Source organism: Camarhynchus parvulus, chromosome 3, assembly GCF_901933205.1.
Source record: "Camarhynchus parvulus chromosome 3, STF_HiC, whole genome shotgun sequence".
NCBI classification, from domain to species: domain Eukaryota; kingdom Metazoa; phylum Chordata; class Aves; order Passeriformes; family Thraupidae; genus Camarhynchus; species Camarhynchus parvulus.
In genome coordinates this window covers 94,829,263-94,901,351 of record NC_044573.1, presented here as the reverse complement: position 1 = coordinate 94,901,351, position 72,089 = coordinate 94,829,263, and positions in this window count along the sequence as shown.

Genomic DNA, 72,089 nt, shown 5'->3' with positions numbered 1-72,089 from the left:
TCACATTTAAAGACACACTGAATGACAAACTCAGACAGTAATTTGCAATCAGTTGTACATACGCCTCATAATTTTATCCGAATAATTTTTCTTCAGCTTGCTTTTGAAAACGTTGTGTGGGATTATCAAAAGCTGTGGTACAGTCAATATAAATTCTGTCTGTGGTTCCTCAAGGTTTTGCTAGGTTTCTATTCATGTTTTAGACTTTTTTTTGATGGGATCATGTGATTTGCTCTTTAAAAACCTGTATATTTTCTGTTTTGTTGGTCATTAAGTGACTGCTCAGTGAGAGTATTTCCAGCTACTGAAGTTAAACTCATCCATCACTGTATGTCCCGTAGATTTCTTTCTAGCCTTGCCCTAAACATAGGGGTTTTTTCATTTTTCACAGTAAAAACCTCCCTGTCCACCTGCAATTTTCATAAATGATCATTAAGAGTTGAGAGGTTGCTCAGGATAAATCCTGAAATACTCTTGGAGAAATTTCCTCAGAACAAGCTCACATGAATAGAGCTAGCCTGTGCTAATCTATCCTGTCCTCTTGATGATATTAATTTCATGGATGCACCTGGTCAAAATTAACTTTATTTTGGGATTAATAAAGGAAAAAAAACCCAAACTCTATTGAGTGTCCATCAATCATATTGCTTTTAAAATAGTATGCATTCTTAAATAGATTTTTCAGAAAATCTCATCTATGATGCAGACCCCCATGAACAAACACCATTCATTGATTTCAAATTCCACTCTGAGCGGTGTCTGATAAATATGTTAATTTCACTATTATAACTAGGTTGCAATGTAGAGATGGAGTCACAGTCACCAAATTCATTCCATGAGACTAGTCCTTTTTAGATCACTATTTAAAATTTGAATTATTTCTCTTTCTCAGAATCCTTTAAAGGATTAAGTATTAAATTATATATATTATTTTAAGAGCTGGATTTGCTAGTCCTTTCTCTCCTCATAATTCATTGCCTTCACTTCTACCTGTATTTATAGTGTGCATGAATTACTTTGCTCAGGCAGAAAGCAAGATTAAAATACTTTTGAAAATCAGTTAATATCTCTGCTTGGATGCATCACATAGCAATGATCATCCCTATTTTTTCAGCTTCCTCATGTTCTTGAGAAGCTTTTTGTGACTGATATAAATTTTACTCTTCTACATTTTTTATGCAATTTTTTTTTATGTTTAAACAAAGATTCTCCTTCTTATGCCAGAGGTTTTTTTCTCTGATAGATGCAAAACACCACCTGGGTGTGCTCCTTTTGCTCACACACAGGCTCTCCATACAGGTGTGCATTCACAATGCCAGGTCAGATGCCAAGAGTAATTTTCTAAATGAAATTTTTGCCATTTGGTAGCTTGGTGCAGGCACTGCCACTTAACACAGTCATCAGCCACTGTGTGTGCAAAGTCTTCCATGAAACATTCCTGTTGTGTCATTCATATGACTACAGGGTAAATGCAGGCATTTGCCCTCACTTGCTCACCTTTTCGTTTCAGGGAACAGGAAGTCTCAGAGTGCACCAGGATGAAGGTCTCACAGCACTGGTTGCACATAAAGAAGCTCCAGTCACAGCATAATCTAACTTCAGAGACAATAAGCGCCTTCAGCACAGATGTAGAAAACAAAAGGAAGCTTGAGAAGTTTTTAAGCTCTTACAGAAAAGTAAGATACTTCCCTCAGTGCTAAATAGGCTTTTTTGTGTGTAACAGACCTTTTTCCTCAGAAAGTAGCTAAAAAGTGTGCTTTTTATACCTTCTAGGAAGTACTGCTCTAGACAGAAATGCAATAAACCAGGCATTTTCATTATGAAAACCTTTTGTTCAGCTGCTTATAGCTTTCTGGAAATAAAACTTATGTGATTTCTTACCATCACAATTAAGAAAAAACAAAGAAAAGAGAAGCAGACACTAAAGTGACATAAGGAACATGTGAAATATTTAAGAAGCAGAAAAAGAACCCCAGAAATAAAGGTTGTCCAGTCTCAGATTTCAAAACATAAAGATTCAGTAAAGTAAGTTTAGGGACAGTGATATAATTTTTCTGACAAGAGTCTTTGCAGAAGATTGCATGAGGTTAAATTACCTACCTGGTACCCCCTGAAAAAATTGAACAGCACTGGCTCAGAGTACAGCCTGGAAACCCAGGAGACCAAATTACTTCATCTGTCTCCCCTTGATGAGCAACTCTTCCCCAGTCATAGTAAAAAGAAATACTCAAAGACAACTCCCAAAACTTTGCAGGGCTTTGCCTGCTTCTTGCCTCTCACCTCCTTCAGTGAGCCCTGGCCCAAGGGGTGTTCCTCACACAGGGCTGCAGTGCTGGTCCTGGCTGTGCTGCCCTTTGCTTTGTCACTGCTGGTGACCCAAGAGGTGACACCTGGGTGCAGAGCACTCAGACAGACACACAGCTTCATCCTTTGCAATTCCCTCTTCTTGTTTTCCTGAGGTCTCATTATCAAACCTTCCCAAAACAGAGTTGTGTTCAGTGCTCATTTAATGCAGAGGATAAAAGGCTGGCAGAGAGCTCCCTCCTCTGTAGGTACTTCTGTCTCCTGCAGCTCCTCAGAGCTCTGCACTTTCCTCCAACAGCTGAGGACTCTTCCAGGTAACTGAGAGGCTCCCTGCATGAACTTGCAGAAGGTTTGACCTTACATGGACTCCTTAGTCCATAAATGCAAACAGACTTTTACACCTGCACTAGGTTCATGGCAAGGCTGGGGCCAAAATAATTCACACTGTGAAATATGTGTGTGCCATAGTCAGGCTCAGTTATTCATTCCAGCCTCACACCAGAAAAAGGTCTAGGGGTGAAACCAGGAGGAAGAAAATCAAATTAAACATCCAGAATAATACAATTTTCTTACATTGTTTTCTCCATGTCTCTGTCTTCCCCAAGCCACTTTTGTCAAATGCCCTATCTGATTGGTGCAGGATTGTTTGGCATGAGCGTGGTCTGAAAAACAAACATCACCCCCTGGAGAATTTTGCTGAGAATAATAGGTCTGTGTGAAGGTCTAAATCAATAGAAGTCTTTCTGAATGCATTTCTAGGAAACCTAGAAATATCACCAGTGACTTTGACTAAAATACAAGGTGCTATTGTTTGGAAAGCAATTTATAGTTAAGTAATTTAAATTTCATAGCAAAGAAGGCCATATAGTGAGAACTTCACCCACTGCAGGAGAGGGAAGATGGAGCTGTTCAGGGACTGCAAATACCAGCACAATTTAGGTTTGACAGGGGTTTTTTGGAGGTTTTTTTAAAGTATGATTTCTGGATCCTATTTCAATCCCAAGGGAATACCCTTTTCTGTCACCCTTGAATTTCAGCTTTTGCATATTTTTTCTCCTTAAGGTTTATTTTCTGTCAGAGGATTACTTTCCCCTCTACTAAAAGCTTATTTTAGGTTATCAAAGTAGGTGTTTAAGGTCTGCATTCTGTTACTTCTTATTTACATGTTTTTAAGTGTTTCTCCTAAAGCTTAAGGTTAACTGAAGGAGAAATAAATGTAGAGGCTATGCTACTATACAGTCAATTGAAATGCACACCAGGGATTCTTCCCCTTTTTTCATTATTAGGGCTAGCATTTATGAAAAGTCTGATTCTCCTAACCTCAATTTTGTTATCCAGTGCCACCCACAAACCTTTTTTTTTGAGTTTCAGCACCATCTTGTTGACACCTAAAGTGGGGATGTATCCCCATGTGCCAGTTCCAGGATTCAATGAACCAGTTTTACTCTTGCATCTCTTTGACTGAGTAGCTCAGCAACTACCTTCAGTCCAAATCCAGCTGAGATGCCTCAAGCCTGCCTCTTCCAGAAGCATGTCGTTTCCATGATGATATGTGCTAGTCATGCCAGGAATGAAGGGAGGAAAGAAATTGTCATTTCTATAGAAAATTGTGATGTTCTAAGAAATTGTGATTTCTATAGACTGACTGAAGTGATGCCAGCAGGTGGATGGCAGTGAGGGCAGGAATCACAGGGCCAGAGAGAGAGGAGAAAGGGATTTCATATCACCTGGTGCTCCCACTGATATGATGGGAAGTGTTGTTCAGAGTTCTCCCATGCTGTGGAGCTGCTGAACCTGCATTTCTCTCTTTCTAAAACTGAGGTATCACTGATCACCAGGGTATTAAATAAAAGATGGAGTCTGCTTTCTCCAGCCATTTTAGTTCTTTCCCTTAGTTTATGAACAAGTATTTCTAGCGTTTCTCTTGGGAGACAGCCTATATGTCTACAGTGTGTTTAAAAGGAGGCATCATTCCCTTGCATCCTGTGCCTTCACATCCCTGCCCATTCCTCTGTGACCTGCCTTTCAAGGATCAGGCTGGCCAGGAGCACAGCAGAGGAGGAGGGTGACCACAGCACTGGCTGCAGGGACCACCGCTGGTACCAGGATTGCTGTGGTCAACATAACTTGATGGCATCCATGTACTCTGTGGGGGGCTCAGTTAGGTCAGCCCTACAGCAAAGCCCTATGATGAGCTGAGGGCTAAAGGCCTGGCTTTACCCCCATGCTGCTGTGAGCTGTGTGTTGATCACTTTAAGTGTTAATTACACTTCCTTTTGTCCAGGTTTGATTGATACAAACTCATTTGGTTGATACAAACTCGTTTGCTTCCAGGAATTTCTTACTGGGGGCCATCACAGCCTTGAAAACCTTAGAAAGAAATTCAAAGTGTGAAAACCCATTGCAGCAGCAGAGAAAACAATTTGCAGGAAAACAGAGAGCACCAGCAATAAAGGCAGGCAGGGGGAAGGGATGCAGCTCTCCAAGGCTCCCCCAGGGCACAGTGAGCTAAAATCAAAAGAGAAAACAGCATGCAAGACCAAATCCTGCCAGTGGCAAGTCCAACAAACAGCTGGAGCAAAAGGCAGCTCTTGGAAACAAAGCTGCCGCTTACCCTCACCCTTCCTGTATAAGTATCCCCCACATGAAAAGCAAGATACCATGAAACATTAGACAGTTCTGCTCTCATGAATTTCTCCCTCACTCCTCTCTTGGGTCTGACTGTTTTTTTTAACCTTTGGCAGCCTCCTCACCAGACCTGCTATGCAGGGGCTGGGACACCAGTGGAGTGTGCAAGTCCATGCTCCCTCAGCAGCCTGGACAGGAATGGAGGTGAAAGCAGGGGGGAAGTCACAGCTCCAGCTGGCTTTCCACATCCTTATGGTCCCATTCCTTCTCTCTTCAGGAAAGGAAAGGCAGCTGGAGAGAGAGTATTACCTATCTGGTGTTCATAAAATAGTTTGGGTTGGAGGGGATTTTCAAGGATCCAACTGTCCTGCTGTGAAAAGGGACACCTTACACCAGACCACATTGCTTAAAGCCCCCTGCAGCCTGGAGCTGAGAAATTCCAATGATGAAACATCCTTGTACTTGGTCCTGTTGAACCTCATGAGGTTTGCATGGGTCACTTCTCAAGCCTGTCAAGGTCCTCCTGGGTGCCACATCTTCCCTGCAGTAAGTCAACTGCACAACTCAACATGGCATCATCTTCAACTTGCTGAGGGGGTAGTCAACCCCACTGTCCATGCGTTAAGTTACCCATTTTCTTATTCAATGCAGTGTTCCATTCATATATATATGTAATCTTTATATATATATATATATATATATATAAATATATATATTTATATAAATGACACCCCTCTTCAAAGTGTTGTGCTGGTTTTGGCTGGTGTAGAGTTAATTTCCTTTACAGTAGCCAGGATTAAGGCCATGTTTTGGATTTGTGCTGGAAACAGAGTTGATTACACAGGGATGTTTTCATTATTGCCAAGAAGTGCTTGCACAGTGTTAAGGCCTTTTCTGACCCTACCACACCAGTGATGAGGCTGGGGGTGCACAAAGAGTTAGAAGGGACATGGCCAGGACAGGTGACCCCAACGACCAAAGGAATATTCCGTACCCAACACATGATGTCATGCTATATATAAAGTAGTAGGTAAAGCAGTGGAAAGAAAAAGGCAAGGGAGACTTTTAGAGGAATATCTTCCCAAGTCACTGTTACATGTGATGGAGCCCTGATTTCCCAAGGATGTCTGAACACCTGCCTGCCCATGGGAAGTGGTGGATGAATTCCTGGTTTTGCTTTTTCCTTTACCTGTTAAACTGTCTTTATCTCAGCCTGTGAGTTTTCTCACTTTTACACTTCCAATTGTTTCCCCATCCCACTGAGGTGAGGGGGCAAGCAGCTGTTGGAACTTAGTTGGCAGCTGAGCTTAAGCCACAACATTTCTTTTTTGTGCCCAACATCGGGCTCAAAGTGCCCACGATAATGACAGATTTGATTAGAATGTGCTGGATTGAATTTGTAGCTGTTCTTGCTGTTTAGCTATTAATGGGCAGGCTTCTGTGCCCGCCATGAGGCTCGCCTGCCTGCCCGTGTCTCAGAGCGAGTGCTCGTTAGTGGCTGCTTTCTGCTTTCACTGCTTGCTGTGCTGCTGTGCTGCTTATCATCTTACTCTGCTGTGCTTGGGAACATTGTGATAACAGCCTGGGCTGGCGGATGGCCAGGACATTGCCACTGTTTCTGTGCTGCCATACTGGACAGCCTGGAATTCTGGTGAGAGCTTAAGAGAGTCTGACCAGTGTGGGTGCATGTGGGTGCAGGACACCTGAAATATCTGTGCTGCAGTAGTTGTGCCTCTGAAGGGATGTGGCCTAAGGATGAGGTCACACCAGAGAAGGTACCCCTCGGAGTGTCACTGGCTGTGACCAGCAAGGTCATGCCTGAACACCTCAAAGCACGTGGCCATGGATAAGTCCATGACAGTACTCACCATCTGAGAGTACAGAATGGCACAGCAGATAAACATGGAGGCAGTAGTTTTCTACATCCAGAAAGAGCACAGAATGTGAGAATCTCCTACTGAAGGCAGATGCACTTTTAACAGTGTTGAAGGTTTTGGAAGGGCTATGAAGGTCATTGGGAATGGTGCACTCAGCTCCAACTCTGTACTTTTAAGCCTCCCTGTGTACTTAACGTTTGGGTTTAAAGCAATTTGTAGATGACTTGTCACTTGGCACTGTAGCTATATTGTTTTAAACATTATTGTAACAGTAAAAAATAAAAAAAAAAATTTACACTGGTATCCTTACCTTGGGAATTTGTAGTTGGAGAATTACAGCTAAGGATTACAAGCTCCCAATATGAATGCATATTTGAGAGTGTGCTTATAATATATACCCACAGAGGAATACACGGAAACTACATCTATTTTGGCAACCCTTGCACTTTTCAAATTAGATGCAGAAGAGTTATTCTAATTATTTAAAGGTCTCTGAGCCTCAGCAAATTGTATTGACAGAGCTTTCGCTTTCAATAAAAAACAGACCTGAAATGCTTTTGCAAATGTGTTGCTTTCATCAAAATTTTTATTTGACTGTTATTGACTTTTCTATTGGGAAAAAGCTGTGCAGGCAGCCACATTTATGCACATCCCCATCCCTAGTCCCCTTCTTGCCCACCACAAGGTTCCTGATTTCTCCCATCTATTAACACCCCCAACTCCTGACAAAAGGTGATCCAGCTGCAAAAGGAGCCAAGTGCATTGGGCCAGCTTCTAAATAAAGACAGAGGCAGGGAAAATAAACTAAAGGAGACGACTTCGGAGTGCAAAGCATGAAACTGGGACAGGCAATATGAAGAAAGCTGAGTACTGGGGAAGCAGGAATCAGATGAGCTAGGATGATTGAAGCAGAGAGGAGCAAAGATTTTGCTACAGATTGTCCTGTCATGAAATTGAAATATAGGGCTTTAAATTGCAAGGTAGGTGAGGCAGAATGAGATAAAAGGAAGGCAAGGGAGTAGTAGTGAGCAATAAGCTGTGCTTTGATGCACATGCACCGTAAGTGCATAAACCAATTAATGAAAATATTGCATTAGCATCTGCAGCAGGATTGTCCTTTCTTTAAATCTCTGTAGAGGTCTCCTGGACATGGCTTCCTCTTACCAGTTCGGTGTTGCTCATGCCCATCCAAATTTTCTATTAAGAGGAGTGGTACTGCCCTGGTTTTAATGAGTTTCTTAATAAAGAGATGATGACTGGCAGTGTAATTTCCCTTCTACACTTTGTGCTTTCATGACGGGAGCTTGTTATTAACCTTACTACTACATTTTCTGTTATTTTGCTCTGGTGGTTTAATTGTATTTCCACCTCAGTCATGTGCATTCATTTTCTAATAGCCTCCTTTCCCAGACTGCTTTCATGTGAGCAGCAGGGTTTTTCAGTTAAGTACTCTGTGATGGTTTTAGTATGCATTTCTTTCTGGTTTAATCTTTCTCTTTTTTCCTCTCTGTCTGTGTATTAGTCATCCTTAATGGGGTACAGCACCTTGTGCTCTCTGACATGGAAAACAGGGACAGTGTAAGCAAACATCAAGGACAAAGCATAAAAATAACAGAGGCAGTCTCCGTAAAAGGGGAATTAATGACTCAGGCAAATGGATGCCACATGTTAGTAATTTTAAGGAAAGAAAGCATCAGCCATGCTTAGAAATGCAGATGTATTTATCGCCTTTCAGCCCCCCTATTTAGCTGTTACTAATGGTGTATTGAAAGGGAACAAAAGAAATTTCTGAATGCAGAAGCAAGGATGTCTTAGCAGGTGGTCCGGGGTAATGGAAATTTAGGGCACAAGCAGCAGATCTGATTCTTATTTTATTAATGCTGACATAAATCAGGCATGTGTATCCACTGAAGGAGTGAAAGAAGTTATGCCAAGGTAGGGTTGGAGAGAAGTCACTCAGGCCTCCCATACCCAATCTAACACAGAGCAGCAGCCTCCTCAGGAACTGCACCTTTGCTCTCACTAAATAAGACAAGATGGAAATAAATCTTTGTATTTCACCATAAAATACTAGGAGGTGTGCACAGACAACTCTTGGTATGTGAGTGCCAGTCTAATAATGCAAAGGAGCGAAAGTGCAGTAACCCTAGAGATACGGTCAGTGGTTTGGTATTCAGTCAATAAAAATAATTGAGAGTCGACTCTTATTTACAGTCTGGCCCCTTTCCAACACCAACATTTTAGGGGAGCTGTACATTGGATCTAAATGAAAAGTAATTTGCCAGAGTTAGTTAGAGGTCTCCAATGTAACAGGAATCAGGACCTTTGATTTTACATCCCGGAGCATGTTTCCATTTGGCATGTTACACGCTAACACTGTTTGCAAGAAGTGAGGGCAGTCATTTTCATTTGCTGAAAAATTGTAAGCAGTGCAGAAGGCCTCATGAAGCTGACACAAGGCTCAAAAGGATTGCCCTGTAGCACAGGACAAGCCTGCCTACTGATGGGGTTATGAGAGAGATCCAGAACTGTCTTATAAATACCTTCATGAGAAGAAAAATCTGGGTGCTAAAGATCTCTTTGAGCTCCTGGGTAAAGGTATTATAGGAACCACAGGCAGGTGGATAAAATGTAACAAAATCAAATGGAAAATGAAGCGTGTCTGAAATGGCAAAGTCCAATAAGCTTGTGGTGATGTGGGTTGAGATGTGGGTTGTGCACTCCATTTCTGGTTATCCATGCTGGATACCTTGCAAGAAAACACACTTTAGCAAGACACGTACTTGGAGTTCAGAAGAGGAAATCCTCAGCAAACTAAAGGGCTCACATTAAATAAATATTTGCTTAGGTAGTCTAACAGCCTTGACTTTAATCCCTGTGACCATTTGCTCCAGCTGTCCATCACGGCTGGATGCCCCAGAGCCAGACAGGGAGCGGTGATGCGTGCAGCCCCAGCCCCCATGGGCCCCAGCGTGGGCAGGCTCTTCCTAAAGCGGGGCTGGTGAAATCCTGCCACGGAGCTTTGCGAAGCGGGGCTGGTGAAATCCTGCCACTGAGCTTTGTGAAGCGGGGCTGGTGAAATCCTGCCACTGAGCTTTGCAAAGCGTAGCTCCGTAGGCCCACCTCCCCAAAGAGCTCCTCAGCCTCTGAGCACAGGAACCCCGCTGTGGTTGGTCAGAGCCGCAGGACGCCGGAGCACTTGGCCGGCATCCTTGCCAGGCCCTTGGCGCTGCTGTGCCCAAACAGAAGCACCAGCACCCACTTCTCAGACAGTGCATGGAGCGCCAGAGCCCACATCGCCTGACCTGAGGCCTTCAGCACTATCTGCCGTACCATCCTCTTCCCTTCACCACCTCTCCGGGAAGATCGGGACATGTCCTGCAGCTTCCTCAGGCCTACAGCGAGATGAAACAGATGGGAACATAAATAAAACGGTTCAAAATAAAACCCTGCCCGCAAGCTCACCGTGGAGGGGCCCTGCGGCGGAGCGGCCGGGCCGGGCCGGGCCGGGCCGGGTCTGTCAGGGCCGGGGTCCCTCAGGCCCGGGCCGGGGCGAGGCGCAAAGGGCGGGCGGCAGCGCCACCTGGCGGCCGCGGCGGGGCCGGCGGGGCGGGGGAGCTGCGCGGTTCCTGCAATTCCTGCAATGCCTGCAATTCCTGCAGTTCCCGCAGTTCCTGCAGTTCCTGTAGTTCCCGCAGTTCCTGCAGATCCTGCAATTCCTGCACTCCTGGAACCCTGCTGCAGGAATGGAATTGTGAGGTGAGGAGAGAGGAAAGAGGCAGGGCAGGGCAGGGCAGGGCAGGGCAGGGCAGGGCAGGGCAGGGCAGGGCAGGGAAGGGAAGGGCAGGGAAGGGAAGGGAAGGGAAGGGAAGGGAAGGGAAGGGAAGGGAAGGGAAGGAAGGGAAGGAAGGAAGGGAAGGGAAGGGAAGGGAAGGGAAGGGAAGGGAAGGGAAGAAGGGAAGGAAGGGAAGGGAAGGGAAGGGAAGGGAAGGGAAGGGAAGGGAAGGGAAGGGAAGGGAAGGGATTTTCAGTTCTGTCACATTAAAGCACATTAAGCACAGTGCAGCCATGCATGACCTGTGCTGCCTGCTACAGTGGAGCCAATGCTACATTTTGATCAGTGGAAAAATCAGTTATTAATCAGCAAAGAACTATTGATTTTCCAAGTGCTGTTTCCATAGAATAGGAAGTCAGCCATTGCACTGGCGATCACTGGACTGTGAAGTGTCACTGGGAGCACCTCTGGCCCAACAGAGTGAGTTGATCCGTGTTGGGAGCTACGGGGTGTTCTGGGGTCACCGCTCAAATAGAGCAGCTCCCAATTGGCGGGAGACATGGAAGTACATTTCATGTTTGTAGTTAACAAATTAGGGAAAATTCCGTGTTGAACTGGGAAGCAGAATGGAAGATGGGCCATACTCTTCAGCTCCACATAAAACCGTATGTTTGGTGGATGTTGGTAGTTTCCCAGTCAATTCATAGTGGCCCTGAGAAATGCATCATTTTCCTCTGATAGAATTCAGTTGGCAAAACAAGCTTCTCTTTTATTTTTTTTCTTAATGCAGTAGAAATATTCATAAGGTGTTCAATGAGATAGAGTCTTCTGATTGCTTTTCTTCTCTGTATAGATCAATTGTGATGGTTCACTCAAGCAAACGTGCTGATCTGAACCATACAGATTTGCCTATTTATTTTAGTTAGGTCTGTAATGGAGATTTTTATCACCAGCTGCTGGGATTTGGGATTCTTTTTATGAAACCTGACCAGAAACATAACATTCTGAGACCTGAAATTCTTCTTTTGTAGTCTTTTTCCTAATTTCCCTGAGTAATATACTCAAGAACATCATTGAAATATGTCCACAATGCAGAGCTTACGCTGACATTTACGCAGGAGAGTGCCAGCATCAGCATAGTGCTGCATAATAGAAACAGGGTAGTGTTCTTTCACACTTTTTGGTATGAAAATTATAATTTCATGATCTAGAAGATGTTCTGCTTTGGATCAGAGTTTTAGCTGCCCAGCAGTCAGCTGAGATTGAGGGCTGGCTCACATCTATTTTAGGTACCGTGACAATATCCACACAGCCCCTGCTACTCTGCATTTCTCTGCATTTCTCCAACAGATCAAATGGTGGTTGTTCCTTCAGTCATGGTCCAGCAGCACAATGACAGTAGCAAAGATGTGAGCTCTCACAGCTGTCATTAAGAATCACAAGTTCATTTTCTCACTAGTGAAACTTTCATCTGAAATAATCCAATACAGTGCAACCACTCCAGGAAACTGGAAAGAGACAAAATGTCTCTTTGAAACCTGAGCTATGAAAGAATTACCCTGGAGCTTGACGCAAAGAGCACTGTGCACAGTTCTAGTGATCACCATCAGGAGAACATTGAAAGGTAGATTAGGAGCTAAAACTACCTGTGGAAGTCAGTGTTCCCAGTGTCACAATTAGTGTTGCCACTATGGCAAAAACAGTCCTGGCTTCATATAGCACCGATGGCACATGCAGCCCTACTGCATGGAAAAACTGGTCAGCTTACATGGTTTAAGTCCAAGTGAAACTAAAGCAATTTATTGATTTATTAGCAGTGCATATTTAACCTCTTATCAGTGACATATCAAATAAACCACAGCACTAGACACTTGCAAAATGTTAATAAATGCCTGCAGATTTCCAAGTGTGCCCTTATAGCCCCAGCATTTAAGAGCCCCCTCCCAGGCAGTGTGCATTGCACCCCCCATGCTTTGTGTGGGGGTGCAGGTGCCCATGTGCAGCCCCTCCTGTGGGGCACTCTCTGTGCCCACACCGGAGCTGCTGCCTCAGCCTGCCCAGGGCAGTGCCCCTCAGGGCCCCATGTGCACCCCGAGCAGTGGCACACCCCCCCCTGCCGTCCCATGCCCTGGGACACTGGCTGGGTGCTCCTGGGAATGCTGGGGGGGGGTGCCTGGCACTGCCCCAACAAGGTCACTCCTCCTCCCCCTGCCCCAAGGCATCCACCTGGGGTCTCTTGTCACTCCCTGGTTTGTGATTATTCAGGATAGTCATCTCCCTGGTTAGTGCTACCAGTGTCAGGTGCTCACTCTCAGGTGGTTTTGGGTGTCCAAAAAGCTGCTTAAATGAGGATGCTGTGGGGCACCCCAGCTGGGGATGTGCTCCTGGTTTCCATGGCTGCCTGGCACTGTGTGAGCTGGACAAGCTCACAGCTGACACTGCCCTTGTTTCTGGGTGCTGAAGGTTCATCAGTGGATACCCCTTGCTGTCCTGGTGTGCTGTCTCTGCTGGGAAGGGCCCTCACTTCTGGCAAGGGATGCTGAGCAGGAGATCTCCCTGTCTGCTCCTGGTACAGTCCAGGGTACTCCAAGCTGACTTCCCCTAAAAACCTTTAGAGACATGAACCCTTTGCATTGCTCTGTTAGAAGAGTTTGCAATTCAGCTGAAAAGGTCCAAGTTTGCTGGTGGTTGGTTATATGGCCCTATATAAGCTTTAGATCCTCTCTGAATCAGGCTTCCTAAAAAAACTGTGGGTTTGTTGCAACTGTTTCTTCCTCTCCCCTGTAGTGATATACTTCCTGTTTAGATAGTAGTAATCTATATTTCTAGGTATACTTATTTGTTTTCAATCTAATAGTTCTGTGCCTTCTTTTTGTATTTTTAATTTTTTTTCCCTTGAACATGTTTTCAGAACAGTGTTCTGCTTTTATGTGGATCATTCCTTTTTCGTGCAGTTTTTCTGAAATGCTTTCTTCCTCTGCTGTTTCCCAAATTGTGTCAGTGCCTCTTGAGTTTAATATTACTCATTTTAGGGTTTTTAAAAATTCTTTCTTAGAGATTTCTTAGAGCTGTTGGGTCTCAGTCACTGCCCAAAAGCAACCAAGAGTGTTCCCAGGGGTGCTGGGGTGCTTTGTGCAGTCACACCCTGTGTGCTGCCGAGTGAGCCTCCTTGGGCCAATGCCGGAGCTGATCTCAGCATCTCCTCTTAGTCTATAATAGTGCACAATAATGTTGTGACTCTCAGTGTGCAGCTGTTTGCATTTGACCAGGACATGGAAAAAGAAACAGTAATTTGGGAGCACATTTTTTTCCATTTTTTTTTCCATCTGAAGAACAGCAAGTGGTCCGAATTTAGCCAGCTGTGGCGCTTCTCTCTGGTGGCTCTGCAGCACAGCTTGATCAACAGGAAAACAGGGATTTGCAGAGAAAAATAAGTAGCAGTAGTGGTATTTTCAGGTGTGAGAAGATCCTTATGACTGTAGGGGTTCACTGTTCTCCAGCTCAGGCAGCATTGAATTGTCCTTTTGAGAGAAAAAAAAAAAAGACAAAGGATGGAAAACAATCTTTTCTGGGGTCCCTTCTTACGTTTCATGTGCACCCACATCTCTAGTTTTATAGACTGAACCAGATGGAACCAAGTCTTGTGTCAACTTCTTCCACCCTTTGAAAGATGCAAAATGCAAAGTCCAAATAAATCAACAAAATTAGATAAGAATCATGTTTGCAAAGTTGTATTTACAATGCAGCTTCTTTACCTCACTCCCTGCAGCCCTACTACTCTTACGTTTATGCACTGTGTGACCGTTTATAAAGCTGACATTTGGGATCTATCCCTGAAGGATTATCTTTGAAGCAACATACCACTTCTTAGTACTAGAGATATTTTCTTTTAACATCCTGCATTCATAATTCTAAGACACAAATAATACTATCAATATTAATGCACTGAAGACATTTTCTTCTATACCTGAGGATATGTTACTACCCACAGAGATAAGTAGAATTTAATAAATATATACAAAAATCTTAACTTTTGTCATCATGACATCTTCAGAGCTGTAATTGTAACAACACTCCAGAGCACAGTATTGTTATTACTAGCTGCCACAGAGCCAGAAGTTCCTCTCAGGAAAAATTGACTCCACTGAATCATGCATCTCCACTCATGCTAAGATACTGAACACACATACACACATCTATTTATAAATCAATCAATCAATCAATTAAAGTGTGGTTATTAATTTAAGTGAAAATAATTTCCTTTTAAAAAATATATTTCACTTTCTGTTAACATGATGATAATAATAATGATATACTTTAGGAAGAAATGGTTAAATAGTTGTGTAAGGGTGTGTTTAGGCTTCTGTTGGCATAAAGGTTTTGTAGGCAGTCCTTCTGCATTTAGAAGGTACCATTTACTCCTCTGCGTGCAGAAGAATACTGCCATTGTTTTGTGTCTAGACACCCCCATGTAAGAGGTGAATTATCATTCAGAATTCCTTGATCTGAAAGAGATCTACTGAAATCCCTAGAAAATTTTGAATAAAGTTGAAAGAGTGACACTTAAATCCATCCATAGCTAACTGACATGAAGGAAATAGGCTTATTTTAATGATTTTCTGTTGAAAATAGTGGATTTAATTATGTTCTCATTCTTGGATGTAAAACTGGAGCTTCTTCACCAACCCTGCTAAAACAGTTCTACATTATAGCAAATAAGAATTGCTAAAAGAATTAAGTCGCTCATGCTCACAACAGAAGAAAAATATTTTAGAGGGCTAGACACAGTTAGTGATGATAAACAGTTCTTAGTTATTCTTGTACACCTCTTTCTGTCCAAGAAGGTTGATCTGAAATAAGAGTTTTTGGAGATTCTGGATAACTTTATGTGCCTCAAATACAATAGGGATATTGTACTATTATCCACATTCAAAAAGAGCTGAGTAAGATGCCCTAATGATTTCCCTAATATTGAAGAAAACACTAGTGTCCCTTGTAACAGAGTGCTATTTATGCTTCCTTTATCTCTTGGTAATTTTGTGTAATGTTTGCCGTGGAGTCCTCAAGGCTTTTTTTCAATATAATTGTTAAATAGTAAGTATAGTTTTTATTAGTTATCTAATTCTCTTTTAGATACCACATAGAAATTAATAAGCAAAGGTACTTGACAGAGGTATTCTACATTTTGGCTATAAAATAGATAGAAATAATTGATGTACTGATTATTTATATATTTCAAACAGGCAGCAACAGGACTAAAGAGGGCACATTTAAAAGCCTTATTAAAGGCCCTAGGCAACAGATTTCTTCCTGTAATGTATTTTAGTATGCTAACTGATTTACGGATAATAGAGCTGCATGAGGTGTTTTCAATGGAATTGGGGTCACGTGAAATTTACCTTGGTATCATCACAGAATGAAGCACCCTTCACCTAGACATCACCAGCTATAACCACTAAATCATCTGCAATGACTGCTGAGCCCGTGACATTCCTATGTGTACAATCCAGAGGGGTTCTCTGATTGTCTCCTCCCTTGAGACTGCCTTGACCTCACTTTGTGGCTTTTGTTGGCTCCAGTGGTCAGAAACAACTTCCTGATTTCAAATCTCATTTTTTCCTGGTTCGTTCGTGCCTTTTGTTGTCATTGTACCAATGTTGTATTTTATCTGAAATAGCTTTTCTCTTTCCAAAGTTTACTCATTTGAAGTAGAGGAGCCTTGTCCTTCCTGCATGTCTTGCTCAGTGAAGCAAACCAAGTTGTCCTGGTCCTCTCTACTAAACACAATGATGAACACTCTGTTTATCCTAAAAAGCTCTCTCCTGTGCCTAGTCAGCTTAAATTCAGCTTTCTTGTATGTAGGTGGCTGGAACAGTGTGAGACCCCAAGGACAAGGTGTGTTTTGCTGGAGTCACTATAACCTTTCACTCGCCTTTGTCATGGCTTCAAGGTGTGGAGACATCTGTGAATACACATGTTCTTGTGTGTATGCACAAGTGTACATGTTCATGTAAGTACTCATGTGCATCCATACACATCCACACATTGTTTTATGTGTTTGTTGCCAGCTGAGGAACTCTCAGGCTGCAGTGTACATTTTTATTACTATTGCTTTACTTCATGTCCTCATGTGTTATGGTACTCCATTGGGATTCCTCCTGTGCTCATGACTCCCTCTCCCTATGTGACAGTCTCCTCCATACTGATGTCAGTGTACTTGGCAAGTTTTGTTACCACTTGTCCACTTTTCATACTATTAATATTGCTAAAACTAAACTAGATCCAGTTCTTGAAAAACTTTGCTCATCATCATCATTCCAGCCCATCACATTGACATTCTCCCTTCAAGCATCCTTACACTACATGGCTTCTACTTGTTCTGCTCAAAATAAAATTATCTTGTGTGTGGCTGTATAGCAGATGTTTCACAGATGTTTAGATAAATGAAATTTTGCTCTTAGTGTTGCATAGTAATAATAGTTAAAAATATCAATTATAGTTTCTAAGAAAGATGCTAGGCTCATCTGACACATATGTTGCATTGCTCTTCCATCCATCTTCACAGATTTAATTAGTTTTTCTTCAAAAATTATTTCAAGTTCTTGCCTCTTTTGTTTAAGTTTGTTTAAGGTCTCTACTTGCAAACTTGTGACTGTATGAGCCCAGTCTAGCATGGACTAATTCTGATTCTGACTATCCTTCAGATACTGAGATAATGTCTACTTCCCTCCCTGTGTGTGAGTTACAAGAGCATATCCCTAATGTGCCTGTTGCCCATTAAAGAACAGCAAGTCTCTTGATGTGGTCAAAGACTTATATTTGTTTGTGGAGGGGCTGGAAAAAGCTCTGATAAGGGTAACTGTTTCTGCAGGCAGGCAATGAAAGCTGGAGGTAATGGAAATTGGGAAGGACAAGCCACACCTGTAATTTCTGGGGTGAGATGTTGGATCCCACCAGGTGGGGAGGATCACTGCACCCGCAGGAGAGTGTGGGGCCCTTTGAGAAAATCTCCATAATAGAATCCCAAAAAGGGAAATGAAAGAGGATTCAGGGAATTAAAAAGCATACACAGCTGCTTCAAAGAATCTTATACCTTACTTTCAGCACATCCCTGCAGTATCAGTTGTGGTATTGGGTCTGTCTGAACCCTTCATTTCCCTGTTGCAGTGTAATGATGGTTTGTTCCCCCAGTCAGCTCATTTTTGATCCTTTTTTTTGAGCTGGGAAAGCCTTTTAAAATTTTTTATAGTGCTTAATAATCATGTATGTTTAGTCCCCTAGGTGGTATGTTAATTCTTTTCTTTCATCTACTTAATTAGAAGATTTTGTTCTGCATAAAATATATGAGGCAGCTGGGGCAGGGTCTTATGAACTGGTAAGCATCCAATAGCTATATTAAGCAGTTTCTTAAGGCTTTGAAATTATCTTCAGATGGTAGCTGTTGACAAACCCTGAAGTGAAGCACTACTTGAATATTCACATTAAAACCGCCATTGCAGTTAAGTTAGCGATGCATGATTAATTGCCTTAAAAGCAATGGATTCATATGGAGTAAAATGCCCCTATGAAAATCAATAACATGACTACCATTAGCAAGAGCATTACTTTGAAGATATTAAGGGCCACAAATCAAATTTGTTAGCTGAAGAGTAACAGTGGCTATATGTACAAACAAAAGGCAGTCGTGTCAGCAACACAGCATGTGGGGTTTATGGTTCTCTCACATATTCTCTCTCTTCTCTTAATATTCACAGTGGTGGAATAGCATGGTAGTTACTTAAGGCAAATAACAGAGACAAAGGTGCTACTTTTCTTCCCCCACCAGGTTGGGCCAGAACCTCTTAGTCCCTGGCACATGCAGGTCTGCAGGACTCAGTGCTGTCACCCAAGACTGGCTCCCTGCTCTTTGCCATCCACAGTCACACCCATTTTACCTGGTGGTGTCAGTCTGGGCCAGTTCCACCACTGACACATGGGCAACCCCAGTTTCACAGGGGTCTTGCTCATCTGTCTAAAAATTCAAAGGATTTTTTTAAAATTATATAAGCATTATAAAAACTGTTCCTCTCTTCTTGTATCCCCTCAAACTCCCTCTGATGCTATTGCATAAAAGCCTCATCAGGACTGAGAGCTGATTCCATAGGCAAATGACATACTGTATTATGGTCATGTTTACAGTGGTACATGGGGAAATGGTTCAGATTTCAGAGTCTTCCTAGGGTATGTGCCCAGAATTATAAAAATAAAACAACCAAACAAAAAACCCACTCCACTTGGGTGCATTATTATGTCTTCTACTCACAAAAAAATGCAAAAGTGCAGAAGTGCTGATTCTGTGTATCACTGCAAGAAGTAGAAAGCTTCCTGTCAGTTGGGGCACTATCCTCTTCGCCCAAAGCTGACATAAATGATGATAAGAATTTTAACTTGGAGAAGAAGGGAGCTGGATGGAAGGGACTTCCTTTATCTCCGTGCTTGAGGATCTAATGTAAAAAAAAGGGAAAAATCAAATAAACAACAGTATGACAATCAATAATGGAAATACAGGAGATGAGAGGCTGGACGGTATAAAGAGTGAAAGTGCTAATACTAAGGACAACAGGGGGAACAAACTGCTTCAGTATTGACCTAAGTATAAAATAACCTCAGACATAAAGAAATCATTACTCTTTAACAAACAGAATAAAATATTGATGCTCTTCTTAAAAAATTAGGAAATACCTAATTAAGTAAATTTTCAATTAACATGGTAAAAAATATCTACTATAGAAATATTAAGTTGGGATAGAGGTTCATGAATGATCCTTAAAACTAATAATAAGAGGGTTTTTCTGAAGTTTGTGGGTGACAAGGTGGGAGTCATCCTCAATATGAGAAGATGAGGATGTTAGGCAGAAGAAAATGCCTGTCCCAAAAAGTCAAACAATGTGATAAACATCAGTGGGATTGAGGGCAATGTCATTGAAAGACTAGTGTGGAGCATTTGCACTGAAAAAATGGGAATTTGTCAGCTGGAAATGGAAATGAGTAGAAAGCACTGGGTCACTGAGTCAGTCAGGATGAATATTGTCATCAATGTGTTCCAACCATGAAGGACAAATCCAGGCTGAGGATATCCCTGATGACTGATGCTGGTGGCATCCCCATTCATGAAGGCTGGAGGAGCTGCAGAGGACAGCCCATGGGATGGATGTGGTAGGGAAAAGCAAGGGCTTGGTTCAGTCTTTCTGAAGCTGCAAAGAGAAGTAATTATTCCCTGCAAGCAAATCATGATGCTAAATTCTGGAGAAACAGGAAAAGAAAAGCTATTTAAGTCAAAGAATATAATTCACATATAAACAACTAAATACACTTATGCAGGATTTCATAAATTATTTTTCCTTATCAGTGTACTGAGGATCTGGAATAGGATAGTGGTGATATAAAACCTGATCATCATTAAAACAAAGTTCTGTTAGCTCATGAAATATTTTGACCAGCATATTTGTCAAATTACTGGTATTTCAGGCTCAGGAGCTCCTTTCCAGGTTTATATTCCTCTGACTTGGCACTGTATAGCAATAGATGGAGAGTCTCATATCCCAGAAGAGTCAGTGCTGCTGGTCTGTAACATCACATCTAGGCTTGTTGGTTAAAATGCAGCCATCCTGGTCTTCTTCCTTGGAGCCTGGTTTGCTGTGGGAATTGGAAGAGAAGCAAAATTAGTTCAATCTCATTTATCCACAACCCAGCTGTTGTTTATCCCTCTGAGACAAGTGCCAAGCACCCCTATTCCAGAGCTGCAATAGTCTGGCACCTTTGTCCTCTGCTGTGTCTCCATGCTGCAAGTAGCTAGTGGGCTTTCTGTGGAGCATGTGCTATGCAAAGCATCCCAGTACATCAAATATCTCAAGAACAACCTAATAAAATTGTCCAGGAGATAGGTACAAAATTCAGATCTGGAATCTCCTGTCCCTCACTGCTGGATCTCCCCATTCCAGAGTCAGCTCCTTTGGCAACACTAGATCTTGGCTGGCCCAGCATTCAACTGCCGGGAGAGGGAGGAAGAGATCATTGACCCCACCTGGGCTGCAAGTGCCTGGCAAGGCAGTATCACCTCAGACTGCCATAATTCATGTTGGACTTCTTGCCTCTTGGGAGTGTAGAGTCAGAGAGGTTGCACTCTGCTGCAGACAGCCTTTCTGCCTTCCCAAGCCACGCTGGGAGGTACTCTGCCCTTCAGCCCCAACCCATGCCACTGTACTCATTAACAAAACCTGCCCCACTATTTAGTTGTCCTGCTTTCAGTGACGTAAGTAAAGCAGGAAAGAAATTTCAAATTATGGTGGGGTGATTTTTTTTTAAGTATTCTGAATTAATTCAGGAAGTGCAGCCATCAGGCTGTCAGTGATGCTGCAGCACTGTGCTTCTGAGCACCTTTTTTGGAAAAAACCCAGTCATTACTGAATCCTGGCGAGGAGGGAGGGAAGACAGATTTAATAATTTTTTTTGTCTTCTAAAAAAAGTGTGATTCGTTATCTGAAGGCAGTAATTCTAACTGGTGTTATTGGTATGCACCACACAGGGATCTTAGTGCTAGCACATCTTTATTAATGTTGTTATAAAAGCTTCTACTGGGATCCTAGTTATCAAATGACTCTGACAGCAATTCATCCACAAAGCCCTGTGTTTTAATTTCTCACTATCTGAAAAGAAATGGGCTGGGTGGGTGGAAAGACTCCCATTTTCATCTGCTTTGTCCTTTGCTTTAAAGCCTGGCACATTGCAAGCGTAAAGGAGGAACATGTAGGATTACAGCTGGAGGAATGCATCTTTGAAAAATAAATATCCTGCCATAAAAAGCATGCTACAAAGTGACAGGTACCATCTATTGATATAATGGAGTCTTTGATTCCCATAGTACCAGCCATTATAAGAAGCTGTACACAAGGCTGTGAGCCAGAGCCTTGAAAACCTCATTGAATAGCTGCAGAGCCACAAATAGCAGCAAGGGATTTAATGGTAAAACACTTTACAAAGATTTTGCTGTGTGCACTGTGAAACAATAGGGACTTAATGAATTACTGGAACCAACAAATGTTTCCTTTGATACAAATCAGAGACTGATCAGGGAAGCAGCTAATTTCTAGGACTTATTCCCCTCTTCAGTTCACTCTTTAGTCATGGTTATAAATAGTTGCACAGAAGGTCCAGACCCAGCAGAATTTGTGAGCAAAAATGATCAGCTAATCTAAGTAAGTAAAAAAAACCCAAATTTTTAATAATTTTTCATGGCAAGGCTCAAAGCTTTTCCATATGCATGGTGTTACAGTACAGCATCATGTGAATGTAGCAAAGTGAGTGCTGAGTGAATTATGCATGAGCTGAAAGTGGAAATGGGGAATGGTCTGAGTGATTCTCAAAAAACATAGGCACGTGTATGTCTGAACTTTCCTTCCTCAGATCATTGCTTAGCATTTGTCCAGGCAAGTCTGTCCTCGTATCTCTTTTATCAAATCCTGGAAGGCCAATGGATTTTCTAGATTATAGCTTTGGGGGCCAAGCCTCTCCCATATGGATCTTTTTGTGTGGCTAGAAAATGCAGTTTCAGCAACACTGTGGTGTGATGGCCCTTGTTTCTGAGGAAGATGTATTGTTGCTTGCCTGCATCCTGGGAGGATAATTCCCTTTTATTAAAGATGCAGGATGATGCAATCTTTCAAAAGGCCCCTCTCCTATTTAGAGGTGAAGGAGGTAGTAATTTGTGGGCTGTGTGAGATTGGCTCTAATTGCATGACCAACACATCAAACATATCTGCAAGGGTGTTTTTTTCAAACAGATTTTTTTTTCTCACACTGTCCTGTCCCAAGCCTTTTTCTTTTCCAAAATGAGACCAAACCCTCTAAGTTTTCTCTGTTGCAAATGCAAAGTCTTTTAAATTATGTTCTAATAAATTATGGCTTTTTTGTGGCTTTGGTTTGATAAGAAAAAGATGTAGGTGTCAGGACTGAGGCCAAGCTGGGATCCTGTCACAGTGTTAGTTACAAACATATATGTGTCTTTGCCAGCATTTTGCCACTTAGGTCAAGAAGTCTTCTGCCGGCAATTGCACTAGGAGGCAGGTGTTTAATCCAGGAACTTTCATGACTTAACCCTGTAAAAAAGCTTGCCAAAGCTGTCTCAGGATTCTACACAAACAAACCATTTTGGAGTTGCTGTTTGATTGTCCCTGGTGTTCTCTTCTTTTACCTAGCTCCGTGTGAAGCCAAGGTTTCTGCTGAGGTTTGGCACTGACACTTCTGCCGAGGGTGACAGGAAACTGAAGCATTCACAGGATGCCTTGTCTGGGCACAGGAGAGAGGAGTGTGGGATTCCCTCCAGCCTCCTCTTCCTGCTGGCTCCTCTCCTAGATCCTTTCACAGAATCACAAAATGGGCTGTGTTGGAAGAGACTACACTGGGTCACCTGGTCCAGCTTTCCTGCTCAAGCAGGGTCATCCTTGAATACATGGCACAGGATTATGTCCAGATGGCTCTTGAATAGCTGCAGTGAGGGAGACTCCACACCCTCTCTGGGCGGTCTGTGCCCATGCAAAGTCACCTGCACAACAAAGAAATTCTTCCTCATATTCAGGTGTAACTTCCTGTGCATCAGTTTTTGCCCATTGCCTCTTGTCCTACTGTTTGGCACCGCTGCTCTCCTAAGCACCTCAGGATTAACAATGTGATTCCACTACAACTCCCCTTGACTCCTTATTCTAGGCCTACTCTCCACTATTCTCGTCATGTTCCAATGATGACGTGACATTGTACGAGAAAGTACATTCCAAGACCACCACACCCCCACTGTACAAAAAGGACTATGCTATGGAATAGCCCTATTCATCACATCAGAAGCCTTCTTCTTTCTAGGCTTCTTCTGAGCTTTCTTCCACTCAAGTCTGGCCCCTACACCAGAGCTAGGAGGATGGAAACATCCTCTTGACACCTTCCCTTCAGATATTTATAGACAGTGATGAGGTACTCTCTCAGTCTTCTATTCTCAAGGTTGAGCAGGCCCAACTCCCTCAGCCTATCCTTGTAAGAGAGATGCTCCAATCCCTTAATCATCTTTGTTGCCATCCACTGAACCTGTTCCAGGAGCTCCATGTCTCTCTTGCACTGAGGAGCCCAGAACAGGACACAGCACTCCAGATGTGCCTCACCAGGCCTGAGTAGAGGGGCAAGATCACCTGCCTTGACCTGCTGGCAGTGCTCTTCCTAATGCACCCCAGGACACCATTGGCCTTCTTGGCCACAAGGACACTGCTGGCTCATGGACAGCTTGTTGTCCATCAGGATCTGCAGATCCTTCTCTCCAAAGGAAACAGAACTTCACTAGAACTTCATAATGAATATGGATTCCACTTCAGTCCTATATCCATCCCATAGAGGGATTGAGAAGCCCCTGGGTGGCTGGGTTTGTGTTCAGGGTGAGACCAGCCCTGGTGCAGAGTCTGGAGAGCAGTGCTCCTTGGAGAAGGATTTCAGCTTGGAGGGCTGTGGCTCATGTGTCCTGCATGGCATTAAGCATATTCCTGGAATTTAACAACCTAAGAAATAATTACTGGCTGTCTGCAAACCCCCAGCAACTCCAAATGACTGAGGAAGTAAATAAGGACCAAAGGGCAGTAACACCACAACAGTTTTGTTCAACAGCTCTCTACAATTAAATCCCCCTGTACAAAGGGAAGGAAAGACAACTGGAAATGAGCCAGTGAGTGAGGATCCCTGCAGTGAGCCGTGCTTTAGAAATCACAGACAGCCAGTGACTATGGAAACCTTACACTATCCTAACAGGAATAAATAATTTAGGAAAGACCCATATTAAAGACTGGATTTCTCTCCTGGGCTCAGACAGATAGATGGACTTCTTCCCTTGGGTAGATAATTTCTGTCTTGTTTAACAAAGTGCAGCCCCATCCAGCATTTCAACAAGAAGTAGCACCAGATGTGCAGAGCTTTTCCTCTTTTCAGCAGCCAGTGCTTCACCCACACAAAATAAAGATAATATTGAATTAACCTCATCTGTAGTAGAGCATGTGCAAGCGAGCATGCTTTAGCTGCCTAGCTAGAGAAAAATGAAGGTTTTTTTCAGGATAAAAATATATCTAGTAAAACAAGTGCACTGGCTTGTGCCTTGCTGCTGGTTGCATGGCAGCCCAGCTGAAGCCCCTCCTGCCATCGCTGCTGCCTCTGGCTGAACTTGAGATGGATGAGGATGGGCACTGAGGCATTGCTGAGTGCCTCTGTGCCTGCACAGCCCCCCTTGCCCGGGGTCTGCCCCTGGTGCTAAAGAATAGTTGTAATGGGGAAGGGGAGAAGAGGCTGCTGCTCTCAGGGGGTTAATATTTCATCCCATGTGGCAGAGCTGGGGTCCAAGGACAGAGGCCAATGCCCACTATGTGTTGTCACTAAGGGATAACAGAACACCACCAGCAGTGCAGTTTCTTTCCCAAAGATTTTGTCTCTCTACAACACAATAGACTTACAAGCTCCTTTTCTGCAGCCGAATTGTTTTTCTTGGACTACATGCATTAGTAGCTTCAGTGTGTGCTGCCAAATGAAGAGATTGGGGAAAAAAACCCTGTGAATACTGAGCAATCCATCTTAAAAAGCCACCTGCATGTAGGAAATCAGGGATGCAGGGGTACCTGAAAGCTAAATTTTACCAAAGGAGAAGGCAACATGTACAGTTTCAGCAAGTTCGTGCCTCTGTCTTGGTTATCTTCTTTTCTCTTTACTTGAATTGCCTCTTATATCCCTTTCCATCTCCCCTTTTCTATCATTTTCTTTTTCCGCTTCACATTTGCATTCTTAAAATAATAACCATAGTAACAATAAAAGTGAAAACGAGAGGAAGAAAGATAGTTCTGGAAGGAGGGTGCATTTGACTTATCCTGTAGCTCATTTACATGTTCTGCACTGCTCTTGGCTTCTCCAGCTGGATGCTTGCTGGAACAGGATGCTGGTAGCACTGGCCAGCTGCACTGAATTATCCCCTCTTCTAGGTTTTGAGGCACTGCTGTAGTAAGAGCAGAGGTGGTGTTTTATGTATTACCTCCCTCCCATTTCCAGCACACCCCATCCCAAATGTTCTGCTTCCATTCCTCTGGGAAGTTAAATCCACAATGATCCTCACTGGACAATAACCATGGTGTTATTCAGGCCCCTGGGAAAGCAAAGAAGGGAGCAGAGGCACTGGGGGTTAAACAAATGGTGGTAGCAGGAAGGCAGTGGGAACATGGAGAGTAGAAGGTTGCATGGCCTTGGGGTCTGGTTTCTGCAGGCCATTTTTAGGGAAGGATGTCAGGCTGCTTAAATGGGAGCAGCTGTCAGACAGTTCCTCATCCCAGAGGTTTGCCTGTAATGTTGGACTGCATTCCTTGATTAGAAAGTTCATTGCTGTGAAGGGACTAACTGGGAGCTTACATCGCATTTTTATTACCTGCAAAAAGCTGTTAGAACATTTCCTCCTGCAATTCCAATTTGTTCAAAATTTTCAATATTCTCTCTTGAAGTAGATTAAACTGCATATAGAGTCCTTAAAAATCAAACATTGGGTAGTTTCCAAAGAGCCATAAAGCTAAGGTTGCAGGAAGATAACAGTCATTTGTAAAAGTAAATATGATAAAATGAACAGCTGCTTGCATGAAGTAGCACCACAGACTTCCTAATGACTAGATCAGTTCATTTGGGGTTTCAAAATAATTTGAGTTCTGCTTGTCTGAGTGCTGTTAATTGATCAGAAAGTAAAGCTGATCACTGCGTGTTTTTCCCATGACATATATGCTTTAATAAATTATTGCTTGCAACTCTTGCAGTGTTACTCATTATTGACTTCAGATACATCATCAGCTCGATGGATGGAAAAGACTGCTTACCAGAAACATTAATATCATTCTGAGGTTTTCTGAGGTTCTCTGCAGGACCTTTCCTCTATAACAAACTCCCATCAATGACCCAGCAGTTTTCAGAAAACTGCCAAAATGTTTTTCATTATAATATGTTGCAGGGCGTGCTTCCTAACAGAATTTTCATGTGTTAAACACATTTGTTTGGCTATAGGTAGCTAATAAATATATATCATTGGACTTCAGCAGCTGGTAAAGGCTTATTACATTCTTAAAAATAGCACACACTTGTAGGCAACATTAGCATGTCTGAAATCATTAACTTCTGCTTTCTGGACTTTTTTTAGCAACTCTGCTCTTGTGGCAGCCTCCAGAGAAAAGGCACTTGACTTAGGAAACCCTCTCTTCTTGGAAGAGTTCTTATATGAGTTTGGAAAACTTGCAGAAAACACATTTTTCTAAACTTCAATGACACTCAAGAAACTGTTGGATGGAAGACTGGGGGAGGATGGAATGAAATAGGGACAAGGAGAAAGGAAAAAGAAAAAGAGGCACTTGAAAAGAGAGGTAGGGGGAAAACTGCTGAAAAGGAAATGAGATAAGAAAATATGAAAGGAAAGCAGAAGAAGATGAAAAAATAAGTAGCACATATGTTTATTTTATAGAAGTTGGCTGACAGGCTGAATTTCTGGTCTGGTCAGGGAATAAAAATTATGGTGGGATCTAGATGAAAAGTGAATAGCAAATATCCTAAATTAAGAACTCAAGAGACTGAAATCTGTTTGTAAAACTGTTTCAGAACAACAAAATACCATATTTTAAGACTGAAGTTTGTTGACAAATAATATGCAAGCAGAAAGCAGGCTAAATGTCTTGCATAAGAAAGGACTAGAAAATACTTGCTCAGAAACATTGATGAAGTGAAGGACCATGTTCTGTTATCAATTCTCCTTATTTTGCATTTCATTTGAAATAATGAGATAAATAACTTTGTGCCATTAAAAATGATATTAGATTTTCCTCTCCTGAAAGCAACCATGCTGGTTTTCAGCTGGTGCTGATTTACATGATCTCTGTAAACTTCTGGCATGACAAATAGTAAATTCATTTTTCAGGGGTGACTTCAGCTCCACTTGTGATGGGAATATGAGGATGGGGTAATAAGAGGAAAGGCTGTGTGGAAATGAGGGATGGTACCTGGCAGGTTTGGGCAGTACCACTTTGAGGCTTACTGACCTTATGCTCACTGGAAACATGACATCTTGGAGATACCATACAACTACTGTAACATTTCTTCAGAAGACATGGTCTTTCCAAAGTGCATCAGCAGAACTATTGTGATTTTCTAATAAGAGAGGATGTCTGAAGAGAAAAGAGGAGGAGTATTTTATTTGATAGCAATATCAATCTTGAAACAAGTTACTGACTGTGCTGTTATCGTCCTGGCATGAAAAGAAGCATCTTTCAGAGTCCTGACAAAAAGAAAAAGTGCTGGGTTTAAAATTGGCTATTTTTGTTATTCAGAATTTATCAGAGGGGATCCTAAAACCAGGATAATTTATCAGGACACTAAATTTACCCATTGATGCATTTGTGGTCAGGCAGGTGGTGCTAGAGGGAGCTGGGGAGCTGGTGACATTGGGACCAAGCCAGCAGTGGGGTCTGAACCACGGGGCCAGTCTGTCCCATACCTGGGTGCAGCCCACCCCTGGCACTGTGAGGTAGCTCAGTCCTCTGGTGTATGACAGTATCTGAGTTTGCGAGGGGAAAAAACTGCCCCATGGAGCTCATCCAAAAGGATACTGCAACATTAATACATCAGAAACTCTTATCTATTGTTTGTCTGTTGTCTCTTATCTTTCACCTTACTGTTGATAATGGTAAAACAGTGCTAGGCTTTCCTACACTGGATATAGATTCAGTGCAGCAGGGTGGAATTTTCACCCTAAAATTAATCTGAGATAATTCCTGGGCCTCTCTCACTGAAAACCTCTTTCCTTGATTTTAGCCCATTTTTATTCTATCAGCTTCAAAGGAGATGTGCAGTCCTGACTGGCATCACCGGCTCTAGAGCAGAAATGCACCCCTCGTTTCTAACAGAATGGTCTCCATATTTCATCATAAAGTCTTCTACTAGGAAACTGATTGCTTGCATGATAGCACTCTGATTTATAAAATCTGTGAGAAGGGGTATCTGTCAGAACAGATCTGTGGATTTTTTCTTATCTATAAATCAAGCAAAGCAGTGAGGAAGTGAGGAAAAGCTTTAACTCAGCATGCTGTTTCCACAGAAATAGAAAAATTCAACACTGTAAACCACAAACTGATCTAGTATGTGCTGTGTGCCAGGCTTTGTTACAAGGTGGGTTAGATCTCCTGTACATCTCTGGATCATGATAGAGACAGGTGAGCACTCTGCTGTACTTCAGAGAGGTTTGACATGTCAGTGGGGAGAAGGCAGCTAAAATAACGGCAATCTGCTTTAAAGACATCTGTGCTGCCCCCCAGATCAAGGGTGTATGCAGAGCAAATAGTAGTGATGGTGTTTAACTGGTTACCTTTTGTGAAGGTCTTCATGTCTTTGCAAGAAACTGCAGGAAGAGCAGAGTCACTCAGAGAGGAGGCAGCACTATTGGTCCAGCAAGGGAAGCTCTGACTCAATATTATCAGGAAAATAAGTGAAAAAACAGCAGGAGGGTGATCATTAACTGCCAGGGCATTCCTTGCATTACTTTAGAGCTCACAGAAACAGAACTTAGCTAGGTCTTGGTGAGGAAACAAAATTGCATTGAAGCCATCTGACTCTATCACAATATTTTCTCATTGATGACGTTAAACTGCAGTCTGGAGTCTGGTCAACAGGTTGGTTGAGCAAGTTGTAAGAGCTCAAAAGATCAAAAACATAAACAGAGTGTAAAGTGAAGAAGTAATGAGAATCAGATATCCTGGATTCCCACCATTAGCAGGATATTGCAGCTCATGGGTGGTTTAAAACACTGCTGAAGTCACAAAAACAGAGAACTGTTGAAGTTGGAAGGGGCCTCTGACAATAACTTTGTCCAACCTCCTGCTCATGCAGGACCACCTAGAGCCAATTTCCCAGGACTGTGTCCAGAATTTCGAAGGAGTCTCGTCAATCTCTCTGGGCAACCTGTGCCAGTGCTTGGCCACTCTCACAGAGAAAAAGTGTTCCCTGATACTCAGGTGGAATCGCCTGTTTTGGGCCTTTTGCCACACCGAGCACCACTGGAAAGAACTGCCTCTGAGCTCTTTGCACCCTCCCTTCAGATATTCACACACATTGATGAGATTCTCCCTGAACTCTCTCCCCCAGGATGAACAGTCCCAACTGTGTCAGCCCTGTCTTATAACAGAGATGCTTCAGTCCCTTAGTGACCATTTGTTGGGCCCTCTCCAGCATGTGCATGTCCCTTGTGTACTGGGGCAGCCCAGAACTGGACACAGCACTCCAAGTGGGGCCTCACCAACGGTGAGCAGAGGGGAAGGATCACCTCTCTTAACCTCCTAATGCAGCCCAGGATATCATTAGCTGTCTTTGCAGCAAGGGCATGCTGCTCTTTATTTGGTGCCCACCACCTGCCACTGGTCCCTCTTTGTTCTGCAAAGCTGACTCTATCCTAAAACAGAGAAAGGCATTGTTGAGTGGCTAAGACTGGGCAGGTGGTGGTCACTTACTGCTGCAGAAGCACCAGTGCTGCAGTAAGGGCTAACATGGACTGGCTGCCATCTGCTGCACTGCAAGGTAGGGACCTAAATTTAATGTGTCTGAAAAATGAGTTATAGTTCGAGGGTTGCATGTCACAGTAGTGTAACAGTGTGCTCCATGAAGAATTTCCTTTCTGCCTCTTGCAGGCATTAATTTCATGCATGGAAATCAAGGGCCTGCCTGAACAGGAGAAGAGATAGAATTGTGATTTAGCCAGAGCCTGTGCTCCATTATTACCATATGTTCTATTATTACCAAAATATAGAGCCTGCTCTGGAGTCAAAACTGTTTCTGTGCATCTGGATGGAGATAAATAATCAGGGGAGAAAGAGTAGCTATATAGCTATTTTTTAAAATTCTGTGAATACTGTTTTTTCAGAAAGAATTCTTAAACCTGTAACATTTTATATTCATGAAAAGATTACCAACAGCATGTAACTGAGATATCTAAAACCTTAATCACTTTATCATTTATAAATATTATTTGAGATTTTCATTACACAAAATTTCACAAAATACAGGTGAATAGTTTATCACTTATATGATCCAGCCAGAAATTGAGATTTCAAAGTGAATTGTAAACCCTAATTTTATTTGGACATTTTAAACAACAAGAAACATTTACCATATGATCCTGGTAAGTTCTTCCTGATATTCCAAAACACAGAAAAACTGAGTATGACCAATCGGATTGGGGAATACTAAATCTGAGGGAGGAAAGGGGAAATACTGACACTGGCCCCAAGTTAGTGTGAGGGTTAGTGTTCAGGGAACCACCAAGGCTACAGCTCCAGGGAGTGGGGCTGGAAAGGAATCTCAAGGAGAGCACGACACTGCACAAACACTGATCTCCACTTCTATCCAAACCCGGCCCCTCCATGGTGCTTGGGGCTTCAGCCTGCAAATTCGGGTTACGGGTAAGGTTGTAAGGTTAGCATTCAGAGAACCACAAAACCCGCATCTCTGGGGACACTGGGCCTGGAAAAGGTATGACATGGAGAGCATGGTACTGCACCAACATTTATCTCTCCACATCTTTCTCTTCTAGGCCACCCATGGAGCCTCAGCATCTGTCTCATGCTGCCATTAGGGTTTAGGGTTCAGGTGCAAGGAGGGACCCATCTGCCTAGCAAAGGGTGCATCTTTATTGTATGAGCTTCTGCAGGCAGACAGTGGTGGTGCCTTTGATGTGTCACTGTCTGTTCCCAGACAGTCTACCAACTTACAGCAGCAATCTGCAGAATATCAAACAGAAGAGACAACCTAATGGCTTTCCTTCACTTCATCAAAGTCTTTGGTCTGATCTGGTTAGGCTTGCAGGAAAGGGAAGTGTACATTACATATTAATGATTTCTTTCTTGATAGCATGTGCAGTATAAACAAGGTGCACATAGCACAGCCAGCTTTTAAACCATTACTGGTCTGAGTAGAACTTGATTATCAAAATACAATTTTAAACTAAATGATAAGGAGGAGGCTTTGCAATGGCTCTGTGTTTCATAAGTGTACAACTGTAGTGTATTTATCCAGATTTTCAATCTGATGAATATATTTCTTGTTAAAGTTGACATTTACTCTAAGAGATCCCAAGCAAGATCCTTTAGAGACACAAAGGGAGAGGAGTGGCGGCAGTGGGTGCTACTCCAGACCATGGTGGGACTCCTCACTAGCCCTTCCTGAAAGGGGATGTGACCTTATTATGAAGCCTTTGTCTCTCACCAAGGCAGGAAACCAAGCAGATTTTCAGTGGAAGTTGGTTCTGGCTGAAGACAGGGGAGGCTGAACCACAGGAGTCATTGCTAGTACCAGTAACCACAGATATTTACATCCTCTCTCATGTGTGTTCTTTTCCTAGCTGCTGTGTCTCCTTAAATTTCATTTGCAACACTGTAGATCCCATTTCATTGTCTTTGGGAAAGTCTGTGGCCCGTGTCCTCTGGGATGCAGAGAATGCTTGATTTGTGACCTGACCTTGCATGCTGCTTCTCATGAAGAAGAAAGGCTGCAAAGCGGTGTGCACGAAAAGAGTTATTGAATTTTTGCATTGCATAGGGATCCAAGTAGTGCAGATACCTGGTAGGGTTTGATTGACCACATTCATGGCAGCCCCCAGGGCGTGTGGTGGAGATGAGTCCTCTCATCTTAGTAACTTATGACTTAGTAAGAACCCAAGGTACTGCAGAGGGAGAAGGGAAATCCTGCTCCAAGAGGCAAAAGAAATGTATCTGTATGAACTGTTTTTAATTTGCTTCCCTTAGGCCTTTACAGCACAAAAGGAAATGCTCATTTAGGTACATAATATTTACAGGAAGATTGCAAAATCTATTAAATACTTTCTGTGCTAAATTAAGATGAACCAAAATGCAGTGTCAAAATTTTCCTGGATTTTATATTTAATTAATTCTTCATTTGTCTGTTTATTTCTGTTTCTTGAATGTTCACTGAGGGCATTAGGGAACTGCATGAAATGTATTAGCTGCAAATATCCATCTCTGACAAAATGTTATGATATCAATTCATAGCTTCCCCCTTTGCTGGAACTGAGGCATCTCTCATTTTCCTCACAGAATAAGTAAATAAGAAGCAAAAATAAATAAAATAATATTTACAAATTATCAAATAACATTTCATCTAAGTTCGGCTATATGAAACTACTCATATACTTAAAATTAGGTGCACAGTCAAGAACACATCTAAACTTAGGCCTAGAAAATATGTGCACTCCAAAACTCTCCCAAACCTGGTGCTGTCTTTGCAGCCTGTCTGGTGCCCAACTCCTGTCCTTTCCTTTGTTCTGCCTTCCCCCCAGGAACTTCTCCCAGATGTGAAGGTTCATGTGCTCCTGCCCTGAATTACACCCCCAGCCTATTGAGTTAGACACCCAGCATACTCAGCATCTTGGTGGGTAATGTCCATTTGCATTGGGTAAATAATGTCTCAAAACATTTTCCCCAGTATGATTATTCCATGTTTGCAGTGGACTCAGTCATCATGTGCAGGATTTTCTCTAAGGTGTGATTAGACATGAAAAGAAGTGAGTGTGAACTGGAGGGCCATATTAAAAATTTGTGGCACTGAAAATAATTCCAAGAAGATTTAGAAATTGGAAATACCCCTAATATCTACCACAAGGATGCAATCTGAACTGAGGGGAGGTGTTTCTTTAAAGTAGGAAACAATGATGAACTGCATCTCTACCAAATGCTACTATTATTCTCCAACATTGAAATGCCATGTTGTCTCCCAACAAGAATGACTGATAAAAAAAATGTGGGATTTATTTTTGTCTCCAGTTTTGAAACACATCAATTCTGGACTCATTCTCTTTTTTTTTAACTTCTGTGTGTGTGGGCTTGCTATTTAAAAGGAGGTGAATAGATTAAACTTGGCAGTTATTTCCCATTTGTCACGCCTGCTGCTTTGAGAAATACTATTTCCCTGTAGTTTTGAAAAAGTTGTCTCTGATTTAAGGGGATACTATTTTGTTTCTTTAACTGCAGTTTCCACTGACTCCTTTTATTCTGTAGTGTGTGGAAGATAATAATCATTTTGTAAGAAGAGATCAGCATTTTACACAATTATACAATGTCTTGGCTCATCAAGAAGATGGAGGTCCCAAATCTCTAGGCTTATGCTGATACATTTTGAAGTATTTGGCTACTTCTGGTTGTGTACTTTGTGTATAACCCTTACTATATGCATAATAAGAATATGTAAAAAATGGCACATTGAGAGGTTCTGAACTTCAATACTGCTTGTCTTAAGCAGACCTAATCAAAAGCTACTATTTGACATCTCTCTTTCTTCCTCTCCTTCCTGTGGCTTTCATAATTAGAAGTGTTTTTAAAAGTGAAATGTGCATTTTCAGACAACGTTTCTTAAATTATGCGTGTATTGATGTTGCTTACATCCTCCTTTCCTGTTAGTTTCTGAATATTCAACTTAACTGCAAGTTTCCTGTTTCTCCTGTGCTGATGTTGCTTTTGCTTCCCAATCTCAATTGTAAACTATGTACCCTGGAAAACCTTTTCTTATAGTATGCACTGACATAAGTATCATAGATTTATGGATGAGTACCTGCCTACAAACCTACTTACAACATGTTCATCAGTTTTGCTTTATCTGAGACATTTAAGTAGGTATTCAGAAATTCTGAATAACCCATATGACTTTGGGTAGATGGATGCCCTGAGGATGCATATCCAAATAGCTGTGCTTTTGCTTATGCTGCCTCAAGCAAGTCACAGAAAGAATCTTAATATTAATAATAAAGCAAAGTTAGAAATCAGTGTCAGCCCTCAATGAGACCTTGTTGAGCAGTGAAGCCCTGCCATGAATTTCCTTGAGGGCAGTCTCCTCTACAACAGCGAGGCGAGTATGGCAGCACCAGCTTTGGAGGACACCAGGGACAGGCCACCAAGCTGAGGGCTGCTTGACAATCCAGGCATGGGGGTGCCTGATGGCATCCTCTGTGTGCTGGGGACAGTGCTCTGCCACCAGGTTTGGGCTCTGCCTCTGCACCATGTGCCTCTGGCCCTGGGTGGTTTGCTGCAGGCAGTGCAGCCTCCCTTCCCACAGGAACACCCCAAGGTGAGCTGGTGGCCTCCTGTCCTGGGCCAGGCTGCCTGGCAGGGCAGGCAGGAGGGGGTTCAGGTACAAGCCTTTTCTTGGGGCACAAACTTCCCACAAACACCAGCACCTGGAGCATCTCCAGATGGCTGCCACACACCAGGTGCCCCACAAACAGCAGGTGTCCCAAAAATGCTATAGCCACGTCCACCCCCTGGGTTAAGTGGGAAGCCCCATCTGTGGGACATGGATCCTGAAGCCACACTCTTTGGGAAACTTTCTGCTTTGCCCTGGATCAGCAGGTTTCCCAGATGCATGCAGCCAGCAGCTTTCAGCAGCTTTCCCTAGTTTTGAAAGGATCCCAAACAAAAATCTTTAATCATTTCCCTTTCCACTTTTCTGCTTATCAGCTGTCTCACACATCAATCCCTCCTGAACTTTTGTCCTCTATTTTTATCACATACAATATTTGTCTTGACTTATGTAGAGTGCAGGCTGTCTCAGGAAAGGAATGTGCTTTATCTGCTTGCAAGAAATGGCTGTGGAAATGTATGAGACCATATAAATGCTTTGTAGTACTAATAACACAAAATGTGTGTGAAGTTTGTGTGGTTTATGGTTAATAGATTTCATGGTGACTAAGTTCTTTCTATCACTTGAGATGACAAACACCATTCTTAATGCTCTCAAAGCATCTCAAACCCCTCCTTCAGTTTCTTGCATTTTCATAGGAGGAAATAAAATTTTTTTTTTTTTAATGTGGGAGGTCTGGGGGAGGACAAAGTGTTGCATCTGAGCTGAATGTATCAGCCGAAATCACCCAATAGCATTTTTAAGTGTTAGTGATGAGAGAGATAGAAATCATGAGACAAAAAGCCTGAGGTCATGTTTTATTTATACCACTGTAAATCAGGAATCAATTTTCTAGTGAAAAATTGTCCAGCCCAAAGTGTTATCAGACTTAGGTCCATAAAGACCTGAACTGTAGGCAAAGCTTACAAAGGGCAATGAGGAAGAACAGGGAATTGTAGGAGAAAGAAAAGAAAAGAAATATGAAATATCTATTGCAATAAAGATTGCTGGAAATGTATATAATAAGACAAATGAATTGGACCTATATCTGTTGCAGGAAGGGTACTGTACCTTTAGTATTGCCAAAGCACAACACAGCCAAGAAAGTTATGGACTTAAAAGTAGAACTTACAGAAAGGATAGGCCAGGTGATGTGGAAGTGTCATTTATACAAAGAATAATCTTATGTTTGATGAAAGAATACTAGAGCTTTACATGCCACAGAAGACACTGACCAAAGCTGTGATAAGAAGGAGGGGCACATTAAATTTAGTGTCCATTGGTTCTTAATAGGAACTTACGTGAAATTATCACACCTCCACAAGTTTTAGCAAATCACTGCCACAGGCTGCTTTTCAGTAATTTTTCTGTATAATAATTTCTGTATAATGCAGCAGTAATTGAAATAATTTCTCTGCTTACTGAAGTATCCTTACTCTTGTATATTTTTCATAATTAAAAGGCAGGCTGCCTGTGTCAGTAGGTAGATGTCCTTTATAATACAGTTTAGTATTACTTAGATCCCCCTGCACAAAGCTGATAATGTAAAGGAAATGTGGAACATTTAATTCAGATTATATCTTCTCTATGCCTCAATATCAAGTGGTTATTTTTCTAGTATTTTGTGCCAGAATTCATCAACTAGATGTTTAAAAATATGATGTTTGAATTTTATGTTTTACACTTCCCAATGATTAGCTGTTGCTATATCCCTCATTTTGCTAGTAATTCTCCAAAAGCTCTGACTGACAGCACTAGAAATGTCAACTACATATTTAAAATCACATTTATTGTAGGTAGCAAGTATGAAAATTTGCCTCTTAATCTATTCCATACCTGTTCAGATATCTGTTTCTTTGTTAAGGTACAGTTTCTTTGTTAAGGTGCAGTTTTCATTTTCCATCCATTGAGCCTTTGGCCACTTCTTGGAGTCAGCAAACAACAGAGCTTACATGAAACACTAAACTGAGACAGTAATCTAATTCTTCAACAGACAGTAGGGATCTTTGCTACTGACATTCTTAGAATCAGTGACTCTCTGGCAGGAGACACTAAGCTCAAAATACAGTCTTATTATCAGTCCCCTGAGCCAGACACTCCACTAACATTTTTTATTAATTTATGTCTGCATTATGCTACTACTGCTAATTATAGGGTCTACAAATTGTGGTTTTACTATCACTTTGCCCCCTTTACTACCTGCAATTTTCAGCTTGTCCATAACTTCCTGACTCCTATTCTAAACTGGCTTTAAGACCCTTTTCTTTTCACATACAGGCACAAATTTTCCATTTGTATAGGCAAAACTTCCTGGGCATTTTCCTGGTGTCAGATTTATTTGCCTGTAGCACCTGATACATCAGAAATGCAGAGGAAGATTTACATGGACACTTACCCTTGCATGCTTCCAATTAGTGTTTACAAACTGGGATTTTGCAGGGCTAATTAGATAAGGAGTAAGACATACAGACACTTCAAACCAAGGATAAGATTCAAATTGAATGAATCATCTGTGACTTCTTTTGGACCATGACTTTGAGAGATTGTCATCCAAACTGATGCTTAGGAGTAAACAGAGAGTGTACCTCCAAGCAGCCAAATCTCTACCTGTAATAATTGAATAGATACTCTCTCTAAATATGCACCCTGTAGATAGACACACACCACAGCTCAAATAAATCAAGGAAAAGTAGAAAGCTGATGGGCCATCAGAAAACACAACATCAGTCTCCCAAGGGGTGTATTTGTAATAAACCTTTACCTCAGGTGCTCCTGTCTATTGGGAAAGCAAATGGAGAATTCTGTTCATTCACTGCCAGCACAGAGGGAAACTTATCTTAATCTTTGGGAAGGTGTTTTTATATACCAGTCTAATCCATTGTTGTCTCCCTGCTCCTACAGTGCAGCTTGTATCAATACATCATGCAGATTTTTTCCTCCTACAGCTCTGAAAGCAAGCTTCTGTGCACACTGCATGTTGATCTGAGGGGAATGACTGTTCCAGGAGGTCAGGACATTTTAAAATGTTTTTGACTTATTCTCGTTCAGAGCAATGGCAGATGTCTTTGGTCCCTGGGGAATTAAGGTAAAGCCCAGCATTTCTGGCAGAGAAGTTAAAGATGTAGAAATTAAATGCATCATAAATTGTAAATTTTCCTCCAGTGATAATTTTTTTGGGAAATGACCTACTGTGCCTGGCCCATTCTTACATATGTTTTACATGAACAGAAATGGTCCACTGTCCTCATCCAAATTGTACAGACAGGAGTCAGTACATGTAACAGCCTCAGTCCAAAGGGGGTGAATTATCACAGGGTAATAGAAAGAGTGTGAATGGGCTGGGTTTTTTTTTTAGCATAACTGCTACAATCAGATTTCCCCTAGCCCTGAGCAGCTTGCATATATACACGTATTCCAACCTTATGTCACCCCTGGGTTTTGTCTATGATCCCCTGCAGGTGCTTGATCCATGGTTTGGCTGCTCCCTGGCAGAGCCCCTGCCTGCTCTTTGGGGCTCTAGGGACCCCACACTTCTCTACTGTTCTGGTGCTGCCATGCAAAGTCTCTCTGCTGAGGAACCAGGCTCTCTGGTGCACCGCTCTAATTCTTATCATTCTGCCACAGCACAGTGCTGTTATCAAAGCAGGGATTTTCTGTGCCTAGCAAAGAAGGCACAAACTGTGGTCATTAGCTCTATCAATATACCAAAGGAAGCAAAACAGTGCAGAACTACAAAGAGTGTTTGTTTTTCTGCATCAGAGCATTATGATAAAATATGCATCCTCAGTTATTAGATAGCTCATGAATAAATATATTATTATGCTAGGCATCACACACTTGCACTGTTAAATGCAGTCTTCAAGTTATTGTTCTTAAGACCACAAGTTTCAAGTTATGCGATGGTTTTATGCAGAATCAGCTTAGAGGGAGAGGGAATTGCATGAGCAGCAAAAAAGTTTGCTCTCTGCTGGAGGTGCTGATTTGCATCTGTCCCTAAAGCAAAGCTGACCTCTGGGAAATAGGGATTTTCTTTTTGGTACAATTCATGCAAGGAGAATTGCCTTGCATGCCTTCTGGCTTCTTCTTCTCAAGATCATGGATTTGTGTAAATAAAACAAGTCAAACTATATCCACAGTGCAGTTTGCATTGTAATGTAGAGATACTTCAGTAAGCCTTAAAAAAACTAGCTCAGTTCCTGAAAGCTGTCTGCTGCAGTTTAATCTGGTTGTCAGCTCTGTAGAGCTCTGCTGTGGGTAACAAACAGACCTGGCCTGGAGCTAAAATGCAGATTAAGCCAGGGCAAGAAGGAATGCTTCCAGGACTTGGGGTAGCATCATGGTGCTTATCATTGAAGAAAATTGCACCTCTGATATCTTCACTCCTTAGAGGCGGCCTGCATTGTGATTCTGTTCTGAAGTAAAGGCACAATGCCTCAGCACAAGACCTGAGACTTAGGGAGACATAGCTACATGTTAAGGTTCAGCTCTGTTAATTGTGCCTTCTCCTTTCAGGCTGAGGAGCACTGGCACATCAAAACAAGAGGAGGCAAAGTGTATGTAAATAAAGTAGGACAAACTGGTTAACACAGAGAGAAGGAATTTATGTGCAATCAAGACAACAACAAAAATTAAAAAGTCATGTGAAGCAGAGTACCTTTGATCAGGGTTCACGTTTTTCCATTTTTTAACATATGGTATTTTGGGTTCTCCTATGCTTTTGGAAGAACTGCAAAATTATTGTTATCATCTTTTGAGAAGTCCTGCTTAAAAATTCTCCTTTTCCTCTGCCTGGTATCAGGGCAGCAATCGGTATTGCTATTTCCTTGGATTGAATTATATGTTTGCTGTCTGTACTAGCCTGAGGAGGCTTTGTGAGTTATTTGCAACAAAATGTGTAATTTCATACCTCTTAATTCTTTCCCTTTGGGGTTGGAAAAAGGTAACAACCATTTCTCCACAATATGATCAGCAGCCTCACAGGTGATGGGGAGATTGCTGGTCCCTGCGATCCCTATTTCCCACAGTGGTTCTGCACAGTTTCATTCTGAGGAAGAGATGGGGTTTTCTGGGATTCTAACTCATACCCACGTTTTTCTTTTGCATTTTATTTCTTCAGGTTCCTTGGGGTGCTGGCATTGGTTTCCAACTGGCCTGTATCCTTATTTTCAATTTTCTATTGACTGAAACACAAGACAGGACAACTTGTGCTTCCCTGCTGCTGCTCAGAAGTATAGCCATAAGTATAGGCACTGAATTCTGACTGTGCCCTGCTCCCCAAGGCTGCTCCATGGGAAATGCTCTGTGCCCAGCCCGAATGAGTGGCAGTTTTGTTTCTCAATTTCCCTTGAATCCGGGCAGAACAGAGATTTCTTGTTATTTCTAAAAATTGCACTTATTCTGGGTTTTTGTTCTGTCTCTAACCTGTGGCCCAAGCAGCTAGTACTGGCTAGCTGAGCCCTAGCAGAAACAGAGGGAAGCAGCTCTTGGGCAACTGGGCTATATTTTTCCAAAAGCACAACTAAATGCACTTTGCACAAAGGACTTGATTTTTTCCCCCCAGTGTTACCAGTCCAGGATTTAATACATGCCTTGGTCTCTTGTCTTTGGCACATTCAATAAACTTAAGCAACTCCTTCTACACTGCTGTCCATCTAAGACTGATATAAAAGATGGAAATAAAAACTTTCACATTTTCCTCAGAAAATTATAATACCTTAACGTTTGCCATACAGTTGCCTTCAACCCAAATTCTGCCTCCTTTTCAAGGTTTCTTTTTTCATTGATAAAAAGTCTGGGAATATGCCACCCCAGACACCTGCTAAAAGCCTTAACCACCCTCTATATTCTCATCCTACAACAGCTCTGGCAACCAGCAATCCATGTTTTGGCTGGGCCTAGACAGGTTTGGGGATATTTTTTTAAGAAATCAGATTGACTTGAACATTGTTTGGCTCAAGTGTTGGCTCCACTGCATTTCTGTCCAGCATTTTACAACCATGTCTGTCTTTCCCAAATCCTCCCTAATTTGTATTCTATTTGTGTAAGAATTTTCCTACCCCAGAAAGTCAGAGCAGCCAGCAGCCAGTTACCCTCCTGCCTCCAGCAGCACATTTTGCCAAAGCATTCAGGGATGCTGCATCATATTTTTCCAGTGTGTGTTGGAGGGCTCCTCACTATGCATATTTCAGTAACATGAAGAATATCTTAACACAGATGAATGCATAGAAGTGCAATTTCTCCAGAGTCTGGCTGCCCTCTTCCCCTCACCCTGTCGGTGTTCATACTCCTTTTAAAGCCCTATGCAGTCAGCCATACAGGAAAACAAAAAGATACAACCTGTACCTGCCAACCCTGGAGCTATTTTTGTGGCCCGTTATTTTCATGCCTCCAGGAAAGCATCACTGAGCACCTCCAAGGGGTGGTGGTGCTGTCAGACACGCTCCATTCAGCGCTCTCCTCCTGTCACTTCCTACTGAACCTCTGACCCCAGCTGATACACCTGGGCTTCATTATTCTCCAATGAGATCTCACTCTTTTCAGGCTAGACGTTAGCTCATCCTTCCATGGTAGTTCAGTGAGGATGATGAAATACAGCAATTGTGAAGAGAAAAGGCATCAGGGAGGTGTGTTCCTTCCCCTTGGCATGTCCTGCCAGCTTCCAGCAGCTGGAGCTCAGCAGCATCCTGGGCTGGAGTTTGTGTCTGAATTATGATGTTTAATGGGCAGCAATAGGCAAAAATCCCGCTCTGTTTTGGCTGCAGAGCAGGGAGCATATGGGCGTGGCTATAGGTTGCTATTCTATACCACCCCCATCATTGCTGGGGCGAGGCTTCAGGGTGAAGAAGAGCTGAGCTCACCGCTGGAAGTGTCATTTTGTTTCTCTCTCTTCCTTGAAGGGGTTGTGGGGGACCAGCACCTTCAGACCCTGCCCTCTCTCATCGCTGCCTGTGCCTTCTTGGTTCTGGGAGAACACAGCTCCAAAACCAGCAAACACTGATGGTTGGAGAATGTGTCTTTGTTCTGGTGGCTGTGAGGAACAAAGTTGAGGTAGTAAACCCCTTTTTGTTGGTAAAGAACCTTCTCTTTATGCATACCTATGTTATAAACGTTGCTGCTGGTATGGTGCATTCTTATTCCACTGCTGCTTGCTTTCAGTAATTGTTATCTCAGCCCAAGGTCTCTGCCTTTGCTCTTCTCTGACAGGAAGGGAAGGAGGAAAGGGGAGTGGCTTATTTGGACCTGTATTTAGTTGATGTTAAACTACTTCACGATTCAGTCCTTTTTTAAACAAATTTATATTTTTGGCTTCTAAAATAGGCCCTAGTGTTTAGTTCCACAGTTATGCTGTGTGCTTGTGAAAAAGAACTTCTGCTGGCATTAATGCAGCTGCATGAGCATTGCAATGGTGCTCTCTTATTGAGTGTGGTAGTGGACACAGCGCACTTTAACCAAGAGTCAGCCAGCAGGTCAAGGGAGCTGATCCTTCATCTCTGCTCAGAACTGCTGATGCTACACCTGGAATGCTGTGGCCAGTTCTGGGCTTCACGTTAGAAGGGAGGCATGGACAAACTGGAAAGAGTCGAACAAAGTGTCATTAAGATGTTTAAGGGAGTGGAGCATCTGTGACATGAAGAAGAGATTTGAGAACTGGGGCTGTCCAACCTGGAGAAGGCTTAGGGGAAGCTCATCAAACCTCATAGAAGGTTACAGAAGACAGAGACAGTGTCTCTTGGAGAGTTCTTGGTAACAAGTCAGGTGGCAATGGTTACAAGCTGGAACATGGGATGTTCATCATGAGCGTGGTCAGACACTGGACCACGTTGCACAGCAAAGCTTGGGGAGCCTCCATCCTTGGAGGTTTCAGCTCTTAGCTAGGAAACTCCCTGAACAACATTGTCTATCTGGACCTGCTTTGACGAAGAACTTGGACTTGATGACCTTTAGAAATCCCTTCCAACCTAAACTATTCAGATTCTATGAATTATAATTTTCTTCTTAAGTCCTCAGCTATGTTCATGATTCCAGGAGTTCTTGCTCGTTTAACTGCTCCTCTTGTGGAAGTCACTTGGTACCTTTCTCTCCATTTTTGTATAATTTCTAGTTCTCCTTCTCTGAGATGGGTGATGTGCACCCAAAAACATGTTAGTCCTGGAAAAAAATAATCCCTTTTTCCTCAGCTCTTGAGCTGGTGCTGGTTGCTTTTTGGTACTGGCACTAACTGTTTATGATCAGTTTCAGCAACACGTGGCTCACATAAAAAAACAAACATGAAAACATACAAAAAAAATCCAAGACCTCCTCCTTGAACATGCCCACAGCCTATTCTTGGCAGAACTTACAGCACATTAACCACCAGTCTTCAGTTTCGACCTCGCAACTGCAAGAGGATGTGAAAAAATTCTGCATGGAGGCACCCATGTACAACTTTCTTTCACTTTCCATGAGAAGCTGCATATCAGAGCCATCACACACCTGCACACTTATAGGACTTAAAAAGCACAATTCCCTGTCTCAAACACTGTCAAGGTCACAGAAGGAACTTGCCATCAAATAAGCTACCACAGTGACAACTTGAGATAAGCACAGAAGGGAGGAACTTGTGACAGGAGAGCACTAATTCCAGGCCTGACAGAGGTGAGATCTGTCTAGCGCAACCTGCTTAATGCATTTGGACAAACATTCCCACTGACTAAACTGTGGGGAAGGAAGCAACTGCTTAAATGCATATCACCAGTCAAAGATGACCCCACATTATGGGAATGGCATCTGAGACCACCCTGTGGATACCCAGAACCTGGACTGTACGAAGGTGGTACTCCCAGAAGAACAGCTCCAGGAAACCCATCACTGAGAAGTCCAGGGTTTAGAAGGATAAATGAGATGCTTGTGGATCCATGGGTTGTGACTATCTTCTGCTTGGTCTCCCTCCTCCTCGCTTGGTCCTCCCTCCCTCCCTCCCTCCCTCCCTCCCTCTTTCTATTTCTTTTTATATCTCTGCCTCACAATTATTGTGAAAAAAATCCCTATTGCTGACTTAGGCAAATGGTCTGTTTTGCACCTTAATTCAGGCAGAGGCATCTCTCACTAATTGGATGTTAACAACACTGGCAGTCATCAAGGGCTGAGTTAGGCTGGGTGTCCACACTTGTTTCACCACTCAGAGGAACCATGACATGTTCCCTGTCCTGTGAAGTCATTTTACCAGACATGGTCTTAAATGCCCTATGAGCTCCCCATACATCTTACTGTGTTTCCTTTATCCCATATATGTTGTATATAGGATACCAAGGGCAGAACGTAACTCAAGGCTATCAAAGTGCAGATGTCTGCATGAATGTGTTCCCAGGCACAGTAAATAGTCTGAGTTCCCAGAGGGACATTGAAGGGCTCAGTACAGTGGGCTGCTCATGAGTGTTAAATGCCATTTGGGAACTCCTGTCACAGCCCACAAAGTGCATCCAGGAGCTCTGGTGTGAGGCATCACTGAAAGCTTGTGTTATTTTGAACAGCCTTATGCAGATGGACCAGATGCCCTGAGGCACCTCAGATATTACTCAGTACTTGTGTGTTGCCTACTCTCTCTAGCTTTCTGGCTACATTGACTACTTTTACTAGTGGCTTGTTCAGTCTTTCCGCAGACAGGCACCAAGGGATGCTGGAGACTCATTGGCTTTGCCTGGCAGTCCAGTGAGGATGCCTAGTGAGAAAATGCCATGTCCTGATGCATGAAGCATATACAAATACCTTCCATTTCTTTCAGCTGTTCAAGAGTTATAGTTGGAGGAAAAATTTTTGTGCATATACTGATTTAAACCCTTCTGATACCATGCATCAACGAAGAATTAGGTCTTTTTACATATATTCAGCATTATATTTCTGATTCTTTAGCTCTGAGGTCTCCAGAGTAATGAAACCATCCTCTTTCCTTACTTTTGCCTTACATAAGAATAATGTCCTTAAATGTGGGAATCATATGGCAGATATTCCTTCCAGGTTTGCCCTGTACTCTGCTAGCAGATCCCTTCTTCCCTGGAATACATTCCCACATCTCTTTGTGTCTCTGGTTCCTGCCTTCTCAAATGAGGGCATGCTTTTAAAAGACCCAGGGACAGATGTGTTTCCACCAGAGGAATGCAGACATTTCCCTTGTGTGTTATTTTTTTCCTAACTGTTTTTTCACCTGAGGCTTCCATCCCACTTCAGAGATGCTTGACTTCTCAACCTCCATCCTGAACTGTAGCCATTTGCCTTCTATTCCCTGTATTTCTTTTAACATCAATATCACTGCTTTTAGCATCATGTTGGTTTTACTCAGTTAAAAAATAATTAAATGGTTTTCAGGGAAATTGATGGTGAGTTTTTCTTTTTCCATATAGTCTGTGCACCCTTATAAAAGCTTTCTATAAACTCTCACTGAACAATACACTCTGCCATAATTCTTGTATTACTTTCCAAAGATCAGACCTTGTCATAGCTTGTGGCATTGGCTAAAGGACATCCAGATTTCTGAAAGTTCCAGCTGTGACTCTCGGCTGTCAAAGAGGTGGCACAATTTGGAGGCTTCATACCAGACTGGACTTCAATTTTACTTGGGAAAACATAACCTTATTCTGTTGAGGATTAATCCTGTGTCTTGCTGAAATTCTGCTTTAAATAATTTGCTCCAGTTCCCCATCCTGATGTCTCTGCTCAGGAATATAAATTGCTAACGTTATAAGATGTGATACATGATCACAAATCTGACACAAAGTCTGTTTTGTACTCTGGAAGCAAATCTGACACTTCATTTCATCACTATTCCTCTTTTTTTTTAATGCAGTAACATGATTTCATTATCAGTCTGAGTTAATTGCAAGCTATTAAAACCAGAAAATGCTTCAGAACTAGAAAAGTCACAACTGTCGTATTTCAGTCTCTTAGAATCTGTAGTGTTTTTCTGCATCAGACACCTAAGTCAAACCTTCTCCAGTTGTTTTTCCACATTTCTGGAGAATTTCACCTTTTTTTTTTTGTAATCTGCTCCATTCTTCTTCTGGAAAATTTTCTTAGATAATTTTGGTTTTGTGCACACACTGTACGCATTTTGCTTTAAGCTGCAGAAGAGAGCAGGACAGTTTCATTTGGTATTTAAGCTTTGTCTGACCATGATTTCAGCTCGTGAACTTCTGCCTAACGAAGGACCTGGCCCTTGCCAGCATCTGCTGAGGTGTGGTTCCACACAGCCTTCCTCCCTGCTGCTCCTAGAAGGGGGATAGTAACAGATTAATACAACCATGGATGTTTAGGAGACCACAGGAGACAATTTATAGACTTAATATGTTACCTCCAGGGTTACAGATCATCACACATCTGCTTTGTTGCCATAAGCGTTACTTCTTCTGCCTTTCCCTAAATGCAATGGATCTTTTCTGCTAAATGAGTCAATCAGTTTATGCCAGGAGACAAATGGCTTTCTCCTCCTATGTCTGTGAGTGCTGTGGAGACCAAAAACTGGTACAAGGCAAGAATTCAGCAGTGTATAGGGTGAGGTAAATAAGGTATGACATGAAGTCATGAGCTGTCCTTCACAGAATTCAGGCTGTAATGTTATTTGCAGTGGAGAACTGAAAAGGATAAGCTTTGAATTCAAAAAAGCCCCACCATATGTCACCATTTCTTCTTCAGTTGTATGTTTTAGTGTAATGTATCCCTGTTGGTGACCAAGTCAAGGAGCAAAGATACGGCTCACTCCCACTTTAAGCTGCAGACCTATTATTTTACTAGTGGGAAATAAGGCTTTTGCAGTCTATGATGGGAAGCAAAATTGCTTCATCCTCAGGAATCTAAGTATTTCATGAGCTAGCAATAGGGAGCCCATACAAAGCTATAATTTGCAATCTGAATCTAATTTCAAACTTCATCTCACCAAAAATGAAAATTAATGTATGAAGGGACTCCTTGTATCACAAGTACCCTCTTTCTGAATTCTATTACCTTCTGAGTTAACCCATAATTTAGCTTTTTTAAACAAATTAAATTGAAATTGATGGATGCTTTCAAGTTTATAGTTTAATTTCTTTGTGTACTGTATCTTAACAAATTACAGTCAGCTTCAGATAAAACCAAGTGTACATAATATGAAATAATCTTGTCAGGAAACCTACTTGCTTAGGCTGTAGAGTTTTCAAATCTTCTTAGCAAAAAGGGGAACTTTTTAATAGACCATATCCAAGTGTGTTGGGACCATGCAGTCCTGCAAATCTCCTGGAAATAGATGGTAGGGACGAATAATCACCATCCTAGACACGGCTTAAACCTCTAATTCAATGCATACATAATATATATCCTTCTGATCTGAAGAACACTGCACTAGAGAAGACAGGCTAGACACAGCTTGTCTTAACAGGAGTGACAAGAATGATTTTGAGGTACCAGAAAGATGATGTTTCCCAAGTCATTACAGGACAGGCAGCTATGCTTCTGTGCAGATGGGAGTCTTTTCAATGTCGCGTTTACAAAAGACTTAAAGACTTCAATGGCTTGAAGTTTCAATGAAACCACATACAGGGGGATTTCTGTCACCAGCAGAAGCCTGCATGGGCTGTGACAGGGCAGGGCCTACAGGGGGGTTTTTGTCACCAGCAGGAGCCTGCACGGCTGTGCCAGGGAAGGGCCCTCTGGTACAACATGCCTGGGTCACCTCACTGGAGACCTGGAAACAGATCCAAGCACAGGGAAGGGTTGCATGTCAGCACACGTGGGCAAGGAGTGAAGGCATGTGTGACAGTGGTCGCAGGGGTTCTTGGATGAGGGAAGAGATGAGAATGTTGACTCCATGTTCAGAAGGCTTGATTTATTATTTTATGAGATATATATTACATTATAACTACACAAAAAAGAATAGAAGGAAAAGCTTCGTCTCAGAAGGCTAAGCTAAGAATAGAATAGGAAAGAATGATAACAAAAGGAGCTGTCTCAGACTCTGTCCGAGATAGCTCAGCCTTGATTGGCCATTAATTATAAGCATCCAAGATGGGCCAATCAAAAATCCACCTGATGCATTCCACAGCAGCAGATAACCATTGTTTACATTTTGTTGCTGAAACCTCTCAGCTTCTCAGCAGGCAAAAATCCTAAGAAAAGGGTTTTCACAAAAGATGTCTGCGACAGGCATGCCCTGCAGTAAGGGCAGCCCTGAGCCATCTCTGATTACCAAAGGACCAGGTCTTATTAACTTGCAAATCAGCCATGACATTTTTCATGTCAGCCACCAGCCCCATTCTACCTTTTTGACTTAAAAAAAAAAATACACTTCAACTGTTCCAAGAGTAAGCTCATTGCAAACACTAAGGAAAGTATATAAATAATCCTAAGTAGTTTATTGTCAAGATCTCTCATGCTTTCTGGCAGACACTTGGGGTCTGGCTCTAATCACACTCATGCCAGGGATATGCGCTTCTCTGTCCCTGTGAAAGCTTCCTTGGGTGTGCACCAAGTGTCAGACACCATGGAAAGCTCTGCCCATGGGTGCTCATGGCAAAGACCTCGGAGAGCCTGCTGGCAGCAGGCAGGGTGTGCTCCCTCCACACTGTTGTGCCCAGCCTGCTACTGGCGGTGCAGAGCTGGCCAAGGGCTGGGGGGCGCTTACAGCAGCTGTGGTACCCACCAGTGCACTCCTTGAGGATGTCTGAAGGGAAGGCAGGGAAGGCAGAAATGCAAAGAATTATGCAACAGCCCTAATTCAGTCCCTGACGCACATATATTCCCTAACTTTGGGGACCTGGCATTGAAACCTTATCATTGAGTGTCATTTCTTACCTGCACCAAAGATAATGCAGCTTCCATGTCTTACATTTCCATAGGAATTTCAGTGAACACAGACTTTCTCAGGTTTGTTTTGTCTTGCTGTTACTTAGGTGCCTTCACTTTTCAGGTGAAACTGGAAAAACAGTCTGTCTAACATGGATTAATAAGTCTATGTCTCTGTGGAGGAGGAATAATCACATGAAACACAAATTATTGTTTTATTATTGCTTCCAAGGGTCAGGTGTTACTTTTTTCTGACTTGCATTACCAATTGCTTCAATTTAACTTGTAAGGACTGAAGAGCTCACATTCTCACTCTTCATGCATTCCCACAACTGAGCTCTTAGACCTTTGCCAGCAGAGTGACAACATGATTCAGTATAAACCAGGATAGACAAATGTGAATTATATATAAAAGTAATGGTATATACTTATTCTTATGGTAAAGAAACTGATTATGGGGTAGTAAATCAAACTGACGTAAGTAATTTTCCAGAATCCTTTAACATTGGGCTGGACAACATGTTATGTCCTTAAATACAGAGAAGAAGCCATGTGAGCAGATAGCAGGAATTTATATGAAAAAAAAATTCTCTTGGAAATCTGGTTTGCATGTCATCTATTGGGCCCTTCAGATGTCATTTATTTAGGGTGATCCTAAGCAGAGCAGATCCACTATTTTGAACATTATATTTTTATGTGAATGTGAACTTTATAGTAGATTGGCCTTGTCTACTTTTATGAACAACATTTTTATTGTGCCATTAACAAATATTTTTCAGAAGCAAAGGAAAGAATGCAAAAACATACCTGCTGCACTTTCTTATTTATGCACATGTATTAATGCTAAATAATGCATGTTATTTGGCAATGGAAAGTTATTCTTGTGCCTATTGACATTAGTCTTGCTATTTCTGCAAACAGTTGGGTTTCTCATACATATTCATTACCTTGCTTGCCTTGACACAGACCCAGGTAAGCAGTCATCATTCAGTATTTCATTGTGTGAAATGGCAATAAGGAGCCTTGCAGCACCCACTGCCTTCGCAGCCTCTGGCTCAGTCATTTAAACAGTGCCATTTTAAACATTGTTTCCCAGAGGCATAAAGTCTAGAGAAAGCAGGTCCAGGAGCAGAAGTTGAGCTCTGAAGCTGGGGATGGAGTGGTGCAGGTCACTCGGAGCCCATCCATACGTGTTCCTTCCTTCCCCTGGGGGGCAGCAGAATGTTGCTGTTAAGGGCAGTTCACTTGATGCTAAACCCTTGGGACTAACAAGCACAGCTTCCTTAGCTATGCTGAATTTTCCTGCCATGTACTCCTGCCATCCTGGAAATAATCTGTCGTGCTGCTGGATGGCAAGAACATTACCAGGGCAGGAGGGTTGGTTGAAATAAGTTCCTTTGATGGAAAGCATTAAGTGAGACAAATTTATAACCTGTAGGTAAATTCAGATTGTAATTTGCCTCTCACCCCCCTTAAATTCTACATCAGTTCTAGGAAGGGTCATGTCTGGGATGCTGAATTGGCTTATTGAAGGTGTTACTTTGGCAGGGATGGCAAATAAATTCTGCATTGCCACAAAGGCAGACCTGGACCTACAGACACTCCAAGAAGTCTCTGCATCCTCTTTGTGCTACAAAATTAGTTTGTCCTTTCACAGACAGGTGCAGCGCACATTGTATTTCTTATCCCAGGACACCCAAAACATCAAATATTCCATCTGCTTGTTTGGATGTTTGGGAGCAGCACGAATGTTATTCTCACAGAGCACCTATGGCTCAAGCTGTTCAGCACAGTTTTTCCACACTGCTTTGCTGATGTCTTTATTCACCTGATCCACAAGCACCACCCTTTAAAGAAAAGTGTCTCCATACTTCCCTCCTCCGATTTTATGCTGTAATGTTCAGAAGCAAAGGCAGCCTCCTAAAGCAGTAACACTACCTGGCAAAACACTAAAATTTTTATTAAATGCTATACATTTGAAAATCTCTTAATTATTCATCCTTTCTGGGACCATACTTTGTTTTATAATAAGGAGCCAACCAAACCAGAGGGTACTTTCATATGCATTGTCGCAAGCCCTGCAACAGGCTGCAAGCATAGCCCTTCTCATCTTCACCTGCTGCCCCTTTGCCCATTGCTGTGGCAGGTATTTCTGCAGTAAACATCAGGCCTTAAGAAAATGAAGGTGAGCACATTTCAGATAGCTTTTCCAGTCAGAGTGGCCTCAAGAGTGTTGGTGCTCTTGCTGGCAGCTCGAAAGTGAAGCACGCCATATCCCATTATCAGTCTCACCACATCCTCCCTTTCAAGCATTCTTTGAAGAAGCCCAAGGCAATTGAGAGGATATTGAATCACTTCTGTTAAAGTTGGACTTCCTGAAGCTGACTGTGGTTTATTAAAAAAAAAAATAGCACTGGAAGAGGTTTAAAGAAAGCATAAATCGTATTACCTTGGAAAGTACTGGAAAGAGTGTTGAGGTCCAGCAAGGGCACACAGTGTAATGTATTAAATATGGTATCCTACCACAAGCAAGGCTTTCTTTGGCTCTAGGAGATATGATGAAAAATAGGGCTAAAAGAAGGTTAAGAGGCTCCGGATTCTCAATTACTTTGTAACAAAAGTGTCTTGGGATGATTTATGAGAGATTCAGGACTTTTATTTCTTCTGGGAAATTATTTTTTTTATGGGAAACTATTCAGAATGCCATAAAGCCCTATTTTTTTTATTGGACTAAATGAATTTTGTACCTCCATGTATCATGCAGCAAAATTAATAATAATAATAATAATAACAAAAACAACAGATAAGATTAAAAGCCTCATTTCTGTTGGATAAAATATCTGCAGGAGAGACCTCCTAGCACTGTGTGGTGGTTCAGGAAGGCAGCAAGATGGTCTCTGCATGTGGAGATGCTCTGCCACGAGTGGTGTCCTGCACACCTGAAGGTTGCAGTGCCTGGCTCCCCACAGAAGCAGAACTCCACAAAAGGGCAGGTTGCTCTCCATAAATCTTCATCTCCCCAGGATGAAGGCAACCTTTCACAATAGCCACATGCTATAGCCAAAGAGGATGATATAACAAGGTGACAATCATTAGCCTTACCCTTTCTTGTTGTTTGAAAAGCAACTGAATACAACAATCACATACACAGACCATTTTTAAGGCTCGTCAATGCTTCCTGGAGTGTTACAACTACTTTCATTTTTTACAGTTTCATTTCTGTTGCCCCAAAAGATCCAACATCGTGATGGGATATTAGCCGGATGCTTTTCATTGTGAAACATCATCAACTGAGTCATTCACTGAATACTAACATTTTTGCATCTGGGCTGCAGGAAAACAGATGTACACAAGTGACTCTGAGGGCTGCAGTGACTCACAGCACTTTATGACTAGACGTGGCAAGTGAGAGGGAAAGACTCGAACCACAGAGCCCAGTGTGAGCCCACGGGGCTGCTGAGGTTTTATTTGTAAGCTGAGCACATCTTTTCTGGAAGCTGCTGAATGATGGCAAACTCTAATGCTGTGTGCCACTTTCTTACAGAGGCATTTTGCCCTGTGTAAGGGCATCATAAGAGCAATATAATTTCTTAGATGTGCAGCATGGCTCCTGACTCTAATATTGTCTTTTCTGTATATCAATGGGAGTTCTCAGCATATAAAAGAATAGTACCAGAAGTAAAATGTCATTTGCAGGTTGGGAGCATAAATTTTGCTCTAAGACTGATTAGAAATGAAATTTAAAAGATCCAGAGATTTACTGGTTCAGCCTACAGTCAAACTGCTCAATGCTGCAGCGCCAAAGAGAGTCAACTACTCGTAGCCATTTGCTTATCCTCTTAGAGCACCAAAATCAATCCCTGAAATGAAGTAAACATAGCTGCATTGATCGGGCAATGACCTAATTTTTGAGAGTCACTAAGAGGCTATAATGATATTTTCATAAAATACAGCATTTGTTGGAATGCTGACATGCAGGCAGTGGGAGGGTTAAGTGATTACTCTGATAAGTCTCAGCACTGGGGAGCAAACAGTAGCAGGAGTTCCCCAGGGTGCAGAAGAGAGACAAGATCATTGAAAAACCTCAAGTGCTGTTCAATTAAATGTGACAGTCTTGATAGTGGCATGATTTTTCTGGATAACTTTGACATCAGAACAAAAAGATGTATTGCTTTCCACTTCTTGCAGAAAGCTTAAAAAGCCAGTGCCCTCTTTGTTTGGACAGCCTATTTATTTGCCCTTGGCAGTTCTCTTGAACTGAGACTCACTGAGCCTGACGAGGGCAAACCTGTGTCAGATGACGCTGCTGGATTTGCTGTGTACCATGGGTGAGGTGTGCCCGACTGCCAGAGACACCTGCACACCCTTGCACTGAGGCTCCTGCATGAGCACAAGGGCTGGTGTCACCTCCTAGCAGTTGCTGGAGATGCAGAATGTGGTGGCCTGAGACCCCTTGGGTGTCTGCAGGACATCCATGTACACACGGCACACCCAGCACAGGACTTACAAGAGGTCCCAAGGAGAAGGGGAGGGGAAGCTTAAGGCATGCACATGGTGCTAAATATTTATGCTCAGCCAGCTGAAGTGAGCAGTAAATGTTCTTCTGCAAAGTCCCCAGAGAGTCCTGTTGTCTGCTCCTGGGTGTTCATAGAAATGCTTGTGGTAAAAGTAGGTACTCCTTGAGGCAAAGAGCAGGGGTAACTGTAACACAGTGGCTAGGACACTCCAGAAATGCCAGCCCCTGTAGATATTCAGCTAGGTGTGGACAGAAACCTGGTGTCTCCAGGCAAATTTCTCACCACTTTACCTGCAGATTAATGTTGATTCTATTTCCTCTCACTCTCCCCTATTTCTTTTTTTTCCATTCTTTCAGCCTTTTCCCTCTATTCACACACTCATGCTCCCTCTCCCTTTCAGCAGCTTTTTCTTGGAAGGAGTGGTTCAGGCCATCAGCACAGTATTCCCAGGTGTGATTCCAGACTAGAGACTACTCTTCAGGCTCAGAGTGGCAAAGCCGAAGACACATATGCACCTTTCTTCAGCCACTTCCCTTTTGGCTGACTCTCTGCTTGGCTTTTGGACCTTTTCAGATTTTATCACCTAAATAAGGTGCTCAGAAGCTCCTTAGGTGCTGCTTGGGGAGCTGTGCATGCGTGGAGATAACATTCATGAGGCTCTTCTTCAGCTTCAAAGGGCTGCTGCTTCTGCACATGGCCCAAATGTGCCCCTCCTCACTTTCAAGTCTTTACCTTTCAGCAGTTCTTTTGGGTCACACAAAAGATTTCAGGGGGAGCATGTGAACCAAGTATTTAAAGGATGTAGGTGGATACTACCCAGTTGAGCAGAGCAGTCAAGCTGATGAAGTTGACTCCATCCTACATCCCTCATTAAACTGTACAGTAGAATATGTCCCTAAAAATCGGTATTCAGCTAAGAAGTCCTTTTTTTGCTTTCCTGTGGTAATCATTATTTAGATTTTTAAATTTCTATTTCCAAGATAAGCTCTCTGATTCACTGTTACTTCAGCTGTGTAAACAACTTCTCTCCAGTACTACAGGTTGTTGTAGCCCTCTATTGCTATAACACATTTTGGGTTTTACCACATTGGGCTTGGAGCACCTGGTTGCAGGGCCTCAGCAGGGTGCCTTGGAAAATCATCCCTTCAGTTCTCTGTTTAAATAACTCCATCCCTAACAATCCAGATTTAGTAAAACATTTTTTTTTTCAAAGGCTTGATTTTGGCTACCTAAAACAACTCATGCTCTTTCTTTTGGTATTACCTTCTGGATACCTTATTCTATGTCTTTGGAGTTGCTTTTTGTTGTAGTGTTGCTGCAGCTTTTCTGTGCTGGCTTTCTATGTCCTGCATTAAGTTTATTCTATTTTGCCCTGGAGGCCATGGGTCTACTTTGTAATTATAAGCCTTTGTTGTCTTTCTTTGAGTGCTTTCCAATGTAGCAATACCTCCCTATTTTTAATTGACTTGGCAGAGAAAAGATGCGAGCTTGAAATGCACCAGAGATTAAAAGAACATTATTTTTTCAAGTTTTGCCTGAGCAAGAACAAGGTAGATTTTTGCTCAACTGGCCAAAGCTCAGATCACCTTCCACATCTGATCAAGAGCACTGCCTGCTCTCCAAAAAAAAATTCCAAAATATCTGGAAAGTGAGGCAGCCGCAAACTCTATAATTCCTCCTCTGAAGATGAACATGGGCTTTTGCAAGGTCATTGAAGCCAAAGGACTCTATTCCTGTATAATCCTAGAATCACAGAATGGTTTGATTTGGGAGGGACCTTAAGGCAGGGACACCTCCCACTAGACCAGATTGCTCAAAGCCCCTGGCTTTGAACGCTTCCAGGGATGGAGCAGCCACAGCTTCTCTGGGCAACCTCTTCTAGTGCCCCAGCAGCCTGACATTAAAGAATTTTTTCCTAACATCTGATGCAAGCCTAATCTTTTTCAGTTTAAAGCTATCCCACCTTGTCCTGTCACTACACACCCTTGTAAAAAGTGCCTTTCCTTGTAAGAAGTGGCCCCTTTAGGTACTGGAGGGCTGCTTTAAGGTTCCCCCAATGTCTTCTCCTCTCCAATCCTCTCATCTCTGACAATGCCAGTTCTCTCAGCCTGTCTTCATAAGAGAGGTGCTCCAGCCCTCTGATCATCCTCATGGCCCTACTCTGGACTTGCTCCAACAAGACACTCCAACAGCTTCATGTCCTTCTTGTGCTGGGGGCTCCAGAGCTGGACACAGTACTCCAGGTGGGATCTCACGAGAGCAGAGTGGGAGAGAATCACCTCCCTTGACCTGCTGGTCACACTTCTTCTCCCAGGATGTGTTTGGCTTTCTGGGCTCACGTTGCTGTATCACATTGAATTTCTGGTCAACTAACATCTCCAAGTCCTTCTCTTCAGGGCTGCTCTCAATCCATTCTCTGCCCAGGCTGAATTTGTGCTTAGGATTGCCCTGATCTGGGTGCAGGACGTTGCACTTGGCTTTATTGAATTTCATGGGGTTCATATGGGCCACCTCTCAAGCATGTCAAGGTCCCTCTGTATGACATCCCTTCCCTCCAGTGTGTCAATTGCACCAGAGAGCTTGGTGTCATCAGCAAACTTGCTGAGGGTGTGCTTGATCCCATTGTACGTGTCACTGACAAAGATAAATAGTGCCTGTCCCAGTACTGACCCCTGAGAAGCATCACTCATCACTGCTCTCCACTTGGGACATCAAACTCTTGCCTGCAACTCTTTCAGTGTGACCACTCAGCTGGTTCCTTCTGCACCACATGGTCCATCAATAAAATCCATGTTTCTCCAGTTTAGAAACATGGATATATGCAGGACAGTGCCAAATGTTTTTCACAAGTCCCTTTGACACTTCCAGGTTACTTAGAAGGTCTCAAACATGATCTTCTGCAGTGGGCAGTTTTTCATTCTCCTGGCTCCCGCCTTTGCCCTCTGCAACCTGGGCAGTGTGGCTGGAGCACTTGTCAGTGAAGACGGAGGGAAAAAATCATTGAGTACCTCAGCCTTCTCCACATCCCAGGTAACTGAGTCTCCTATTTCCTTCTGGAGAGGGCCCACAATTTTCTTAGTTTCCCTTTTATCGCTGACATACCTGTAGAAGATTTATTTTGTTGCCTGGCTGGATTTAATTCTATAAGGGTTTTATCTTTCCCAACCTGATCCCTTGTCTGCTCAGGCAATCTCTCTGTATTCCTCCAAGGCTACCTGTCCTTGTTTCCACTCTCTGACCTGTCCTTATTTCCACCCTCTTCCTTTCAATGTTTGAATTTGCCCAGGAGCTCCTTTGTTCATCCATGCAGGCCTCCTGGGGGTTTTGCCTCACTTCTTCTTTGTGGGGATGTGTGACTCCTGAGCTGGGAGGAAGTGATCCTTCAATACTGACAAGCTTTCTTGGGCACCTTCTCCCTCTAGGCCTCTATCCTATAGCACTCTACTAAGCAGACCCCTGAAGAGCAAAGTCTGCTCTCCAGAAGTCTGGGATGAGAGGCTTGTGCTGTACACTTCTCCCTGCTCTAAGGCTTTTTAAAACTCCACCATTTCATAGTCACTGCAGCCAAGGCTGCCCTTTTGAGATTCATGTTCCCACCAGCCTCTCCTTCTTGTTGAGAACAAGGTCCAGCTCAGCAGGTCTCGTTGTTAGCTCTTCTCTCATTCAGAGAAGGAAATTATAATTAATGTGTTCCAGGATCCTCCTGAATTGCTTATGCTCTGCTATGTTGTCCCTCCGACAGATATTGTGACCCGAACCACAGTGTGGTTGAAGTTTCCCATAAGGAATGGAGAGCTTGCGTGTGAGGCTGCTCCTATCTGTCTACAAAAGGTTTAATTAATTAGAAATTCAAGTAATTAGACTCTAGTAAGAAGCAAGCAAAAGAGTAAATGAATTTTAATATATTACACCTGAAGCAGAACATATATGATTATTAGACACTTTTGTATACTACTTTTTATTGATTATAATGCATCCTCTTCCTACATTTACTTGTCTTTGCTGGTTTTTTAATCTCAGGACTAAAAATTAAGGACATAAAAATGCATTAATGTGGTTGCAATTTCTAGCAAGTTACTTTCTAAAGAGTAGTAAAAAATACTGCATCATCCTAATAGCTTTACAGAAAGCCACACCTGCAGCTGATTAGCTCTTTTACTCAGGTGGGGAAGGAAGGAAGGAAGGAAGGAAGGAAGGAAGGAAGGAAGGAAGGAAGGAAGGAAGGAAGGAGGTATAAAACCCTTATATGCACTAGTGTGGATGTACCTATCAGCATACACCCCTCCTATAAAAACACAGCAGCCCCATGTTTAACAGTCTGACAGACAGTGGTCACTGGAGCGTATAGTGTTTCTATGTAATAAAAATATTTTGGAATGATGTGATTTTTATCATCTACAATACAAAACTCTTCCCACTTTGTGTGCAGGCTGAAGTGATGCTCTCATTCAAAATGCCAGGACACAGTGCAACCTCACTGCTGTTCTCCTCTCTGCTCACCTGCACAGCCTGTGCCCCTGTGGAACTGATCCCGCAGAAGCAGAGCAATCTGCTGGGAGCAAAAATGCTCTAAAATACAAACTTATGGCTTAACCATGCAAATTACTCCTCTGAACCTGAAGCACAAGTTAAGTGCTTAAAGCTAGGGCATGTCTGTGCCCCTTGCAGGAGCACACTTGCTCTGCAGTGGTACTCCCACGTGTGGCAATGGGTGTATGCAGGGCTGGATCCTGCATTTGCTTGACCATTTATCATGTAAGAGTCCACTCAACAAAAAAGCAGATTGGCTGCATGAAACACAAATGTGTTTTGGGAGCATTTTTGGAAGGTAAAAATTCTTCAAAATATATAGGCAAAAGGCCAAATGAAGAACTGAGCCTGTTAAGTGAGCTGCTTTTCAGCTGGCACTGCCAGCCAGAGCCTGGTATAGCATCTTTCAGGCACATGCCCAAATTTGCACTAGCTTGGATTATTGTTGTTCATTTTATAACATTTGTTGATAGTTTAGAAAATCTTTGTACCTACAAGACCAGTGTGAGTTAGTGGTAGAAAAAACTGCCAAGAGCATCACCTTCGTGTAGGAAGATCTGTATTCTGGAGATGAGAATCTTGCTGGCATCAAGAAAAAAATCATTTGGGGTGGAGTGTGCTGGACTTGTGCTGGCTTTGGGGTACCACATACGTATCCTGGTCAAAACCACAAACGTCCTCTTTAGAGTTTTCTTTTTTATTAATCCCACACAAAGAACTTGTAAATAAGATGTCAAGATTGCAGCGAACCAGTGGGCTCTGAAGACAGCTCTGGGAAATGAACTGCACAAAGCTTAACCATGTATGGGCTGTCTTAATGAGTGCAGGAGAGTTAACAAATGCAGCTTTTAAAGCAAGAACAACACAAATGAGCAAGCACTGGGAAGTTTATATTTGCAATGAAAATGTGCTTTTTACTTTAAAAATACGTATTTGTTTCCAAAGGAGGAATAGTTCTTCTGGGTGTCTGGTCTTTTCTGCTTAAGCAGGAATTGGAACAATAAGTACTTTTACTGTAGAGAGTAACATTTGTTAGCAGTCAATGATCTAATTTACTCAACAAGTAAAGGGAAAAGGATCCTGATTTTAGCTTACCAAGGCAGTTGGTGGTCACCAACATAGAAAATGTTAATATTCTATCCTTCACAGATAGGCTATGTCTATCTATCAGTGTATTTCTAAGTACCCAATCATTGTCACATCTCCCTGGGTACTTTACAAAATCAGATAAACCATGGCAACTGAATAATAATGTGGCTTGAAAGAAAAAGCCATTAACAAAAAGAAATGCATTCTCCCCCTCTAGTTCCTTAATTTAAAATTCACACCAGGCTCCAGCAATCTGAATATTAGAAAAAAATTTCAAAGAGAATACACAATGACTAAGTGGTTATATATTCCTATCCCCTCCCAGAAGAACAAATGACAACTGTGCTTGGCAGAAACCTGAGGAGTTGCACTATATGCAATCAGACCAATTGTATCCAGTTTTTTTTTGCCTCCAGGCATGGCCAGCAGCAAACTGTTTTTGCACAGCATGTTTGGTCTTAAGCTTTGTAGCTCCAAAGGAAGGCTAAGCAGCTACTGCTCTTCAGTGCAAGCCATGGAGAACAGGAAAGGCATATTTGCTTCATGCATTTTCCATCCGTGGAGAGCAGGAAGGCACATTTGCCTCGTGCATTTTCCATCTTGGCCAGCAGGGCAATAGTTAAAGCCATGAAGGCTGCTGGCAGCTGTGGTGTGTCAGGGACTGTGATATAACTGCAGAGCCCTTCCCCATCACGTGGCAGTGCATCAGGGGCTGATAGAGCCCACTTGCTCTATTTGGCACAGAAGTATCTAATTATTGCTAAGCTTTCAAGAGTGGTTTGGTGGTGGTGAATTCCACATGACAGTTGTATAATACACAGACAAGAATTATCTTTGAGCAATTTCTCATATCTACAAGGGTGGTTTCTTTTAAGTTTGAAAGCATCAATAGTAGACTTCAATTTCTATCCTATTTTCTGCATTATATGCTTGCTCATTTTCCTGTCCTAATTTTAAAAATCTCACTCATATAGAAGAAAGCATTCCATGCATATTTTTAATATTATCCTTTTCTCTGGTTTCAGCTATAGTGTTTTTAGCTGGAGTATTTGAAATTATACACCCTAGAGACCTCCTTCTACATTAGTTAATAGGGCTCCAGTGCATTTGGTTTTCTTTTGATTTGGCACTATTCTTTGTCCCCTTCTTATTACAGCTTAACTTTCATTTGATCTGCTTTCTTATTTCCTGTTGAAACTTTTTCAATGAACTACCCATGGTGGTGTTCATGTTCTTTCTTATGATTTATTTGATTTAGAGTACTGTAGTGCTGAGGTAGAGAGAGTTGCCTTCTGCCTTGCATTTCTATCAGTTAATTTAACAGCAGCTATCTGTCCTACATTCAATTTCATCTTTCATTATGTGACATTTTAACAATGTTGTGAGATTATTTGGAAATTCTACAGCCTTTTGGTTTTCATTATGAACTCATGTCAGCCTGAAATGATGTCATTTCATTCACTTCAGACTCTTTCTTGGATATTATAACTCATGTCTGTGGATGTTTCTCTGCTTACACCCCTCTTTTTTATTGAATATTGGGTGTATAGGCTCTCCCTTTCCTGACAACTTTTCACGTTCCTATAAAACCAGAAAACAATGGTTCCCTACATCAGGTTTTGATTCCAGCAGTGACAAGAATATTTAGAAAATTTGTATGAATAAATGCAATAATTTTATTTTTATTGTATTTTAAGGGAAGAATAAAAGTAAACAGGGAGTTGGACTAAGGTCACATTTATTCTGAAATAAATATTGAAATATGCAAAATATATAAAATTATAATAATAAGTAATCAAAGTAGTTATCTTCTCATTGCAGAGCACAGAGTAACAGGCACAGCTTCTTTAATGGACTACACCTACAATGTGCCATCAAGAAGAAAGCTAACAAAGCAGGTTTTGTATACTCTATATAATTAGAGTGATTAGTAAAAATACCTATGTTTCAGAAGAAGTAAATATTAGAGTAAAGGTAAAAAAAAGGTTTTTCTTAATAGCTTCAGCCCGCAGAGATAAGGTAATCCTGCATGTCACACATACGCCACAAAGCGATCCACAAACACTATCGGCTATCTGCTAACAAATGTAAAGCAAGTCATTCATTTACAGCAACCTGCTAAGGAGGATAAATCCTCAAAGGCTAATGAAGGAAGGGGCTCTGAGCAAGGATTTAGCCAGGTCTCTGTGCCTGGGAACGATGCTCTTTTACCACACATCCACCCCCCAAGCAGCTTACAGAAGGCCTTCGAGGTATCAGGACACACAAGCACAGCTCCTGCTGGCTCTTGTCCCAGGCTGCCTGTATAGCTCTGCCACCAACAAGCCTCATGGGCTGCCCAAACCCCACAGGGTCACCAGGCTTCTGCAGGCTTTTCTGAATGCAGACATATGAATAAAAAAAAAAAAGGGGTTGTGCATTCTTGTATTTCTGCTGTACTGACAGACACAGGTAGATCTGATTTTCCAAAATCCTGATTTCAGCACATCCAACCATTAATATGCTTGTATCAGTCCTAAGAGCATGTTTCCAGAGTATCCTTGAGCCCAGGGTCTTGAGAACTCCAAGACTCACCACTGAGTCACAGCTTCACCATCTCCTTTCAAAAAAGCTGCAGCCTCACTGTCCAAATCACTGTTGAGCCTATAGTGTTTACATATAAAATTTTAGGGTTACTTATTCCAGAAGTTAAAATAAACAGAGGAAGGGGTGAGGTCTTCTAAACAAGATGCACACATGCACACAGGTATATGTATATGTGTATGTATATGTATATATTAAAAGTGAGTTGATTAAACTTTAACCAAACCTTTAGCAATCAGTTTCAGCCTCAGGAAAAGACAGACTAAGCTGTATGCCCAGAGGATTAGCACATCTCTCTTCTGGCAAAGCAGAAAGGGAGAGGAGATGTTCTTCAGCCAAAACCCCCTTGACTGAAAAGGGATTTCAGGTTCCCTGGAGACACATCTGAAACCCAGCAAAGTAGAAGCTGCTTGTGCAGATTCCTCCCAGGGCAACATGGCCTAGGGGAACTGATAAAAACAAAGTTGCAAATTTTTTAGGACTCAATATATTAGTGCTGCCATGGCAATTTCAGGCTGCAGTCTACCAGCTCCTCGAAAATTCCTGAGCACGGTTACTCTTGTCTACTTGACAGTGTGTTGCACTTGGTGACAGGGCAGGCACAAGCCTGCGCTTATTTCTGCAAAGCAGCCAAGTGTCACAAGCGGCTGCTGCAAGTCAGTTTTGGTGCAGAAAATCACAGATTTCTGGGGCCAAATGCGTTTGAGACTGGACAAGTTGATTCTTCTGAATGTATAGTATATAGATGAAGAATTCTCATTTTTTGCAACCAAGCTTTACTTGATGTCATATAATTATGGAATGGCTTGGCTTGGATTGGAAGGGACCTTGAAGATCATTTTGTTCCAGCACTCCTACTACAGGCAGGGACTTCTTCCACTAGACCAGGTGGTTCAAAACACCATCCAATCTGGCCTTGAATGCTTCAAGAGATGGGGCATCCACAACTTCTCTGGATAACCTGTGCCAGTGTCTCACCAGCCTGACAGGAAAACATTCCCTAATAGCTAACATGTTGCAAATTACTGAATTATTTTGTCTGCTTGAGTTTCTTGCTGGAATCACTCACATTACAATTTGAATTTGACTGCAGACAAAGTTTGATGCTCTGTCACAGTGTGGGAATCCTGTGGGGTGTCCTACTGTTGTTTTGGATACTGTGCATGATCCAGACCCTCCTTGTGCCAGGGACAGCCGCAAGCCAATTGTCTGCAAAACTGTGCAGCGGACATTTGCACTTTGGTGGCTGCTCATACAGTTTTTAATAACTTTGTAATCTCAGCTTGGCAGGACAGACAGAGTTTTTTCCTGTCTCTGGACTGTGCCTTGCCAGAAGTGCCTCTGCCAAGATGCAGCTCTAACAGGATTAGTCTGGAGCAGGTGATGAACCTAGGGACTTGGTGTAATGAAAAATATGGCTTTTTTTCTTACTTGATGTGATTAGCAGATGAAATACGACTGGTTAACAGCACCAGACAAACATTCTGTAGCTCTCTCTAAATAGTATAATGGACCATTAGCAGCTCTAACAGGCATTAGCTCAACCAGCTTTGCCTGCTATGATACCAACAGCCACTCTCTAGCAGCAGCCAAGGAGCAGGGATTGCATCATATTTTTTCTGAAGAAAGCTCATAGCTCAGCCTTTCACTGTTACTAAAGCAAAGACATTTTGAACTGGGTCCCTGAAAACCCCATTAGAGTCAGCAGGATTTCCAACACTGTGCTCACTCAGAGCCCTGAGTCAAAGCATCTTTTGTTAGAAATATGGTGGCAATGTATCTGTTTGGAAAAGAATTACTCAGGAGAAAAGGATTGTGAAATACACATTTAAAAGTGGAGGTAGACTATCAGGATAGGCTTCCCAAAAATCATACAATTGTAACACTGAAAGAAGCTTTAAAAAAACTCCACAGCCAAACACCACAGTCATGCTTTAGAGCAGAACAAAGTATTTTTGTACTACCCATGAGAGATGTTTAATCTCTTCTTAAATGTCCAGTGAAGGTGATGTAGAACCTGTCCTCAAAATTCCAGTGCCTTACTGAAAACTGGGAAATGCTTTGTGATACAGAACATAATTTTGCATTACTGCAAATCTAGCTATCTAGCTGTCCTCTTGTTTTCAATAGACAAGAAATACAGTTAAACACTATCCAATTTTTCTTTGGTATTTCAGGACCATTATTATATTCCCTCTAGCTTCCATTTTCTAATGAAAATAATAATATATTTGAACCTTTCCTTAGAAGTCAAGGTGTCCAAAATGCACTGCTGTGTTTCTGTGCATCCTCTTTTCTCAAAGGACAGTACTAAAGCTAGACACAGTATTTCAGAAACACCAGCCACATTTTAACTCCTTTTGCCACATTTAACTCCTTTTAAATATTAACTTCTACATCTTATCTGACACTTCTGACAACACATCTCATGACATTTTTCCTTTTAAGCAGCAGATTACTACTTTTGTCTCTTGTTAAAGTGTAATCCTAGATCATTTTCTGCAGAGTAATCACAGATCCTCTCTATATATATGCTCAAGCTTGTATTTCTGCATTTAATTTTTTCCTCCCTAAGCGCAGTACTCTGCACTTGTCTTTATTTCAGTTCATTTTATTGATTTCAGGCGATTTCTCCAATTTATCAAGACCATTTCAAATTCTAAGCTTGTCCTCCACAGGGTTTGCAACCCCTCCCAGTTTGGTGTCAACAGCAAATTAGTATACATGCTATTCCATCTTTTAAACTGCTAATGAAATTATTGAACAGAACTGGCCCAAGATAGCCCCCCACAGGAGCCTGTATAAAATGCTTGTCTGGTTTGATAGAGAGTGTTGATAAGAATGTGAATCATTCTGACTATGTTTTTTCAAGCAAAATATCCATTGTACAGTAACTTCAATGAGGCTGTCTCCCACTGTGCTGTGAAATGTTGGAGAACATTATACAGAGCAGTGTCAAAAGCCCTACTGAAGTCACCACAGTGACTGTTCTCTTCTCCTGCAGGCTTGTAAAGAGAGGAAGTCAGGTTTACCATGACTTATTTTTCACTAAATCATGCTGTTTCGTATCACCTTGTTATTCTCTAGGTGCCTATATAATACATGTAATAATGTAATCACATAATAATTTGTTCCAGGATCTTTTCAGATACTGAAATTATGCTGACTTCTCCAAAATTTTCAAGGGCTTCCTTTATTCCCTTTCTAAAGACAGAAACCATGTCTGCCATTTTCTGTCTCCTGAAATTTCTTCTGCACTCCATGTGTTTTCAAAGGTATCCTCTTCAGATTGTCTCTGTTGGCTTCTTCTGGCTCAAATTCACCCTGACCCACAGTCTGTGGCTCTGCAATGGTTCTCCAAGGCTGGCTGTGGTCTTCCCCACCACATCCCTGGTGCTGTGCCACAGCTCTTGCAGATGAAGGAGGCGCCCCTGGCTTTCCTCCCCCTGGAATTCCCTCTCTCCCACAGCTTTGGGGCTCCCACAGCAATCCAGCCCTCTGCTACCTGTCAGGGGGTACTGCTGGGGTCAGTTGGTCCACTCCAAGGAAGAATTTAATATTGAGCAAGTGAATTATTACATGCCTTAAATTCTGAGAGAATTTTAGCTTTTTAGCCTTTTAGTAAGGCTTCTTGGATAAAGTCTTACTACATCCCATGGTGCTATATATTCAGCCTGGTATGCTAGGCAGGACAGTATTTCAACGTGACATGAAAGATTGAATTTGACTAATTATTGTTCAAAATACTTTTTCCTTGGCTCAGTTTTGTATCCGCTTTTTTTTTTTAATAAATATTTATTGGTTTCTGGAAACAATTGCATTTGCAAGAACCACAGCCAAAAAAAGCAAAGACATTAATATATCAGCCTTCAAGGTGTCATTTGTTGTATGCACTCCTTCTGTTACGTATAGCTTTTCTTTCACCTCCATCTGCCTTCTAATGAATTTGGAAGTAAAAAAAAAAAAAAATCAAAACCCTAGAAAAAATACAAAAGAGCACAAAATCCAAACTTTTCTATTGCTTACTTTTTCAAAGTGCTAAAAAATGGAGATGATTTTCCAGGAAGAGGTGATAGAGCTTCTTGGGACAATTCTATCTGTAGTGTGGAAAACATAGTAGATGTCCTACAGGAAACTGTCTCTGTTGAAAAGGAAAAATTACAATCTAATGCGAGTTCTCCTTCGCCCTCCAATCCATATTATCATTTGATCATAAGAAGGAACATTCTGGTAAAATCAGAATTTGGTTAATTAGGTTCTACTTCAGCTAAGGAACTTTATTTTCAGACATAAACATCTTCTTACAGGGTTACTTCTGTTCTGAAATCCTGCCGTGGTGCATCTCGTGCAGTCAAAGCAGTGAACCATCTGCTCTTGCAGTGTGCCTGCCAGGCTGCACTGTGTTCTGGAAATGGGTGCTGCCTTAGCAGAGAGAGGAGCACAGGGCTCACTGAGAGACTGTCTGCAACATCCACCAAAGGAAGAGGGAAACTGAAATGATGTGTACCTTCCTCACAGGTGGAGCTGAATACAGCCAAATCAACAACTTTCAGATTGGCCCTACAGGAGACATGACATTTTCAAGGTTTAATGCCAAGTGCTTTTCCTCTCCATTTCTGTTTTCACACTGAGAAGTGATCAGCATATTGATGCAAAGCAGATAGCTCCACTTTTCCTCTAGCTTTGCACTAAATATTTGAAAGCTGGAGTCATAGGGGCAGGGAAACATCTCTTCCAGGAGAGCCATTGCACTTGACAGCCTCGACTGCAGGTGTTTTTCTTTGGGAACTTTTCATTACCACATTTTATATACACCTACACATAGATCATCAGGTATTAACCAGTTCCCCAGGGAGTCTGCACTTGCTCTAGCACATGAATGTAATGCCTTCAGCTTTGAACATGGCTCTCATTATTGCAGCTGAGCATGGATAGACCTCCAGGAAGTCACAGTTCTTCCTCAACCAAGACCCCCAGCACATCTGCCACATAAAACTAAAAATAAACACACTCTCTCATCCATTAGAAATACATGGAATTTTTCAGAATTTATTTTCATCTTACACTGGGACAGAAAATTGAACACTTTTTTTTTTTGATAGAACAAAATATATTGATTATACCAATACCATAATTTGTGATTTAACATATCCTAAAGGTAAACTTAATTACTTTGTTTTCACATATTTTGGAAAACCTTAGTTCATCACCTCAAAGTACTTCAGTGTGAGTAAGAGACTTTTGCACACTTTCGACTTCCAAACACTTGCAACCTTTTTTTACCCATCTCAGATACCTCAAGAGCAGATACCACCAGTATCTGGCTACCTCACACTTTTTAATGAGTTCACTTTCACAGGTTCCATGTTTATTAAGGAATTGGTATTACTGCTGCTATACATACAGGGGAAGTAATAACTCAAGGATGGGGAAAAAGGATGTCTTTGAGGACCAGTTAAAATGTTCTTTCTGACACATCTCATATACATTTTTAGCTCCAAATATCAGACTCAGACAACTGCAGACAACCTGCATTCTGCTCCTTCTCCACCCTTTTTACCTACTGCAAACTCCCAACCTGATTCCTCAGCAACACTTGTGAGGACAGCATAGCTCTGGCGCAGAACTTAATTCTCTTCTCTGTCCTTCTTGAATAGATATGTATCTCATGCTGAACCAGGGACCAGGAGATGTGCAAGCCTGTGACAGGTGTCAGCAGTCCTCAAAGCTCACACAGCACCTGCAGGTCAATAGGTCTGAGCTGTCAGCTCATCTGCCCCAGCTGTGCCTCATTGTCACTGACTGGGCAGTGAGGTGATGCTGCTGGAGAATGCACACAATGCTCTGTTGTGCTCAGCACCTTAGGGGTGAAATATCCTGGCACAAATTGCACAACAGAGGCATGTCACACAGAGAAATGGCCTGCAATCTTTCATTATATATTGCAAAATTGCCATATCTTGGGTACAATCATCTAGGTGTTGTCCCACATTGCTTATGTGGCTATGCACTGATTGCTTCTCAAACTAGTGACTAAGTGGCACCATTTATGTAATTTATAGTGATTGTGCAGTGATTTACCACTCTGTAGTAAATATTAGTTGTTGGTGGTGAACTCCAGGTCTCAAGTGTTTGTTTATCATGAAAATAGGAAAGTTTTCATCACTAAATTGTTAAAATTTATAGGTTGTGACTGGTGTGTGTGAATTTCTTCTTCAACAGCTGTAGGAAAGGGATATTCAGAAAAGTTCCCTTGCTCTTACAAGCCTTACTTTTCTCCCTAGGAGAATTAATTCCTATTTAACAGGTGGAAACATTTATAAAATCCCACAGTGAAGTAAAAATAACATCATTTCTGCCATCGGCACAGAACCCCCCCCACGGCTTTCTCAGGAGCATTTGCCCTGAGGAAATACTGCTGCAGCAAGTATAATTACAGCAGGCTAAAGCATACTGGAGAGCCAAGTTCTAGCAGCTTTATCACACACTGCTTTATACCACTAAATCAGTTTTATGACATGTTTTACTAAAGATTTTCCTTAGAAACTGAGGAGATTGTAGCAGGGCTTCTATCAACTGATCTCAATCCTATGGACAATTCAATAGATTGATATTGACTGGGAGACTGATATACTGGGAGATTTAAATGGATTCTTTAGTATTGATCAGGCTTCCTTTCTTTTTCTGCCCATTTTTTGTAAGATTTGAAACAGTCCTTCCATCTCATTATCTATTTTCTTACTCTTATCACCCTTGCTGACACCATGTTGTCTTGTGCAGATGCTGGAAGTGGAGGGTACTGTTTTGCTGTGAGTTTTGGTATCCTCTTTTAGTCTTATATTTTCCTAGTTATACCTGGGATACTGCAGGGTTATTCACGACCTCCCCCTGTCCAAGTCCTAGGTAATACCTGGGGCTCAGTTTGTGTTTGTCCTCCCAAGCACACAGTGGAGCCTAAAAATGGCAACTTGCACCTGCTCTCCACTAAATGCTGTTCCAATTCCTGGCATCTTCATTTCAACCATGTCCTGCAAGGATGAGCCACCTCTCCTTGCCAGCTTAAAGCAAAATTCTACATACTCCACAACAAAGTGGAACTGCAGTTTCTATCAAGCCTTCTGAATTTTATTTATAATCATATTGAGCAACAGAATGTAAATCCTCTTCTAGAGGAAGGTGGCCAGAGCCATGTTTCACGTGCACATAGGTGCATATGTGTGTGTTTTGTGTGTCTGTGTAGCTCTGGCTGTGTTCCTTCCCCACTCCCCTCAGCTTCCTGGCAATTCCAGGGCACCTTCCCTGTCCATGAGAAAGTGTGAGAGAAGCCCTATCCTCTCCTTGTGCCATGAAGGAGCCCAAGCAGACTTTTGGTAGCAAATTCACATTTTCCTGTCCCCAGTTTCTCTGCATTGTGTGCTTTTTGACTGAGGTCATGTATATGCATTGTAAGAGGTTTAGCCAAATGTTTTCCATGGTCAGGAACTGATTCAGGTGGGTTTCAGATGAGCTGTCAGCTTTTAGGGGTTGTTTTGTTACAGGAAAGAACAGGACATCATCTTTCTTTCCCCCATCTGTAAATTTAGGAGCCTTCTGCTGTCCTGCAGCAGACCCTGGTGCCTGCAGGGCTGGGGACAGCTCAGGCAGCAGTGCAAGGGGGAGGCTGAAGGCAAATGCCCTGAGCTCCCAGAGGCTCCTGCCCTGCACCTTGCTCCTGCTTGCAGCTATAGGAGAAAGCACTTTTAAATTAGGCACATTTATATCTAATTCCAAGTTGATGCAGTAAGCAGAATCCATGTTTTCCAATCAAAGTAGGAATGATCACCTGTCTGTCACTTCTGTTAGGCACAGAATGAAACTGCAGGTGACAGTCAGCGTCCAGGAGCACCCAGCTGGTGTGTGGCAGAGAGCACCAAAGAGTCAAAAATCCCAAGTTACAGTGCTCTAGGGCAATTAGATGAGATGGGAAAAATGTGCAGTATTGCTGAAGATTACAAGAGAGAGTGGAGAAGCACTGGTTACTATTGAATAACCCCTTGGGAACTAGTACTTTTCCCCATATTTAACTTTGTTTGCTGCAGTGAAGGATATTTGTGAAGTAAGGCTGATTCAGGTGGCAACTTGTACTGGGATCCTTTACATTTCTCTGAAATTCAACAAGCCACAACAGATTAGGAAATGAGGCTTCCTGTCTTTACTTTCTTCCTACTAATTATGATGGGCTGTGTAAAATCACCGGCCAGTCAAAGATCAGGGTTCAATTGTGCTAAAGCTTTGCAAAAAGATTTTTAAAATATCTTTTCCTTCCAGTGGAGAGGTTTTTTTTAAACTCCAAGTGCAATGGTTCATTATGATACAAATGATCAAAGAAGGACTGGCTGTCTCAGAAAAGGAAAACAAGTACCAGGGTCCCAAATAATGTAGTTAATGAGCCAAAATGAATGACCTGATAGAGGGATTTTTTCAGGAGTCTTCTTCCAATTTGAAATAAGTGAGTTAACCCACTGCAATAAAATCAGAATGGCTGTTCCTGGTGAGATCAAGAGTTCAACTTACCCAGAATCCTATCTCAGTTACAAGTGAATCCCAAAGAATGTGGGGACAGGAGAGGAGAATAAACTCCTGTTGGGTAATCTCCTGTCCCACAACTATTTTCAGCTTAGAGAGTTTTCAGATCCTGATGTGTTTTCTGTGCTGAGGGATCCAAAGTGGATCTCTCCTCCTCAAGCATTTGTTCAGCCTCTCCCCAAACCTATACAAACACTTTGCACTTATGGCTTCCACTGGCAGGAGATGTCCCAAGCCTACCACCACAACTTTTCCTGGTTTTGTTTTGCACCAAGTTCCTGTTAGCTGTATTCATAGGCTCCTACTTACTTTACTGGAAGAAGCAATTGCTGCTTCTTCACTTTCTTTTTGCTATCATCATTTTATACATCCAGATTATTTATTTTTAATCCTATTTTATATTTTCAGGGGTATGATCTTTCCTCGCTTGCTCTTTCAGCCAAAGATATGAGAGATTTCCCCAGATTTGGCCCTCCATGATAATGTTTCCTGAACATGCCTCCAAAACAGGGGACCAAGAGACACAATAATACATCATTTTAGAATCTTCCCCTGTCCATTGATGATACCTCTTTGCAGACTGCTGATCTTGTTGTCATGACCTTAAAATAGACAAAGGATGGCTGGCCAGACTAGGGAACAGCTAGGATGCTTAATTAAAAACAGTAAATCTAAGGTTTTAATGGTAGCTGGAGTAAATGATGAAGTTTTACCAACTCTTCTCTCCAAACTTTAACCTCATTTTTCATTTGAATTTACAAGTTGAATTATCATTGGCTATAATTCTTGTCTATAATGTGCTTTATTAAACCATGCAGAAAGGTTTATCCCAATGCGATAATCTGCTTGGTAAGAAAAATTGAGGTGATTAAATGATGTCCACTTTATCCTTATTACAAAGCTCTTTCAGTATAATAAAGTGCAGCCATGCCACAGCTCCTGGCTATTTGCAGCATTCATTATTATCTTTATTACACCCCTTTATAATTTGTTTCAAGCATTTATTGACATTTATTAATGTATGTGTTCTGATTGCAAAGCGTCCATCTCAGGTTTTACAGCCAGCACAGGCTCAAGCAGGGTGTCTAAATCCATCCACCTGGCATCTGACCTACACCTGTATGTCAGGGAAAAGGCATTTACCACCTGACATTTTGTCAGTCCCAGAGCTCAAAGCACCTTTCTGCTCCAGGTGTGCTGCAACACTCGCCAGCAAAATGCTCCTGGTGTGGGCTTAGCTTCATGCTGATAAAAAATCAGCTCGGATAGTTTTGCACAAATGATTTTCTATGGCCCTTCAGGCTGATATAAGCTGGTCTAAAACTGCTTCAAACCACTTTTGCCAATTAAATTAGCAACTGCTGGAGTGTGAGTGGATATCCATGGTATTTTTATGTTATTCAGAGTCTGAAAAGCATACAGCTGTGTCTCAGGGGTCCTGAGCAAGCATTTAGCTGATTATGTCTCATTTCAGGTACTAAGTTTTTTTCCCTGTTTCAAGGGATGGTATGCTTTTAACTAGATTTTTGAAAAGTTATTATTTATTTATTTCCAAGTATGATTGAAGCTTTTCTTGCCAACTCATCTGCCTCGTGACAGTCACTGAGCTGATTAGTGTAATCAGCAGGCTTTGTTCCTTGCTTTAGAAGACCTGCTTCTTTCTCATTTCAAGCCCATCCCTCTCCACTGTAGTATTTCTTTCCTTCTGGGATTATTAATTGGCTTTGTAGTTGGATCACACAATGTAAATGTGAGGCACATTATCCAAAAGAAACACTGCAATCTGAATGTACAAGGGAATGGGGAGTTTTCTGATGTCTCTCTGGTTACCCTCTGGTTAGAAAAAGCTACCCTCAAACCATGGAGGGTTGAGTATTAGAAAATTAACCTAGAAATAGTTGCAAAGAATTACTGTGCAGGCACACATGAACATATTCAGACAAGAGGGCAAATGCATGAAAAGTGGTATAAATGAAAAATCAGAATTCTCAAATCTAGTAAGAAAAAGAAAGCCAAACATGGATGAATCAGTGGCCAGGTAAGGTAATGACACAGGAGAGTCCTTTTCTGAACATAGTAGGAGTAAAAGGAAGTGATCTTTGTTCATTACTAAATTAGTATGAAATAAGTTTCTGTTTAGTAAGGATGTGGATTCAGGTCCTGCCCTGTTTGACTTAACTTTCTCATCAGTGA